Source organism: Saccostrea echinata, unplaced genomic scaffold, assembly GCF_033153115.1.
Source record: "Saccostrea echinata isolate AGI-Se365-2 ecotype Australia unplaced genomic scaffold, CSIRO_AGI_Sech_v1 ptg000029l, whole genome shotgun sequence".
NCBI classification, from domain to species: domain Eukaryota; kingdom Metazoa; phylum Mollusca; class Bivalvia; order Ostreida; family Ostreidae; genus Saccostrea; species Saccostrea echinata.
This window is the reverse complement of record NW_026889778.1, coordinates 24,434,449-24,506,537: the sequence shown is the minus strand read 5'-3', so window position 1 is coordinate 24,506,537 and position 72,089 is coordinate 24,434,449. Positions and strand designations below refer to the sequence as shown.

At 33.0% G+C, this 72,089-nt stretch overlaps 2 long non-coding RNA genes across 2 annotated transcripts; both read right to left on the bottom strand.

Annotated features, from left to right (window-relative positions):
• Positions 1–25,059: 25,059 nt before the first annotated feature.
• Positions 25,060–27,956, bottom strand: LOC133194654 (uncharacterized). Its single transcript, XR_009722150.1, has 3 exons — positions 27,817–27,956; positions 27,526–27,711; positions 25,060–25,139 (listed from the first exon to the last, which is right to left on the bottom strand). It is a non-coding gene; the product is annotated as an uncharacterized LOC133194654 (long non-coding RNA).
• A 2,473-nt stretch (positions 27,957–30,429) lies between these two features.
• On the bottom strand, positions 30,430–37,039 carry LOC133194657 (uncharacterized). The gene is made up of 3 exons (XR_009722153.1): positions 36,908–37,039; positions 33,113–33,231; positions 30,430–30,574 (listed from the first exon to the last, which is right to left on the bottom strand). It is a non-coding gene; the product is annotated as an uncharacterized LOC133194657 (long non-coding RNA).
• Positions 37,040–72,089: the final 35,050 nt, after the last annotated feature.

Genomic DNA, 72,089 nt, shown 5'->3' with positions numbered 1-72,089 from the left:
TTGAACTTGCAAAGATACCTTAATACGAAAACGTACATATATTTTTTTCATTACATAGGTACATGTACCTGTATTTGAACTTTGTAATTGTCATTTAATTATTTAATTTTAACACTTTAATAATTATAGTTTCAAAGTGAAGCCAAGGTCATCACGTGTCGGTAATCATCCACCTGCTTCGAAGATATTGCGGGTGCTAAGAGTAATTGCGGTGGGTTTTTTTAATTGATACTTGCTAGCTGGATGTATACTGTGTCCATGGTCACGGTATACCTGAGTATATACTCCCCCTACATTCGATGCCCCTTAAGTTACATGTACCTCTTCTGGGCACGTTATCAATGAGAAATTTAATTATTATTCTTCTTTTTTTTATTATTTTGATTTTTGAATTTGGAAACGTCATAGCTGCAATAATGTAGCCCTCTCCGATTTTTTTTAATATGATATTTTCAGGAGAGGGCTACAATTCCACTGCATCTCCGTAATGGTGCAAATATATTTTTTAGATACGGGCGACTGCAGGCAAAATAAATTGTTTTTGCATTCAACTTACTTCCAATAAGACGGTATTTTTATTCACCATCAACATCATAGCCCGTTATACGCGAAAACCAAGTAAAATAAATCTGCGTGTTTTCCAGTCGTTCACCTCAGCAGCCATGAAAGTTCTCGCGTGATGTACTGAGACTTGCACTTGAAATTTAGAATAACTTTATATTGTAAATGTCGGTGTTGATAAATGTTTGTGTTGTATGATATCACTAAACATCGATAAATAAAAGCATTCCATGTGATATTTTTATCATAAACAGTGATATTTATGCTTATAATAAGGGAAATCCACACAGATCCGCTCCCCTAGATCCCAAATTCTCATTGGTTGTACCAAAATAAAATCGATCAAGGCCAGTAAACATGGCGGATAAATTCAAGTTGTGATGTTGACATACACGAAAAATAACCGATATACATCTTGTTCTATATATTTTTGGATCAATTCATGTCCTGCATAACTACATTTTATGAGTTCAGGTAAGATATGTTAACAAAATACCCACTTACTGATAATTTGAGCCGAAATCTATGCGGTAGTGAATCACTCTCGCACTTGCACCATTACGGAGATCCTAAGGAGTTGTAGCCCTCTCCAACCCCCCCCCCCCCCCAAAAAAAAAAAAAAAAATTGGAGAGAGCTACATTATTGCAGCTAGAAACGTCATAGTTCTTTGGTACGTTGCATGAAGAGTACATGTTCATGTAATTTGCTGCCACCTGAATGCTGAAAATCAGTAAAATAGCTTAAATACTGTATATTATTTAAATTAAAATCGCTACAACCGGCCATTAGAAAACAATGAGTGGGGGCTCCTCGAAATAATAAAGCAATTAAAAAAAAAAAAAAACATCGGGCGTTTTTATCTTAATTTGATCTACTTAATCATGCGAGTTTACAGTTATTGAATTCTTGTTTTGTTTCTTTTCTTTCTTGTTTTTATTTATTTTTAAACATTTAGAATTTTGTTTGTTAACATGCCGCTCCAGTATGTACATGTATATAGTGGGGGGGGGGGGGGGGGGGGGGGCACAAACTTTTCAAATGATCATTTATTTGAAAACAACTTAAAAAAATAATATATTTTTATCAGTTGACCAGTTATTAGTTTTTGTTTGTTTGTTTATTTTTGGTTTTTTGATTGTTGTTGTTGTTTTTTATAAGTCTTCCGTTAAACTCGCCTTATACAACAATTATTTATAGCATGGAAGTAAATTATAAATGATCTGTAAAACGAAACTCAAGCTACTCTGTATGAGAATTTTTAGTGATTATCACGACCTACATATACATGTAATGGACGACAACCTAGCTTAAATGTAAACTGCTAAATACGAAACTTAGCACGCAGCTATGTTAAGGCTGTCCGAAGGCTTATTATGCGTTAAAATATACATTTTATTTTGAGCTAGATTTAGATTTCATTTGTAATCTATGTATGAATTTGCAGTCAACGTGTGATAAGAGTGTAATCAGGTATTATAATAATGCATTTTCGTGATGTCACATGACTGTTGATCACGTGACGGACACTTATAAATTCCTAAATGTTGCACAAAAATCGCATCGGCACAAGTGCAAAACAACATAATTGAGAAAAAATTGTCATATAAGTCAATTCATCGCGATCTTTCGTACATATAAAGTCCTGGGGGACAGGTCTGATTTTTACTTCTTGAGAAAATATGCCACGAGAAATTCAACTTACCCACATACTAGGGGGCATTTTCCACTCTTTATCGCAATTTATACAAAATAGGTAAAAATTACATTCAATCCCCCAGCAAAATTCAGTTAGAGGACATACTTCTCTAGTAGATTCACACAGAATATCTTTAATTTATCCTTATTATTCACTTGTGCCAGTCAAATATATACACGATTTATAAATTATAACACTGACCACTGACGTGTAAGGGGGAGAGTATCACAGTCAATTTTTTGTTATTGTTTGAATATATGTATATCGGACATGTTGAAGAAATAACGATATTAAATTTCAAATGTTCAACATCATAACAGCACACTAAAGCTTGAAGAACAATCCAGACATTTGAATCAAACAATAACGCTAAAAAATCTTTACATGTCATGTGAAAGGAATGTAAAAGTAATGATACTTTCCCCGTCATATCAGCTCAAGTGTGCAGTGACTTGACGTCATATGCTATTATGACGTCATATCTATGTAGTTCAGAGAAGTTACTACTGTTAGAACAGTTTGATATTTTACGGACAGCCTTATCCTAGCCGCGCATTTTACGTGTACAGTATGTCTCAGTTATTCCATAGATAAGATCATAATTCAGTTGTTTGTCTTTCAAACATTTAAATTACGATTTAGCAATTGCAATTCCAATTGGAAGTTCCAACTTATTTTAAAACGCATGAATAATGTAAACAAATGAATTTGAAAGCTTTTTTTATTAAGATACTCTTATCAATTTCACTCCATCCGATACATCAAAAATAAATTTAACACCTTTACTTTCTTTCTTTCGGGATATACTTAGCTTGTAAGTTAAGAAAAATAAAAGTGATAATTCTACATCGAATGTACGATGAAATTCTTGAAAATTTATCAACGTTCTCCATATTGTCACTTATATGTACATGTTTCGATCGCCATAAAAACAGTAATGATCAATTTCACTACTTTATTTGGAATATACAAAGGGCGGGGTTTAATGGCGGCAAGATTAAAGCGGGGTCCGCTTCACGCATGAGTGCGTAAAGCGAACCCGGAAAGCGAACGCCGGGGTTCGCTCTAGCGGACCCAGAGCTGAACCCGAGCGAACGCAGAGCAAACTCGAAGCGCACCCAGAGCGGTCCCAAATTTTCTGAAAGCGGACCCGCAGCGGACCCCAAGCGAACCCAGGAAGCGAACCCGGGGTGCGCTTTGGGTTCGCTCTGGTGTTAGGTTGTGTCCGGTCGGTACTGTAGTTAAACACACATGGATACCTCTAATTAAAATTACGTTAAAACATCACATAAATAAGTATGGATTTGAAACAAATGAAGGTTTTTTAAATGCCTATAGATAGCCCAAATCCGGAAAAGTCGTAAACCCATTTTGAGTTTCGTTTATTTATATAAAGGGGAGGAAACATTTAAATCGACACTTGAACAATCTGATGGTGGATCATTGATCGGCGCGTTTGCCGAATGATACTTCTTGCGCTATTTTACTTGAGAAAAAAATCGAATGAAGTTGTATAGAAGTCTGTAGCCATAGTGATCAAACTAAGAAATTTGCACGCTTGCATTTGAAATAATACAATAAATATTCACATTAGTTTCTTTACATTTTGAAATGAAAAAGGTGTATTTAGGTGGCTTTCAATACCGGTACCATTGTCTTGCATAAATGTTAAAAATGTTTGACACTTTCATGTATGATGACATTTTAACGACACTAAACTCTTAACTCTCGTGTTCATAAAACCAAATACATACAAACATCTCTATGCGGCACTGCTTTGATATAATGATACAAAACGTAGCTATGTTTTACAGTGATCACCTTTGAGGAATGTTTACCTGGGTAGAACTCAAGTGACTACCGGTATTTTAAATAATTTATTCCACAGGTGGGTTCAACATAGGTCATACAGGTAAATAGCTATTGCTTGCTACAGGAAAAACATTGAACTTTTAATACATTTTTAATATTTTAAGTACAAGATTAATCTTGTACAAATTTCCTACTTTCACACAAGTTTTATAAATGTATAATGGGTTTTTTGTCAATCGCATAAGTTTGTATAACGTTAGGCTGACGGTAAACAAAATCTTTGAAATGAATGACCGTCCACGATTTACTATAGAAAATCACGAATGTCGGCTGACCCCCTACCACATTGTATGGCTTTGCTCTTTGTATATTCTTGAATTTCAGCGACAAAATTTGTTGAATCTTATGGTTAAGATACCAATTAATGATTTGAGATGAAAAATTAATTTGATTCTTCATTTTTTCACATTTTACCGGGGCCCATAAGTGCACTCGTTCTTTAAATAAACTTGTTACATGTATTAGGTAATGTATCTTTTTCTAGGAATATCATTAAGACCAGTATGTTTTCAAAATATCAATATTATGATAATTGACTTCTACAACTATTGGTAACCATCACTGAGTAGTGTGATATATTCTTATAATTGTGTAATCCACATTTGGGTTTGGAATCTCCCAAGAAACTACATATTTAGGTATCAATAGTAATATAGTAAGATCCAACCTTGAAACTGGAGTTTTTGAAATGTGATTTAAGAAATTCAAATACCTCTGCTTAAATTTGCTAATTAGAGAGTGAATGTGTCACCTTCGGTGACATGAAACTTTGTTCATCAAATAGCAGCGTATGCATTGGCTTTCCTAGCAATTTTCATGGATTGAGAATTATGTTATGTGTAACTATAATGAATGAAACCCCCCTATTCAGTTATAAATCTCCAAATATTTTGATTAATTACAACCATTTATAAAAAACTTGTCTTGGCTAATGGACAATTCAAAACAAAATTAACAAGCAATGGTAAACTTTATGTAAATGCATTGCAAGGTGGCATATACAATTGTGAAGCATGATGGTAGGGAAGTTTCTTTCTACAAGACCATAGCTTTATTAGGCTTTATATTATATGATATCATATCACATTATCAAGTCTCGTTTACAGTCATCATTTCGTAAGTTCTATGGTCTATAAAATGACTTTGTCAGCAAATAAAATCTATTCCTAAGTCAATTGTGGACTGATGCTTTTCATACTTCCTGGTAGTTGTTAGACCATTATTTACACACTGCATTATCGACGGATTTTTCCGTTATTTCTCGGTCACGACAAGAAGCACACGGCGGGTGTGACCGGTCGGCAGAGGATGCTCACTCCTCCATGGCACCTGATCCCACCTCTGATGTTTTAGAGGTCTGTGCACATGTTTGCTCTGCTCCATATATTTCATTGGCAAGTTTGGATTACTTAATGTGTTATAACACCTTTCTAATTGGAGGGAAATTCAAAATTTATTCCAAGTCTGCTGAAGGATTAACACATCTATGCATCAAGATGTGTGTAAGTACCCAGTGGGGAGGGGGGTCTTAAGCAGTATTGGTCGTGGAACATTTGACTTGTTTTGCTTCCCCCAATGTGATGGGTGACGTAATCTCTGTCAGCTTGCAGCCATGTGGCGTCGGCTCACACCAAGTCAACTGATAACTAACTGATAACTGAATATTTGTGTGAAACTTGTACTGAACTGTCACCTTTGATATGCTAATGCTAGTGTAAACTAATTAAGCTAATAAGCTTATTCTTGTTGACAGTGATATATATTTTAGAGCTGTGATATATAGTACAAGTTTGAAATGTGAAAAAGTTTGATATTCGAAGTTTGAGATATTTGATATATTATGTACAAGATTTGATATATAAAGTTGATATGCTTGATATTTGAAGTTTGAGATATGACTTTGATTTTGAACAGTTTGTATGTTGATTTTGAACAGTTTGTATGTGTGCTGACCTTCTGCGGTAAATCCGGGACGGTTAGACTTTGAAGCACACATGAAGTTTGTATTTGGTGGGATTGCCCAGTTGAAATGGCATCCAACAATGTTTGTATAAATAATAGCATCTATTTATTTAAGAGAAAAATTTGCAGGGACCTATATACTAGTATATAGGTCCCATGTACGTTGGCTATTAAGAGTCGGGCTTGGATGACACAGCAAGTGTTGTCTACATAAAGGGTCGGGTTTGTTCTTCACATTCCTTTCTGCTGAACCTTTCAAAGGTAAAGACGCATAACAAATGCTTGCCAAAAATACATCTAATTTTTGCTTTGTAATTTTAAAAACACTCCCTCCCACCACCTTTATTAGAATTTTGTTTTCTAGTAAGGTAGGATTTTCTGCTGGTGGGTTTTTGCTTCATTTTGCAGTGAAACAGCTATGATCTTGACATCCGAGATGAATACCTTATACCTATACAGAAAATCATCCTGGTGCTTTCTAAAGGAAAGTTAAAGTGAAGAATTTGCCGCATCAAATCCGTTGTCACCTAAAACGTTTGTGAGGAACGTGCATTCAACTGTCTCTGTGCAGTATGCTAACATAATATTGTTGCAAACTTGGACCAAGTTTACTATCGTTTATAAGCTGAATCCTTAGCATACAATAGATTAAAGGATTGATAGTTTGAACTTTAAAGGAAATTGTCGTGGCATTTCCTGAAGGAGAAGTCGTTAGAATGAAGCGTCTGCGCACACCAAGTCAACTGATAACTGAATATTTGTGTGAAACTTGTACTGAACTGTCACCTTTGATATGCTAATGCTAGTGTAAACTAATTAAGCTAATAAGCTTATTCTTGTTGACAGTGATATATATTTTAGAGCTGTGATATATAGTACAAGTTTGAAATGTGAAAAAGTTTGATATTTGAAGTTTGAGATATTTGATATATTACATGTATGTACAAGATTTGATATATAAAGTTGATATGCTTGATATTTGAAGTTTGAGATATGACTTTGATTTTGAACAGTTTGTATGTTGATTTTGAACAGTTTGTATGTGTGCTGACCCTCCGCGGTGAACCTGGGACGGTTAGACTTTGAAACACACATGAAGTTTGAATTTATTGGGATTGCCCAGTTAAAATGGCATCCCACAATGTTTGTAAATGTGTTTTCTTGTACCACGGCCAATACTCGCCACAATAAATAAGTATAAATTCTATGCTTAGTTTCGTGTCATTTTCTCTGAATAAATAATTCGCTCCAAAGATATATTAATTAACTGGATATACGCAGTACTTTTTATAATTTTCAGAACTATTTCTAATAATGTATTTCTATAATAATTGCAAGAAACGTTTTAGTAATAAGTACTTTGGTAATTTTTCTGCAGTTGGTCAATTAATGGACTTGAATTATTATCTCTACATTAACGAGTTGTCGTCTTTAACATAACAACAAATTGTTGCAGTGCTTGAAGTACCCGTATATTGCCCGTATTTAAATTTAATTTTTCAGCATCGTTCTACATAGGTACATACGTACTGATAACAACATTTATTTTCCAGAGAAAATTTATTAATCACCTAGAAGCTAAGTTAGAATAAAAATAAAATATATTGTAGATCATTTATTCCCATAAAATAATGATCCTTCAAACACGATATGTTAATTATTGAATTTCAAATCCCGTAAATCCTTACTTACAAAAAAGCTGTCCTTTCACTTGGAGTTCCGAATGACAGTAAAGACTGAACGATAAGTGAACGCTGAACGCACGGTGAACGAACGGAAAGCGAACGGTGAACGCTTTGTGAACGGTGAACTCGAGCGCACGGTGAACGCAGAACGCAAAAAACTGTGAACGGAGAGCGAACGGTGAACGCACGATGAACGAACGGTGAACGGGCGGTGAGCGAACGGAAAAATGGGAAAGTAGAACGTTTCAGGGGCTGGTATTATAGTTATACAATGGCTGTGGTACATGCATATACATGTATCATCACAGATTTTCAACATGCAATTGCGTAGTTGTATGGAAATTAAACGGGGGTGGGGGTGGTACTGTGGAAATTTTAACACACAATTCACAAAAGAAGTTTGCTTTAAAAATCAAGATTATGAAAATTCTTAGTTTTTAGTTTTATAACAGAGGAAAGGATAATTTTGAGTAATGAGTGTGTGAATAATACAAGTTGATCAATTGAAAATCAAACGTAATTCAGATACAGTTTATTTATTATTTTCTTAAACATATTTCAGACTCCAGGCTCCTGAAGAAATTGAAGAAAAGACAAATGATAACCTTGAACTCAGTGCACCTTAGGCGGCAGAGAAGTCCACAACAGACACAGTCACAGAGGAGATCCAGTCTGCCCCGGTATCCGAGGAGGAGAAATCTGCTACCACCATTACTGTTTCTATAATTTCAACAGAAACCAAGTCCAAACGGTACTTAGTTTCAATCCAAGTTCCTCAACAGACCAGGCGAATTTAAGCCTCATTTCCAACAGAGACTGTATCTACAGTGTCTACTGCTGTTCATTGTACAGTCCCTGAAACGTTCTACTTTCCCATTTTTCCGTTCGCTCATCGTTCGTTCACCGTTCGTTCAGCGTGCGTTCAGCGTGCGTTCACCGTTCGTTCACCGTTCGCTCTCCGTTCACAGTTTTGCGTTCAGCGTTCACCGTGCGCTCGCGTTCAACATTCACAAATCGTTCAGCGTTCGCTCTTAGTTCGTTCACTTTGCGTTCACCTTGCATTCATCATTCACTTATCGTTCAGTCTTTATTGTCATTCGGAATTCCGAAGTGAAAGGACTTATTTTTTTAAGTAAGGATTTACAGGTTTTGAATCTAATAATTAACATATCGTGTTTAAAGAATCATTATTTCACTGGGAAAAAAAAATATCTACAATATTTATTTTTAATATTCTAACTTAGCTGTTAGGTTATTTATTAAATTTATCTGGAAAATAAATGTTGTTACAAGTACATGTAGCACCTATGTAGAACGATGCTGAAGAGTTAAATTTAGATACGGGCAATATACAGATATTTCAAGCACTGCAACATTTTATTGTTTTGTTTAGAATCGTTAATGGATAGATAATAATCGAAGTCAATTAATTTACCAACTGCAGCAAAAATACGAAAATATTTATTTCTATGAACTTTTTTCTCTCAAAAAATACAGAAATACATATAAGAACTAGTTCTGAGAATTATAAACAGTACTGCAGATATCCACTTAATTAAATATTTTTAGAGCGAATTGAATTGATAATGTGGTTTAAAAAAAAATATTTGTTTAAAATGTGATACATTATAGAATTTTTTTCTACTTTACATATATAAAGACTTTAATTAGAGAGAGAGAAATTCCTCTATAACATTATTATCATTTATATAACCAAAGTGATTCTCCAGTAATGATATTTTTTGCCGTAACTTTACATGTTTGTCATTCGATATGATTAAGAACCCCCCCCCCCCCTTTCCCCTAAATCGGTTACTTATAGTTAGTATTTCCAGTATATTTTGATTAACATTTAAAAAGAAGTAAATGTGTTTTGTAGCACAAAAATTTCAGTCTCAAAACAAACATGCATCTAAACAAAGTCATTAAACAATAGTAGATCAAAATATACATGTGCCGGCGGTGATATTTTAAATTGGCAGGGAGTATGTTTCAAATTCAAGGGGCTTAATCATTCCAAGTGTTCATTCCCAATGTATTTTATTTATTTATTTATTTATTTATTTTAGAAATGTTGGAATCAGATCTAGAAATGATAAGAAAAAATGTTAAAACTTCTTGGAAATACTAACACTTTGCCTTCGGTGTGACGAGACCTTCACACCTGCACAGTGTTGAATGATTTTGATTGACAGATCAAGCACGTGGACCTCGTGTAAGCTTGAAGCAGGAAAATAAAAACCGATTATGACTGTAAAACAAGTTGCTGTCCTTTAGAAAAGGACTGCAATACGTGGACCATATGCATTTGTTTCGAAACGAAATTCAAGGAAAATTTCTAGATTTAGTGAGTTTACAAAGGTGTAAGTAAGTTTAATCTTTTTTTCTAATTTTCATCGTTATTTAGGTCTGCTTAATTAGGCTGTAATGATAAGAAAAATCATGACCTTGAAATGATATTAATATGAAATGTTGATCTAAGTATCTATCACAATTGTAATTTAGCCTTCAAAATTAACAACAGAATTAAAAGAGGCTTAAGCGTGCAGGTATCGTAATCTCCATTGGCGTATCCAGGGAGGGGGGGTTCGGGTGTTGGAACCCCCTTTATTTTTGCAGAAAGAGGAAGAGAGAGAGGATGTTTATTCTGTAATATATATATTTTTTTACATCTAGTATTTTCAATAAAATATGAAGTACTTCAACCTCTGCCCTTTCTGCTCTCTAGATAGAGTTTCGCTTATTGCTTCCTCCGTGTACCTTCACAATACCGGTCCCAGGCCTCGGTCACCCACATCGTAACATGAAATATTTCACTTTGATATCATCGGAAGATTGCAGCGAACGAACGTACGGCTATGCCATTTTTGGACCATCTTCTAAAGTAACTAACTTTAAGAAGTATGCATAAAAAGTCATGAAAGGGAGTATCCATAAGAGAATTTTGATATTTCTTATACAAAATTTGTACATGACAATTAATTGTCATGTACAAATTTTGCCTAAGAAATATCAAAAATTTTGTAAAGGACAATATTAACTCCTTATATTATGGGGATATTTTAATCAATGAAGAGAAAGGTTCAAAATGTTCCGTAGTATGTGGGGGAGGGGGGGGGGCTCACTTTTTCTTTAAAAAAATCTTTTGTTAGAATTTGAATATATAAGTTTTAATTTGCATTGGAAGCTCCCCCGCACTTTTTGTTCAAAATTCAAAATACAGAAAATCAAACATTTAAAAGAAATCAAAATGTGCCGAAAAGTTAGACGAAGTCCCCCCCCCCCCCCATTTGGATTTTACAGGTGGTGCACAGGTTGTTAATTTATTTATTTATTTCTGCTTGTCAACTCTTTTTGGAGGTTGCCCCCTTTGAAAACCGTTGCTACGGGCTTGAATGTAAGTGCCTGTGGTGTGACTTAGACCCCTCCCCCTTTTACTAAAGGGTCTCGAGTTATCTTAAACAATGCTAAGTTATCGATTCACTCGATCAATTTAAAAACACAAAAAAAGAAGATTAATTTTGTGTTTGTGTGTTTTTTTTCTGTCTCTTTTAAATAACGGAATGGTTAATATACAACACCCGCAATCGTAACTTCTTGGCAGAAGGTCTGAGAAGATGCGATTGACAATATTATCGCACGTCTATTTGGTCTTGCAAGTACAGGTGGGTGTATTGTTTGCTAGTCACACTTAGACGGGTGACGGTATTTGCTACAGACATGAAGAACTATACACCAGTTTCATAACATGTACAGTTTTTTTTTTTTTTTTCTAGTGAAAATTGGAGTAAATTAAAAGTCGAATATTTTGGATATGGGGTAACCCATATGTACTCTTGTTACAACGACCGTCAATGCATCCATGGACGAGTTCATTGGTTACTCTGAAATAGGTGGCACAGATTTACCTTTCGTTAACATTTTCTACAATGATCTGCCTACTTTGACATGTACTTTCATAGCAAAGTTGTTAAATTTTATTCCCGATTGGCCTATAGTTTTGTCATTTAACTGAAAAAAAAATCGGGCTATTTCGATACATGTAATGCTTAACGGCTGAGACTTGACATCTGTACTAGATTTATACGGAAGTATCCTATCATTGGAAAGATAGATGGTACACGTGTAGCACAGATCTGTAGTACGCAGAATTTTTTTTTTTTGGATGTTTCTCCCTCTCCCCCACATGGAAAAACATTGCTACAGGCCTTTATCAAGCTATATTTGGATTGCTGTCTATCAAATTATTTTGCAAACCTTGATGCACAAAACTAATGCCGGTAAACATGGCAAGACTATCTTTTAAAACCTAGTGGTTTTAATTCAACATGTTCAAGCTTAAAAATGCTTGTACCATAGAATTTAGTTTGTATATAAGGATATATGTATTAAAGAGAAATTCAGATATTGGTTACGCCAAAGAATACATAAATACGATGTGCAGATTTTAGAGCGAGGTTTGCCAATGATTGGCATATTCTAATTCGAAGAGGGCGAATTGTTCTACGGGCAAGTTGTCTTAGAGGCGAACTCTCTAGCATCCTCGCGCATGCGTAACCTGACGTAAGCCCATGGCATCCGGTTTAACTCCGCTAATATATTTTCTGCGTGGACCTCAGGGTCCACGCAACAAATGGATTTGTTGATTAAAAAAAATGGTTACTTTCACTACCTGATATATTTAGAGAAAAAATAAGAATTTTTGTTTGATATAGGTACAAACATTTGAGGAAGGGGGGGCTAAAACCGAATCTCTCTCTCTCTCTCTCTCTCTCTCTCTCTCTCTCTCTCTCTCTCTCTCAATTGTCTGTCTAATAAAAACTATGACAACATATTACTTAAATATCAAGTTGTGAAAATTTAATATATAACAAATAATATGATTGCCTTTTTGTATCATCTTGTCCGAGTATAATCACGGCCGGGAAATGTCTACAGACACATGTAGAAGTCTGCTCAATAAATCATCAGAAAAAAAATAAAACTGACACATAAATATATTATTGCATTAAAATTTTAAAATACGAGTGTATTTATGCAATACGTCTACATACCTTTGTAAAACATTTTATTTTTTTTCTCATTATTTTACAAGGCATCGCTTGGCGCGGAAATATATGTATGGTTGTTACAACCGTTGTAATTCATTCTATAAGTCCGAAGTGTTCTCTTCAAAAATCGACATTATTTGTAATGGTTTTATATATCAAATAAGAATAAAAATATTTTTTTTTACAACTAGATTAATTTTATCATTTATACTACAGCGTTCGGTAACAATTACAACGTTTAACAGCAATAAAAATCATGTTATTAAAAAGTTGAATTTAAACATCGTACATATGTCCAGAAAATATCGTAAGAAACTTAAATTAATAATTTTCTCAATGTGCAAGTATCGTCTTTCTAAGGACAATTTTCATTGATTTGTTTATTTATTTATTATTTATTTATTTTTTAGCACCAGGCATTAATATACAATACAATAGTTTCAATGTAAGGAAAAGATCAGAGGCATTCCGAATAAATCGTTCATCTTGCGTTCACCGTTCGTTCACCGTTCACTTTGCGCTCGCGTTTGCTCTCCGTTCTCGTTCTGCGTTCGCTCACCGTTCACCGTTCACACATCGTTCACTCACCGTTCGCTCTACGTTCGTTCACTGTTCGTTCAGCGTTCGCTCACCGTTCAAGTGGGAAAGTAGAACGTTTCAGGGACTGTACCAGTATGTCTGATGGGATTTCTTTAAGAGTGGCTGTGGGTCTGTCCCCTTTGTCTCAACAGCCCAAGCAGCTAGATTATAACAATTACGAAGATGATGACAGCTATGAGGAAGAGCAAAATGACCATCAAGATCTCGACTACGACCCTCTCCAAGAAAGTGACAGTGCGGAGGTGGAATGTGATGCTTCTGACGGTTTCCCATTGCGACTGGAAGTGCAGGCAGGGGATGAACGGCAGTTCCTTATATCAGAGTCAAAATAAGCTCAGCTTCACCAGAAATGTGACAATTGAAATGTGACAATTGATGTATGAACTGTGATTCAACATGTGGAATTTACTAGGGGAACTATGATAGGAACAGTGTCAGTATGTTTTGATGGACATTCCAGTCACTAAGAAAGCCAACGTTTACACCTTGGAATATTCATGAGCAACCCTCATGGTACATGTATCAGGAGCTATTGCGTTCAGTGGGTCTAACGTTGAGAAGTCTATGCGCCTCTTTTAACACCTGAAAGTAGAATTAATCTACAGATCCATCATTAAAAGGATCCATACTTCTTGCATTCATGTAATTCCAACTTCAATTCTCACGTGGGACCTCTGTTACAACGCACTTTGAAAAATTACATTCGACATTTTTTTCAAAGTGTGTTGAACTTTGGACCAAGTTTACGCACTTTGAAAACAAAAAACGTCTTTTCAAAGTTTGTTAATATCGACCATAATAATGCACTTCGTAAAAAAAAAAAATGTGCAATATTCTTACAAATTTTATGTATTATGAATAATTATTTGAACCTGGTTGAATAACTTCAGGATCTGAGATATAGGCGTTTTAAAGGTTTTTTTTTTTATTATTAATGTCATACCAGTTATGTAAATGCATATACTTGGGTAGGAAAGATAGAGTTGGGCTGAGGGATCCTCTATCTTTCTTCTCGTCGATCTCGAGGAGAGTAGAGCAATTCATCAGTTTTAGCTCAGATGAGCTCTTCTGATCACATTTTGTCAGTCGCACGTCTCCAGCTGTCTAGCTTTTTATCCGTCCGTCTGTAAACTTTTTCAGATTTTTTACTTCTTTTCATGAACCACTGGGCCATTTTTAACCAAATTTGCCACGAAGCATTCTTGGGTGACAGGAATTCAAGTTTGTTCAAATAAAGTCTTACTCCCTCTTTCAAGGGGTATAATTAAGAAATAGTGAAAAAAATGTTGGTATTTTTCTTATGTATTTCTATGTAAACATTTTATCACCAGTTGTGGTCCCATCTCAAGTCCTCAATATTAGAAACAATGTCAGGACTTCTTTTATATTTAAACATTTCAATAATGAACTGATTTCTGCTTTTTCCTAATCAAAGTGCTCACGTGAGCGATGTGGCTTATTAGCCTCCTGTAATTTTTTTCCTGTATGTAACATTTTAAGAATATGCCTTAATAGGTCGCTTGATATGGTTTTTAGTGTACTGTCTACTATGTCATCATTATAAATAATTTTGATTCATAGTGTTGTGGAAACATTTGTTTTAACTGCTGTATCATGATGACAAAGCCCTGCATTTCTCTCTGCCTTGTTGTTTTCAACTCAAGAGGTTTCATCATACTTCTATAACTTCCTTCAAATACTTAAGGGGTTTTATTTTTCACTAATAACTTTGTCTTTTTATAGTTTAATATGAGAAAAATAATCTTTTACAGAAAAAAAATTAAAGTGTCGTCCTCGAAAGTTCTATACAATAACATTCTATTTAGGGAATGTTGGTCATTTTTGTCGGTAGAAATGAATAAAATATTCAATATTAGCAAAATCAACCTTACCTGTAATACTGTAATATACTAATCAAAATAAGTTACTCTATTTTTTTTTTTTTTTTTTTTTTTTTTTTTTTTTTTTTTTTTTGTCTCAGGCGAAGATACAATCGAACATAAATGTGTGATTGTTTTAATGGCACAAAAATGAGCTTTTTGAGGAATTCCAATTCATGGAGAACGCAATATTTGAATATAACTGATTGGCATATACAGTCCCTGAAACGTTCTACTTTCCCACTTGAACGGTGAGCGAACGCTGAACGAACAGTGAACGAACGCTGAACGAACGCAGAGCGAACGGTTAGTGAACGGTGTGTGAACGCTGAACGCAACTTGGTGAACGATGTGTGAACGCTGAACGGTGAGCGAACGCAGAACGCGAACGGAGCGCAAACGCGAACGCAAAGTGAACGGTGAACGAACGGTGAACGCAAGATGAACGATATATTCGGAATGCCTCTGATCTTTTCCTTGCCTTGAAACTATTTTATTGTTTTATAATGTCAGGTGCCAAAAAAAATCAGTCAATCAATGATAAATAAGTAAACCATTAAATGAATGAATGAATAATTAATTCAATAAAATAAATTCTCCAAAATTGTCCTGAGAAAGACGATGCATGCACATTAAGTTTTTAATCACACGATTTTTATCGCATTAAAACATTGCAATTGCTGCCGAACGCTGAAGTATAAGAGATGTTTTTTTTAGTTCAAAAACATCGAAGACGAAGTGCGAGTATTTCCAACATGTTATAACATTTATTTTTATCATTTTTGGGTTTGATTCCAACATTTGAATAATAATTGAATAAAATACATAGGGCATTAACACTTGAATTTGAAACGTACTCTCTGCCAATTCCAAATACCACCGCCGACACGTGTACATTTTGAACTACTATTGTTTTGTGATGCTGTTTGTTTTAAGACTGAAATTTTTGTTCTAAAAAAGGCCTTAACTTTTTTTTTTAAAATGTTAATTAAAATATTCTGGAAATACAATACTGACTAAGTAACCGATTTAGGGGGAAAAGGGGGGGGGGGGGTATAAATCATATCGAATGACAAACATGTAAAGTTACGGTAAAGAAAGACTTTTTTGTTTTTTCTCTATAACTATAGACTTTACATATTATAATAGAGAAAATTCTGTAGTGCATTACATTTTAAATAAATATTTCCTTTAACCACACCATCAATTTAATTCGCTCCAAAGATAATAAATTAATACGATATCCGCAGTACTTTGTATGACTCTCAGAACTAGTTCTATCATATTTTCTGTAGTAATTGAAAAAAAGCGTGTTATAAATAAATATTTTCGTAATTTTGCTGCGTAATTATTTGACTTGGATAATTATATCTCCATTAACGATTTGTCGTCTTTAACATAACAACAAAATGTTGCAGTGCTTGAAGTATTTGCACATTGCCCTTTGTTAAATTTAATATTTCAGCATCGTTCTACATAGGTACAGAATGTGTTTATAACAACATTTATTTTCCAGAGTAATTGAATAAATAACCTAACAGCTAAGTTAGAATAATAAAAATATATATCGTACATGTAGATATTTTCCCCCATGAAATAATTATTCTTCAAACACGATATGTAAGTTATTAAATTAAAAAACCTGTAACTCCTAACCTACAAAAAGATAGGTCCTTTCACTTCGGAGTTCCGAATGACAATGAAAACTGAACGATAGGTGAACGCTGAACGCAAGGTGAACGCAAAGTGAACGGAACGAAGAGCGAACGCTGAACGCTTTGTGAACGGTGAACGCGAGCGCACGATGAAAGGTGAACGCAAAACTGTGAACGGAGAGCGAACGGTGAACGCACGGTGAACGAACGGTGAGCGAACGGAAAAATGGGAAAGTAGAACGTTTCAGGGACTGTATATACATTATCACTATCAATACTTGAATAAACAATTACCGGGAGGACAATCGGAGACACCATACGTTTGCCGATCATTGAAACATTAGTCAATATACATACTATGACTTATCTATCTTTTAATTTGCAGATGTTATACTACTTTTATAATCACAGTGTTGCCTACCCTGATGCACAATTAAAAAAAAAAGTACCAGCATCTTTGGAAAAGTTGCCCCAACGCAGTAATAAAAAAAAAAAAAATTGAGGAAACTTGAGAATACTTTAAACATAATAAGACATACTAAAAACATGCAACGTCCATATTTTAAGCCTGGTTTATTTCGTGATACCTTTAATGAGATTGTATAGTAAGTTTCACTGGAAGTTCATCATTATTTGCATATACCCGGGGGTAGCTTTGTTTAACTAGTTATCATGTGGGCAAACTGACAAAATCTTGTTGACCCATAACCTCTTTCAAAGTTTGTCAATGGAAAACGTTCAAATCAAAAATAAAATCATCAACTTTCTCACCCAAAACTGCGAATAAAATCTTAAGTGTAAGGATATTAAAAATAACTGTTTTTTTTCACTGTTTTCCATTTACAAATTTCTTTGCAAGCTAATGTATGACTTTAATGCAGTTTAAGTATGCTGTAAAAAAAAATGAGTAAAATTTTTGATTGCATTTATTATGTAAATAAATCCCACGTGGAAAAAAAAGCACTTTTTAAATATCGAAATATTTGTTCGGGTATTCTTACATATAAAAACCATACACACAAAAAAGAATAAAACACACATGCTCATATGAAATTTTCTATCTGATTTTAAATATATTTTTATGGTATGTAAGAAACCTTAGGGATATTGGCCTTAAGTTTACATCTTTCAAAAATAAGTTTCATTTTTCTTTTCTTTAATTTCTTTATTTTATACTTGTTATTTATGCAATAATAAATTGTAAACAAATAATAAGTACATAACCATCCTAGTATTGGTAAGACTTTAAACATAAGTTACATGCATGGTAAAATTTCTTTCTCTCCTGCTTACGTGCTTACAAATTTTGTTAGATCAAATGGTGTTTAAATGAACGATTGTTAGTTGTCAGTGAAACTTTTTCTCAATTCATATTCTTGATCCTGCCTGGAAAAGCCAACTTGTACCTTCTCTTCCTTGTTCTCTATATAATATGGGACTTCATAAGTGTGTGCATTGTGCAAGGAATAGTGAAATATATCGGATCTCTGTATTTTTCTGGACGTCGTCTGACAAGGTTCTTCATTATTCTCACCCCTTTTTGTACTTTTGGATTTTTCTTGTTCCTTCTCATTCTCTTCATTCCTAACATAACTTGGATTTGAGTGTCCAAGATGACGTATGTCTTCCTTTGTAAAGCGTTTGTATTTATTTGAGATCTTTCGTTTCTGGACCAATTCTGAATCTATTGCTGTCAATGTCGGTTCTTTTTGTTTGTATTTTAATTTCTTTCTGAAACCAGAATGCCTTAATGTGTATGTTCAGAATGCTTTCTGGTATTTCGAATCTATACATGTATTCTTTTAAGCAAACACTTCACTTTAAATGAATAACTTTTTTATAAGAAATGAAAGCATTTATAGATTTACAGATTTCACGACATAGGGTTCCTATCGAATATATTTTTTAAAAATATCCTTTCCTACCTTCTGCAGATGACAAGAACGATGACTACTGTAATTGCACTGAGAAACACCGCTATGGGTACACCGATGATCAATTTGATATTTACTCCTAAAATGTTTAATTTCTTTTATTGGTACATTGAAGTTAGTCAGACGTAGTAAGAAACATTTTTTTTTTTTTTTGCTTAGTTCAAATATTTTTCCATATTTAAATATATATCCCTTTTCCTTTTACGTTTATTTGACTCACCTTCAAGACCAGTTTGAGAGATTGCTGGAATTGATACCTGTAAACATATGCAGATAATGTTTTACATTTAAATATGTTGTGGAATCTCTGCAGATCACTGAAATTAAATACATGGCTTATGGATCATGGATCTTCTAAATCAACTAAGAATTAAAAAAAGGCTGATTTAAAAAAAATCAAATCAGCATCCCTATACTTATTATACGTATTACTTTGGACATTTGGCAAAAAAAGAAAAAATAATAATAATAATAATAATTATAATTTGCATTCGTAAAAGCTATTTTTATCAAACAATATATTTCATAAATGTTAAGCATTAACAAACAGGTTTAAATTTTTGGACAGAAAATTAAAATAAAAATAGAAAAAGTCACCATCATCTAGCCTAGTTAAAATTAGGAAATCAGCATGTTGTAACATGTAGAACCATATGAATGAGTTGTATAAAAGTGAACTATAAAGTCAAATCAAAGTGAACGAATGTCAATTTAAACAAATTTTTAAATAAAAATTCAATTTCAAATGCTACAGTCATATGCTTATATGATTTGAAATTTCTAAAATTCTAATAGTTATTTAAAAGGAAATAGTATGAACAGTTTTAGTACTCAGTGGTTTACGTTTTTGCATACTGTGTTTAATCCCCCCCCCCCCCATTATTATTGGTACGTATACATAGGAGGCATGCAATCTACCTAAAGATCGTTTAATTCAATGTGATTGCATTTGAAACATGTTTCTAGATAGGTGTCCTTCAATATTTAGTGGTTGGATTGCAAATAACCTCATGATTAGGACATATTTCTTTCATACTTTGACTCGTTCTTGTAGTTGTGAGAAAAAAAAATCTTTCGATATCACTGGTAAAATAAATTCCATAAATTATTGGATATTTTGTTATTTCATATTCTTTTGGTTTTCCGTTTGTCCATATTGCCTTAAGCTTTTAGCTGTGTTTTTGTACAGTGGTGACTTCATAAGCAATGGTTAAAACAACAACTAGGAGACGCCCTTGTTGTTTAGATGAGTTATAATTCTCGCTTTTTATGGGAAATATTTTCTTTTGCAATTTAAGAGGGAGTTTTTGGAAGTAATTTGTCATTTTTACAGTCTGGAAATAACACATGTTATTGACTTAAAAACTTTTTTCTTTGATTTTCTTTGGAAATAGAATTGTTACTATTTTTCTCTTTTTAGTCTACGATAACAAAATTTACATCGAAATATTAAAGTATTATTATATTAAAAGACAAATTGCAGAGTTTCTCCCTTGAAAATGTGTGTGTGTGTGTGTGTGTGTGTGTGTAAGGGTGTGTGTGTGTGTGTGTGTGTGTGTGCGCGACGTTATGGTTAAAATTGTAAAATCGACTCAAACAATGATTTGGATAAACTTTAATCGTTTGGTTTTAGATTAAGAAGGTCATTGAAGACATCTGGTAATACATTTTTTTCTTCTATTTTTGTTTTTGTCAATACGCGGTTGTCTTGTAAAATCGAGGACAAAAATCGAAAAATTTAGTGCTGCGCTTTCACTAAAAACGAAACTATTTAAAAAACGTATCAACATCGCTGAAACATCGTACAGAATTGAAGTTTTCTATCTATAGTCGTTTTGAAGAAAACTCCAAGACAATACCATCCTCTAAAATTCGCCAAATCTGCAATAATTCATCAGAAGTGAAGTCATAAAAAAGAAAATCATAGTATTATTTTTATTAGTATTATAAATTGATAAGACAATCATTAAAAAATAGTTTCCCCTCTCTCGACCCATTTTCAAAAATGACCCCCATAAAACAATTTTTCTTTTATCCATTCAGAAGTTTTCTCATCCCTTTATTCACTATCTTAAGACTCAAGTGAGCTTTTCTTGGGTGAAGAAAATTTTTAAGTTTATTCACATGAAACGTCACGCCCTTTTTCAAGGGAAGATAAAAATTCCTAAAAAAAAAATTGGTGGCATCTCTTAAAGATGTTCTTCTCAAGATCCACCAGGTAATAAAAGATGACATTTATGTGAAAGCTTTATTAAAAACAGTAAATTTAAGTCAGTTCCTATCTTGACTACCCAGGATAGTGCGGGATCATATTATTATAGTAGCATCATTAGGTAGGGCAAATTTTAGTCTGTTCAAATCATGAACCACAGGGGTAGGGCGGGGCCACAACTGTGGGTCCTCAGCTATGTTAAGGAAGGTCTGAGTTCACATCTGTGATGCACTGTATGTGAAGTTTCATTGTGACGTCATTGAAAATTTAACAAGCGATAAAAATCTATTTAACCACATGATAATGCGTAAATAACATCTTGCATTCTTTTATTTTATCAATTAATTATAATAGCATGTAAAATCACAACATCTGATAACTATACTGCCGAGTTATTTGAAGCAAATCTTGCTTCATAAATGACGTCACTAGCCTTGACTTGACGCAGTACAAGTGATCTAGAGGCGTGGATCCATTGGTTTGATAATTTAAAAAAATGCTTAAATAAATATTAAACCGTTGCTAATGTTTAAATCTAATGAATAAAATTAAATGGAAATGATTTATTTAAAACAATAATGTAGATTATTAATATATCTAGGTGCTATGGAGCTGCACAAAGACAAAGTATGTAAAGAATATCGCTAACACGATGAGTGTATACCTGATTAAGCTCAAAAGTGCAAGGGCATAGACTAGACTGTTTGAGCTGAAATATGGAATATCAATTCCTTATTTCATGTATATTTTGAAAAGTGCTGGGAGCTGATTCTGGTCGGCATAACATTATTTTTATTCATGACAGAATTTAAGCGAAGTGGTAATTCTGGGCTATTAAACGCATTTTCGGCAAAATTACGAGTATTTCCGAAACAGCTCAAACTAGCTCCCAACACTTTTCGGGAAGCCAATGTTAATCTTTTTTAATATGTATCAATTTTTTTCTCTAAAAACATGCTTATGCCCTTGCACTAGCTCCATTTTCTACATTAAGCTGAACAATTCTATTTTTATACAAGTCACGTGACACACAGCTGATACATGCGATGTAACTGGTACTGAGTAAGCCACAAACCTATCCATTATGGATATCTATATTACCTGTCCTACATTTTTACAGTTACTTTGTTACAAAGATTTTTAAAAATAATACGTATTAAGTATGTGCGTAAGATCGAATTTTCCATTTCCTTCCTTAACATAGCCGAGTCAAAGTTTTACATAGGAATATATAGGAAATATGCTTAACGATCTCAAGAACATCAATGCCATTATTACTCAAATTGTTATAGGTGCATCCTCAGATAGCTTCGAGTATGTTCAAATCATGATCCTGGGGTTGTATGCAGTCACAACAGGAGGTCAAATTTATGCATATGAATATATATGGGAAATATCTAGAAAGAATTTCTTCCTAAGAACAGCAATTAGCCATTATTTCAGTAGAATCCTCAGAAGTATCCTCAGCTAGGATAGATTTAAGTTTTTTTTTTTTTTTTTTTTTTTTTTTTTTTTTTTCAAATCATGACCCCCAGGGGTGGGGCGGGGCCACAACAGGGGGTCAACATTTTACATCGGAATTTATCGGGAAATTTCTTCTTTTTTTTTCAAAACCTATAAGGCATTATTAGTCATATTTATACAGAGACAATCTTAGATTGTGTAAAATAAAGGTTGTTAAGATCTTGTCCCTGCCTAGTGTCAAGCACAGGGGATCAAAGTTTTACATGGTTATATATAATAAATATTTTCAAAAATCTTCAAAGAACAGCAAAGTCATAATTTGTCATATCAATACAGAAGCAACTTATGTTTTGTTTGTTTGTTTGTTGTTTAACGTCCCTCTCGAGAATTTTTCACTCATATGGAGACGCCACCACTTGCCGGTGGAGAGCTGCAAATTTTGTCCTATACTCGGCACTTACGGCCATTGAGCAGTGAGGGATCTTTTTCGTGCCAGCACCTACTGCGACACGGGACCTCAGTTTATACGGTCTCATCCGAAGGACCGGTCTCCACGTCCCACAGTGGGATTCGAACCCGCGACGTAAGGATCAACTCCTTATTCCGCGACTCTAGAACAGACGCTCTAACCACTGCGCCACGCAGGCGACAAGCAACTTATGTAGTGTAGATTTAAGTCTGTTCAAATCATGAAATAAAAACAAAAATATTCTTAGGTGGGTATATTAACGTTATGAATAGGAATGTATCATTCAAAAAAGTTCTTCTTAAGTACAGAAGATGATCTGGCATATTTAAATTGAATCATTCTTAAGTAGTGTTAATTGAAGTTTGCTCAAAACACAACAACCTGATGTAGGGTGAGGAATATTGAATGATTGATTGATTGATTGTATGTTGTTTTACGTACCATTTGAAAATGTTCACTCATATAGAGACGTCGCAATATACCGATGAAGGGCGTTAATTTTGAGCCTTTTATCGGCATTTAGGGCCATTGAGCAGTGAGGTTCTTTTTCGTGCCAACGCCTGGCATGACAGGGGACCTCGGTTTTTAAGTTTACATCACAAGGACTCGCAATTTTAATTTCAAAGTGCCAAGCGCTTGACAAAGGAACGGCTGCTACCTATTTTTTATCGACTTAAGTCTGTCGCCAGGGTTCAAATGAACGACCTTCCGAGCTGTCGACGTCGCAAGAGTGAAGGTAAATGGGGTGGAAATAGGGAATCAAAATTTAATATAAGAATGTATACAAATAAATCATTAAAAATCTTTTTTCGGGAACAGCAAAACCATGATGTCATATTTTCAATATTTACGTGAAACATCTGCGGGCATTGTAGAGTCAAATTGGTTCAAATCATGACCCCTGGGAGTAGAGCGAGACAACAATTGACAATTAAACGTGAAAATAACGAATATTGATTTATCACAAAAAATCTATGAACAATACTAATCTGTGGAGAAGGCATATAATACGCATCCCTGGATATTTCAAGGGTGAAATAAGGTGCCGAGGATGAGTGAGCATCCCTGTTGTGTGGTCACAACCGCCATGGGCCCTACGTATTGATCAGTTAGAGGAAACATTCTTCAGTCACATTCAGTATAAAAAGAAAAGCCGAACAATTGGCATGAAACAATCCATCCAAAACTCCACCCAATGAAAATTTATACATGTATTTGCTAACAAGGTCATTATAACGATCATAGAATTTACGCAATTAAACGACGTTGTTGAAATCCTTGTAACATCAACTTATTTGTCAATAGCCTGCCTCTATTAAAAGATTGATCGTCCTCGGAACATGCTCTTGAGTATCGTATTAATTAAGAGAAGTAAAGACAATATGCAAGTGATAGCGGAATATTACTTCATAAATAAGAAATTTGACAACGGAAAAAATGAATTAATCCCGTTTGTCATAATAATAAAGCTGTAGTTGGTCCTTTTCGTTTATGAAACAGATATGCAAGCCTCCGTGGAGTCGTTTATTTCATGTTCATTTGAATATATCGAATCATTATAGAATGTTATCAATGAAAGTAACTATTATTAACAAGTGAAACATCATTGATCCCGAGTTGAAGACTACAGCAAGTATATTTTTTTTCTTTTCATGTAATTTTTTTTTTCTTCTCATGCAGATTTTTTTTTCAAATCATGATCCCCTGTAGGGTTGGGTCGTAATATGTGATCATAGGTTTTCATAATAATATGTAGGAAAAAAGAATCTGGTGATGAAGAACAGAGGGGCCATAATTACTCAAGTGAGCGTGGTGACTCATGGGCCTCTTGTACATGTATTCTCTGGTGTTTTTCATAAAAAGTATTGCCCTACCTACCTACCCTCCCATTCCTTTTAAATTCCGTGTAGGAAGAGGGCTAGCAAACATTTTTTTTAAACAAAAGAAACCTAATCATAAAGTATCTGTGCAAATTGATACTCACAGCTGTGCAGTTAACTTCGGTTATATTTTGGTTGAAACATGTCACATATTCACAATGGCTTGCTTTGCATTTCTGGCATTTGATGAATACACTTCTATCTAAAATTGATTCTCCTGGGGAAAAAAGACATCAAAGAGGTGCAAAAATCATTTTAATCAATATTGTGATATTGTTTTCTCCTTATTTATTAATACTGTACTATCAGTACTATAATCATCCAAAATTATAATTTTTAAATACATTTAAATTTTTTATTAAAGTGAAATCATCATTTTTCCAGTGGTAGGTTTTTGTACGCAAGTTCATGAATGTCGTGGGTCACCCGCAAGCCAAAAAATTATATTCTAAGTAACAATAACTTTTCAACGCATTTGATATCCTATTTATATCTTTTCTCAACAAGATTATTTCCCTATGAGCCAATTGAATTTTAGCTGTCTACGAACATTAACCACGAATAATACTGATCATAGAAAATTCAAAATGCGTGTTTGCTAATGATGGATACAATATATATGGTATTTTTATGCCCATGTATCGAAGGTTCGGGGGTATATAGTTTTTGCCCTGTCCGTCCATCTGTCTGCCTGTCTGTATAGCTGTCTCTTTGTATATCTGTTTGTTCGCAAAAATTTTAACATTGCACATAACTTTTGACTGGTTGGAGCTATGGCTTTAATGTTTCACATGTTATTCCTTGTGACAAGACCTTCCTTCGAGTACCATTATATTTGACCTTTGACCTTGAACTTGGAGTTTGACCCATTTTGCAAAATTTTACCGAACTTTAACATTGGCCATTACTTTTGAACGGTCGGTGCTAGGGTTTCTTCCTTCATATGAGTAATCCTCATGACAAATCTTTACTTTGGATACCAACAACTTTGATCCTTTGACCTTGACCTAGGAGTTTGACCTACTTTTGAAACACATTAACATTGGCCATAACTTTTGAATGGTTGGTGCCAGGGCTTTCATACTTCATATGTGTAATTCTCATGTAAAGACCTTCCTTTGGATATTAACAACTTTGACCCTCTGACTTTGACCTTGGAGTTTGACCTACTTTTGGAAAACTTTAACTTAACCTTGGCATTAACGTTAGAACCGTTGTAGCTAGGGCTTTCATTCCTCATGTATGTTATCCTTGTGATAAGACCTTTTAAGACCTTTGAGATTGACCTACTTTTGAAAAACTTTAACCTTGGCCATTACTTTTGAACGACAGGTGCTACGGCTTTCATATTTCACATGTGTATTTCTTGTTAGACAGCTATTCTTTCGGCACAATTATGTTTGACCGTTTGACTTTGACCTTGATATTTGACTAAAAACTAACCTTTTCCATATCTATTGAATGGTTGCTGCTAGGGCTTTCATATTTCACATGTATATTCCTCGAGACAAGACCTTATTTTGGGTACCAACATATTTGATTTGAGAAAATTGAACATTTTCTATAAGTTGCCGTACGGGGTTTTCAGTCTTTCACAAACACATCTTGGTTTTCTATGTAATTCTTAGAAATGACATAATCAGTCATTCAAATATTGTCAAACTTTAGATTAGATTGTTGATATAGAATCATTCCTACACCTGTAAATATTTGGAAGATCTGTTTTACTGCCACAGATCAAGTGCATGAACGGGAATTTTTCTGTATATAGTTTGAAATATCTGACGGTTCTGACGAACTCCTTGCAAGTCAAGACATTACTAAGAAAACAACACTGTGCAAATATAGTAAAACATTAAAACAGAAGGCTCTGACGAGACTTTAGTTTTACTTGTTTGCACTTATAACAAAGAAAGGTAGAGGTAGCCTTTGGACTTAAAGCTATGCAACAACAATTAATTGAATAATGATCATTGGTTTACATGTAGTCTTTTGTGTATTGTATTCCGACTAAAATTATCGAAGAAGAGGCCTTTTAAAAGATTTTTTTTCCAGAAATATCTACAGTAAGTTCTAGTTACTATGGCAACATTTCATAAAATAAAAATAAGAACAAGGAAAATTATTTATCTCAATGTAGTCTCAGATCACAATTGTACAAGTAATAGAATTTAGAAAGTATTACACAGAAATTTATAATTTTAGAAACCATAGTGACTCTGATATTTAGAATAAAGAATTGATGTTCAGATTTATATGAATTAGTGCATTCTACTTGACAATGTGTGCAAAGTTACATGTATATTTAAACAAGACTTAAACTGTAACAGGAGTAGCGTTTTAAAAGAGCTTCTCAGATATTTATATTTTTAGTAACCATGGCATCATCGTTCATCGAAATAATAATAAGAAATGATATATAGAATTGTTATCGTACTTCTGGGTCATGTTTTATTAAAATCGGATCAAACCTTTAAGAGGAGAAGCATTTTGTATATTTTTAGAAGAACAGACTGAGAGACAGACGGACGACGGACACCATACTATCGCATAAGCCTTTCTGGTTGCTGGCGGGTAGTGCTGAAAAGGGGGACATTAAATACCTTGGTCTTCCGATAGATATTTTTCTCGAACAATACCAATCCATAATGGAACATCTGATGTAATGTTGATTATTTTACATGCTTCCTCAGCGTTTGTTAAATCAAACTTTCCCATCTGACTGGTACTGATGTTAGATTTACAACTTAGAAATGATTCTTTCCATCTCATCTTTTTATTGCGTATTTCTACAAACAATTATCTAACAATAAAGCACATAGTTTAATTAAAATTAGCGAAATCGTTAATCAAAATAAATGTAATAGAAATATTAAGATATGAATATTTCTTACCAGAAAAGCCACAAATGGCCCCTAATTCATCTGTGCAGTCATGCTGGTAAAAAGGTGCATCATCCTCGTTGCACTGAAGTGCAATGCATAGTTTTCCATCGTTCAGAAATGCAGATTCTATATTTAAATCATATTTTCAAATTCGATAAAATATATAAAGTAATTATCTGATTCGATTACATTGGCTGGTACCTTAAAGGTGCTTAGACACAGATTTGAACGTAAAATTTTCTCAAATTTTCTGTGTAATATCACGACTTATATATTGCAATAGCATTTCACACGAACATATAATTAAAAACTTATTTTATCTGGAAATTATTGGAACTAAGAATTCCGGGACGCGTTTGATTAACACTTACACAATTTTAACTTTATCCTTAATATTTAAGAAAAGAAGTGATTTTATTATGTATCAATGAAAAATATTACATCTATAATCCAGAAAATTCAGAGTAGGAATGTTCAAAAGCAAATTTAAACCAATTCACCAGTATTGTCAGTCCGTGCTCTGTGATGTGTACAGAGTTAAACAAATTAACACTCCCTTGAAACGTAAACTGTTTTTGTAAACAGGGCACGAGCTCTGTTTTTTTTTTTTTTTTTTTTTTTTTTTGTCAATGTTTACGATTCACCGGGGGTGTTCAATTGTTAATCTCTGCACATACCACTGAGCACGGGCTTACAATACTGTGAGTCGGTTTTGCTTTCGAACATTTCTCCTCTGAATTTTCTGGGTTATAGTTTTAAATATTTTTCATTAATACACAACAAAATTGCCACTTTTCTCAAGTATTAAGAATAAACTTAAAATATGTGAATGCGCAAGGATGTGTCAATCCAAAGCGTTCAGAAATTTGAAGTTTTAATAACTTCGAGATGAAAGAAGATTTTTATTATATTTAGTATGAAATGCTATAGCAACATATAAGTCATGAAATTATACAGAAAATTTCGGAAAATATTAACTTCAAATCTGTGTCCAAGCACCTTTAAATATGAGACATAGTGTAGTGTTTTCATACATCATTCAATAATTTGTGTTTTGTTAGTACATTGAAGTAAACTATAAGTTAGAAAACCATATTTTTATCTCATTCTTTCTTCCACACATTACTCAGGTAAACAAGCATTTGTTACATGAAATATGTACAGATAACGAAAGGTATTCGAGCTCAAAGGTCCATTAAACATTACAAAATAGGAGCAGAGCAAACATGGACCTCTAAGACATCAAAGGGATCAAGTGGCATGGAGGAGTGAGCATCCCCTCCGACCGGTCACACCCGCCATATGATTTTTGTCATGATCGGGAAATAACGGAAAAATCTGTCGACAATTCAGCGTGTGAATAATGGCCTAACAATTAGTATGAAAAAAGTCAGTCAGCATTTGACTTAATGATACATTGTATTTGCTGAAAAAGGTCATTGTATCGAACATAGAACTTACGAAATGATGACTTTAAGCGAGACTGCTGATATTCTTGTTTCATCAACTTGTTGGTCAGTAACTTATCTCGTTTAAGAAATTGTTCATAAGTAGAACATGCTTTGGCGTATCGAATCAACTGAGAGATATAAACCCGTAGGCCGAAAAATGATCTTATAGAGAATCATTCTTTAAAACGTCAGCCGGGCGCAGATACATGTAATACTGTTCTCCCGCCTTCGGTTACATGGTTATTTCAAAGACCGATGCATATCTGCTTTTTTAAAGGGGAAAACAACTTTGAAGACGTCTTTTAATTTTAAGACAAAAGCAATGTCAGAGTAAAGATTTTTAAACTATACTTGCAAATGAGAGTACACAATTTTTTTTAGTTTTTAATTGAACTGACAATTTAATTATAATTAAGAGCACGCCCTGTAACTAATTATTTACTGATTGTATAATTTGCATAATCATAAGCACTGGCACAAAGACCAGTAGGTTATACATGTATTTTTCTTAAATAGTTAAAATAGTTCTGCATTACCAACAGTTGAACACTGTAGATTGAAAAATATTACTTATTGGGTTTATTACTCACAGTGGGAGGCACTATCTCTACTTCTGTCTTTGATGATTGTGAATTTATTTAATCTTATTAATTTTAGTACAAAAAGAAAAATAATAATAATAAAAATAAAATAAAAATAATAAAATAAGATATGCAATATAATAGTAGATTTCAGCAAAATACTTTGTGATTTTTTTATAGGCTTAAGTAAAATAATTGATTTTTTGTAAAAAAAAAAAAAAAAAAAAAAAAAAAAGAGCACCTGCAAACATTAATGAATGGAAATGAAACTGGGTCCATATTAAACAACAAATGATAGTGTATTGTAATAATTCAACATTCCTAATTTTGCTTTAGAGGTTCTCTCGATTGATTTCCATTCAGAGTAAAATTACCGATATTTCTTGCCACGCTTTAAGTAATCAAAGATGTGTCATGTTGTAAATTTTGAATTAAGCAGGTGTAAGTAAATACAAAATTTACGTTGTCATGTTGTAAATTTTGTATTTACTGTCACCAAGCGCGATAAATTAAAAATTTACATGACACATGAAATAATCTTAATCATTGTAAATATTATATGAATGAACAATGGCTGAACTTACCAGTTTCAGTTGAAAACACACTAAAAGCTTTTTCTCCTCCACATTCAGTAGACAAAATATCATCCTCTTTATTTGAACAAGCTATATTGCATTCATTCAGCGGGAGTGGAATAGCTTTAAAATCATTCTGGAGACATCGACATTCACTGGCCTAAATGTTTATTTTGATCGTCTGAATACTTTTTTTTTTTGCATAATCATGCTTAAAGTTTCATTTCAGCTTTTATTAAATTAATACTCTCTTATGTATTTTGAAATCTGAAATCTGAGTTCTTTTTTCCAAATATTATACATTTATTGCACGATCGTGAAGGAAATATGAAGATTTATTCAGCCAAGATAAATCATATTCCCCGAGGGCTTTGCCTGAGGGGAATATGATATTTCTTAGCTGAATAAATCTCCATGTTTCCCAAATATTCATGCAAAAAATTGTTTATTATATCGAAACAAGCAAAAACTTTAAAAATAAATATAAACTTTCACATTCAGCACCGCTCTAATGCCCTGTTCACTCGGAGAGTTTAATTCGAATTAAACGTAAGTTACTGCGAATTAAATTTGATCCGCGTTCACACGGAGAATTTAATGCGAATTAAATTAATTCGAATTAGTTTACTGCGAATTAAATTACTTCGCATTAGCTCCATGTGAACGCTAAGCGAAGCTAATTCGAATTAAATTTTGACGCATGCGTAAGGGTAGAATTTAGTCAAATGCCACATGTCGGTGGTCAAATATAGGTATTTGTGCTATTTTTGAGTGGAAAACAAAGGAAAACTATGTTAATCACTAAAAACTGTACAGACACTATATAAAATTATGTCAAATGTATATATGCTCTACATAATGTGACGTGATTTGCAAATGACGTCATAATAGCCTTATAGTAGAAATAAAATTTAATTCGCATTAGTTTACTTCGCATTAGCTGTCGTGTGAACGCAATTTAATTCGCATTAGTTTAATTCGCATCATTTTACTTCGCATTAATTTACTGCGAATTAAACTCTCCGTGTGAACAGGGCATTAAATTCACTCTCAATATAAACTTATGCCCTGTTCACACGGAGAGTTTAATTCGAATTAAACGTAAGTTACTGCGAATTAAATTTGATACGCGTTCACACGGAGATTTTAATGCGAATTAGTTTAATTCGAATTAGTTTACTGCGCATTAAATTACTTCGCATTAGCTCCGTGTGAACGCTAAGCGAAGCTAATTCGAATTAAATTTTGACGCATGCGTAAGGGCAGAATTAAGTCACAGACCACATGTCGATGGTCAAATATATGTACTTGTGCTATTTTTGAGTGGAAAACAAAGGAAAATTATGTTAACCACTAAAATGTGTGCAGACACTTTGACATTATGTCAAATCTATATCTGCTCTGCACAATATGACGTGATTTATAAATGACGTCATAATAACCTCACTGAATAGACTTGTTGTAGAAATAAAATAATAATTCGCATTAGTTTACTTTGCATTAGCTGTCGTGTGAACGCAATTTAATTCGCATTAGTTTGATTCGCATCATTTTATGCCCTGTTCACACGGAGAGTTTAATTCGCAGTAAATTAATGCGAAGTAAAATGATGCGAATTAAACTAATGCGAATTAAATTGCGTTCACACGACAGCTAATGCGAAGTAAACTGATGCGAATTATAATTTTATTTCTACAACAAGGCTATTCAGTTAGTCTATTATGACGTCATTTACAAATCACGTCATATTGTGCCCAGCAAGTATACATTTGACATAATGTCAGTGTCTGTACACATTTTAGTGATTAACATAATTTTCCTTTGTTTTTCACTCAAAAATAGCACAAGTACCTATATTTGACCATCGACATGTGGCCTGTGACTTAATTCTGCCCTTACGCATGCGTCAAAATTTAATTCGAATTAGCTTCGCTTAACGTTCACACGGAGCTAATGCGAAGTAATTTAATGCGCAGTAAACTAATTCGAATTAAACTAATTCGCATTAAATTCTCCGTGTGAACGCGGATCAAATTTAATTCGCAGTAACTTACGTTTAATTCGAATTAAACTCTCCGTGTGAACAGGGCATTACTTCGCATTAATTTACTGCGAATTAAACTCTCCGTGTGAACAGGGCATAGATATATTACTGGGAGAATTTAGAGAAGTTGTGATAACTATTGCGGGAAAATGCTCTAGGTCTTCGAAGAGGTTGAATATGGTGAAAAGCATTACGACGACAGGGAAATATGAAGTTTTATGGCCCTGTCAAATGATAGTCTAGAACTAATCAGATAACGCGTTGTATAGAATAATTATAATGAGGTATAGTAATATATTTAGAATTCAGTAGCAGTTGTGCAAATTGTCCACACGCTTTAATATGAAATATAATAGTGCATTGTGAATATCGAGGACGAAATAGCAGTCCTTAAGATCTATTAGAAATAAACTGAAAATATCCCAAAGAAGGATATATTTTTCTTTTATGATCATTTATTAACAAATGAATTATTAAAACGTACATGTATAATTAAAATGTCTGCTTTAGTCAAAATGACTCCAATTTGAATAATCTGATTAATCATCAAGAATTCGCTTATCGAATCCTGAATTAAACACACACACACACCCTCACACACACACCCTCTCACACTCACACACTATTTACATATGGTTATATCCTACGGCATACCTTTACAGCGTAAACACTATTGTGTAGTCTTAAACAATGTTCTTGGCATAATCCTATTGATGGGTAATCGGTCATGTTGAAAAAAGAATTTCCAGGTACATTGGACTCTTTGTAGCACCCTTGAAAATTAAAAAAATAATAATAATAAAGGACAGAATATAACTACGAGTATTTTCGAGTGTTCCAAGGTACACATGTTTCACCTACTTTATAGCATCAACATAGATAACAATAATCTAAAGATGGCCAGCTATTTATTTGTTACTAACATCATAGTTTAGGCATTTACCTGTAAAGAAGAAAAAAAAAACATGGATAGTAAAACCGATAGAAAAGAAAATATTATAATAAAATCTGACTATCAAGTAGAAATATGATTCTTCAACCCTGAAATTTTAATCCAACTGTCCGGCAAAAGAGATTTTAGAGTGTCTCCACTGCAATTCAGTCTACAAGAATCTTATCTGAATACAATCCCTACGGCGCCGCTGGAGGGCCAGATAATAAATGTTCGGACAAATTAGAAATTACTTCGAACAAATTAGGTATTTGTCTGGACAAATTTAGATTTTTGTTCTGACAAATCAGATATTTGTTCCAAAGAATTAGATATTTGTTCCAAAGAATTAGATATTTGTTCTGACAAATTAGTAAACATAACAATAGGCGACAGGACACCTCGATTAATGCGTGATAAGCACCTAAAAATCCCATCCCACATGCAGACGATGACAAGAAAGTATTTTAATTCTTTGCAAAATAATTTTTTTATGACAATAATAAGAACAATTTATTTCATAAATAAATATTTGGCTGATATGAAAACCTCTATTTCTTTAATTTACAAATTCAAAACTCTGAACGCATTTAAAAAAACCCGTTACTCAAAATTGAGAATACACAAGTTTATTCAACTGTTCGAAGTATTTTTTAAAGTAGGTCAAAGTCAAGGTCAAATGGATGTAATTCTTTTTTTTTTTTTTTTTTTTTTTTTTTTTTTTTTTTTTTTAATAATGTTTTATGACAAACAGTGCACATGATTTATTGGCATAGATTTACGTCTTTAATACGAAAAACAAGCTGCATGTGTACATATATCAACACAATGAACTATTTTGAAAAATAGGGCAAAGGTCAAGTTCAAGGGTCACGAGATCGATAAACAGAATATTTTACAAAAGCAAGTCCCAAGCAAAATATGTGCGAAATATCAAATGCATACCTCTTACAGTTCTCGAGTTATACATGTACATATAGGGTGTGACAGATGGTCAGACGGACGGACAGAAAAGACAGACACCAGTTAAAGTGATACATAAGTGTCTCTCTGCTCTGCAGACGACAAAAATAGCTACTGAGCAATGTTAGTAATGGTTGAACTCAGAAATAAATTCCTACAATGTGTAGAATAATTTCGCTATAAGAAATAATCACAAGAAGTAGAGTTAGTATTCAGGAAAAAAAATGATATAGATCATGTGATTACTCACATAACCTGATAGAGTATCAATTTATTTGTAAGTAACTTTTTTTTTTTTTTTTAGAAATATGTGGGGTTGATACATATATGTATGGATACGCAGAACTCCTTTCTCTCTTTGGCCTTAATCAACCTGGTGTATGGGTAATATGGACTGTAACTAACAGACCTTATGTTTGTTTTGTTTTGCTAAAGACCAAAATATGATTCGTTTGCCTTTTGTTATGCATTCTTCTTTGTTTATCTATGTAAATATCCAGGATCTTTTAAGGATCCTCCACACACCCCTTATTTAATTGAGCATTACTTTTAACAAGGACATCAACCCTTAAAAACTGGGCAGAAAATAAAATTATATAATTTATACTGATTTAATCAAGTATTTCAGAATTTTAAATATATTCATTCCATCCTGTTTTGATAAGTAGCATAGCATATTATGCGTTTTTTTTTTCTTGGCAAATACATTTAAGCTCACAATACAACAACAAAAACTTAATATATCATTCAACATAAATGTATTTAAGAAAAAGTCATAAAAAAATATAAATCATTTTCTCTTAAATACATATATGAAAAAATAAGGAATACTTCTAAGAGTATAGAAGAAACATTAATGAATCAAATTACAGGAAGGAATTGAATTAAATTCAAATTTATTGATGCAGATTTTTTTTTTTTCAAAATTCTTGGCATCGAAGTTCAGTTTTAGAGTTATCTTTCCTGTTACCGAGGACTAAAATACTTCAGCAAGTTTCCACTTATGTCATCATACTCAAGTTACTCGTTGGTAACTGAACTGGACAGATATAAATGAGCAAAACTAGATATAAACACTGTTTATCAATAAAATGAAATAATGAAATAAGTGAATTGAATGAAATAAGTATTATTGAAACGCGAAAATCTTCACAAGTAGTAAGTTTTACAGAAGACCTTGTTGACGATATCGCAATGGATTGATCTGGCAGAATATTTAAAATAAATTATACGACATTTTCCCAAAAATACCACTTATTTAAGGATTATTATGCTACGAATAGTCTAAGGTCTACTGTTCTTTTAATTAAAAAAAATCAACACCGTTTTCTTTCGACGAGCATGGCATGTGCTCAAAGTTTATGACTAAGGTGTGGTTTTTATATTACTGAATACTTTTCCCTTGACAAATATTCATCTGAAGAGCATTTGTAAGACTCTTTAACAGGCGGTGTCAGACAAATCGTCAGTGCACAGACTATTCAAAACCGGAAGTAAAAGTCTTTTCGGTATATATTTCAAATCACGGGTGTGGAGGATCCTTAAATACAAAGTCAATGGAAATTACAAAAACTTAATGATTTAACTGAAATGTGTAAATTTAAGAGTATAAAGTAACGAGCTTGTGTCTGGGTGAAGGAGTGTGTGATTGCATGCATCACAGAAGTTACCTAAGTAAAAAATTATATCGGTTTCGATGTGCTCTTTTGCGAGGGGACTCTCCGCTGTGCGGTGTTCTTGTTTCATACTAATATTGTATACTTGATGAATTGCATGGTACAGTGTATCTGGTACTTTGCATAAAAAGAAATCAATAATTGTTAAATTCAATTAAATTCCTTTTTACGAAACTGTTACATGTATGTTGACATTCTTAAATTCACAAACGAACTTATTGGGTCATTTTGTTAGGTATCATACAGTCAGAATTTATATCATATACATGTCAAACATGTTAATATACACATAAAAAATATGAAAGATAGCTATAGTAATCGTTTACAGGTTTTACAAGGTTTATCAAAATTTATCCTGTAGAGAACAACAATAAACCCAAAGTTTACAAATATGTAACAGTATCCATATCAGTGTTACTGGTGAATGGGCCTAAACATATTTGACTTCCTAAATGAATCTACCAAATATATCAGTTTCGGTAAAATTCAAGAACAATGTAATTCACAATCCTTCTGCTCTTACTTTGATTTTTTTTTAATAACACATGTAATACAATAAATGTAACCACTGGTTTTGTATACCTGGGTTTATTCTTTGAAGTTGGATCTGATTTCATTTTTTATTTGAAATATAGATTAAGTGCATTTAACATTTGATAGCACGCAATTTTGATGAAATCCTATGTGCTCATCAGAAATATATACAACCATGGCTACATGTGTAAGCTGGGTTGTTTTATGTTACAATTTTATCTAATTAAATCATTTGTATAAGAACTATCTGGCCTTAACTTCCTTCCTTACTGTGTATGGTTTCCTTCAAGTATTGCAAAAAAGATATTTCACAAATTAAAATGTATTTCTAAAGTTTTGTCTTACCTAATATTTTTATCCATTGAGAAAATCTTTTGTGTTTTCCGGTCCAGATAAAGTTTAATGAATCCGATGCATCAGTAATTAAACGTTTGCTTGAATTTCGGCAAAGCTCTTGTGCACCAAACCAGTCATACGTTTCGCTTTCTGACCCAACTAACGAAGAAAGTTTAAATATACAAGATACAGGATAAGAAGAGAAGAATACATTTCAATTTACTGTTTTGATTTTGCATGTCCTTAAAACACAAAATCAAGGTATAAAATGTTTCCTCCTTTATCGGCAATTTGATAACGTTTTCAAACACCACACATTGTATTCTAGAACATTGAAATGTTCACACAAGTGCGTGTTATACATGTAAAAAACATAGAGGATCCAGGTAGCATTGATTTTTTTCTCTGACAAAATCAATTATATTATTAAAACAACTGGTTTTTTTCCCTTTTATTAATTAAACACTTTTTGAGCCGTTTGCTATTTTTTTTTTTTTTTTTTTTTTTTTTTTTTTTTTTTTGATATTGTTATATGTTATTCTTTTGTGTTATGCTCATGGGGAAGCGAACGAGGGGTAAAAAACTTTTTAAAAGCAAATTATACTGGCCGTTAAAAACATCCTCATGATTTGTTTTAATTATGGTCTTCGGTCAAGAAATAGAAAACACGCAATGGATTAAATAAAAATTATATATTTACATTTATTTCACAAAAAATGAGGAATCCAGACCTTTCAATAAAGAAAACAAATTACCAGAAGCGCAGCATACAATTATATTGATTATTCTTCCTATCACTTTCATTGAAACCATAATTCTTTGCCTTTTACATCATCCAGCAGATCTTACTTCTGAAATCGATTAAAACGTACACTTATGACGTTTCATTTCATTTTTTTACCTTGGGAAGCTCAAAATTTAAAGAAAAATACGAAAAAAACATGCCTTATTTTGAATTTTCAACACCATGGTTTGGTTGTTTTTGATCTTCGGTAGAAACAATGTTAACTTAAAACCAAAGAAAGCTAAAACTCCATATAAGCACATCACTTAACCTCTTCACTGGCTGTAAATCTGCTTCACATATATGACTACTGCAAATTTACTTCGGAAGTATGTCCAAAGAAAGTTTTGTGTTTGTAATCTTTAATTCTTATATTAGCATGTCTTGTATTTTAAAGATAGCATTATGTGAACTTCCCTTTAAATTTCATTGGGATTTATAAAATCATAATTACAAAGACATATTACCAAAAATAATATGACATCAAACTTATATATGAATGAAACCTTTAGAATTTTATTGAAATAACTTTAGAGATATGATTTGGAATGCCTCTTAAATAAAACAGTTTACATTGCATAGTTTTCACCTTAACTCGATAGACACTAGATAATTAATAACAAATGTAATGAAACCCGTATATAATGGACATAAACTGTAGGCTTGGTTAATATATGGCGGTCCTTTTCTTTTTGCCATACACAACTCTAATTGGCATTTTTGTATTTTTATAACTACTTGTACAGAGTACGTCTTTGCTAAAAATAATTCAGATAAATAACTCAATAAAGCTCATCAGAAAATCAATGATGTATCATGTTTAAAAGTTTGAATTTACCAGGGTGGCAGTAAATACAAAATACACAATATGATAACTTTGCAGAGCTGTAAATTTGGTATTTACTGCCACCCCGTAAAATCAGAAAAAAGATCGTGACAGATGGTTCAAGAAAGCAAAATATCTTACCTTCTCCTAATAAATTTTGCAAGTACATTATTTAATGCAAGTTGTTACCAGTTACAAGGAAACATACCATAACTTTTTCCCTTTAAAACTCTTCCTGTTTCTACACCTATTCATAAATGTTTACATTTTTTTCAGTACTGTTCAACAGGAAGAACACCGTATAATTGATATTTCATAAGGTCTCGTGGAAATTCAATAAAATAAATGTAGGTCTTTTTATGTCCTTCTTCCAATTTCCAATAGCAAAATTATCTTCCGAACTGGGAGAGCTCTAAGCCCCCCCCACCCCCCCACCCCCCCACCCCCCAACAGTACAGTAAGGTGCTCAATGGAAATATCAGCAATTTTTGTTATTAAAGATATATTCTTAATCATGATGGCGATTATTTTATTACTTTATATATATCGGACAAATGTAATTATGGTAAATAACTACATATTGTGGACGATTTAATTTTATACTTAGACTTGTCACGTGATGCGGCAGTCAGGTGATTTCATCACATTTACTTGCAGTATTGAGGTTACCTATAAATTTCACTAGTGCAAGGGCATAACAAAGTTAAAATTCTAAGTTTAGTTTATAAATATTTTCAACACTCATCGTAGTTTCTAAGAAGTGCTGCGATCCTATATAAATTTTGCTATTTTATTGTTCAAATTATATTCTAAATTGTATGTAAGCTGTATTTTTTGCTGGTCAACGGCATTTAATATACATGTAGATATAATTCATTTTCAAGATTTCATCAGGTTCGCAGCACTTTTCAAATTCCTTAATACTTCTAGAGTTTATTTGTAAAAGCTTACTATGATCCAATGAGTGTATGCCTTTGCGCTAGATCGATTTATGTAGACCCTTACATTACCCTCCAATGCACTTGCATACAAATACAGTATCAATTAAATAGGAAATGTGCGGAAAATATATAAATAAAATTATAAAGAAGACATTGCATCCAAGCAAGTGTCCTCTTAATTATCTCAATATCTTAAATATTTTATCAATTATAGAATACATTTTTCGTTGAGAAAATATTGCTTGATCCGCCTCTCACCACATACAAACTGCGTTTTACGAAATGAAGTCACATTTACAAGTGTATTGCGATCAGTGACTTGTTTATTCCTTGCTATGTGGGATTTAACTAACGACAAAACAGCATATTATAGTAATTAAGTTTTGATGTAGTTTGATGGTCTCCTACAGTTTAAGATAGCAAATCATTTCATTTTATTTTAAGAAGTGTTAGTTCGTATGATGTCATAGTTAATATTTCCTTAAAAATTAGGCTCCGCCACCTTTTTGTAGCCTTAATTGTGCTGCGCTTTCCATGTTTTATGAAATTGAAGAGAATATGAAATCACTATACACTGTTTCAAATCATTCAAAATTCCATGAAAATCATTTACCACTGTAACATATTTTGTAGCTTAACTATAGCAGAAATCTAATCCAGGATTTATGGATAGTTGTTTCAAATGTTCCTGTATCTTATGATACTTCCTAAGGCATTTTAAAATTCTATTTTAAGTTAAAATTGTAATATTAAATGTCAGTATTCTAACCATGCTTAAGACTACATTTGCTATGCCTTCCTTGACATAGCAGAGTCACTTAAGAATACCTCCCTAGACCGTCAAGCTACCGCCACTGGACCCGTCTTTCTGCAAAGCACTGTTTTGATAAAACCTTTCGCCTTGTTAACCTTCATCTCTATATGAGGTACACACTCCAAATTTGTTTTTTTACCAGAACTGCAGATGATTTTAAACGAAACTCCAACTCCCGCTCTTGCCCTTAGATAATCAGTAATGCAGTCCGTTAGGTACGTGTATCAAACGTTTTTGTTTTGAAGTCAGTTTCAGTGGTCTTCTAGCTCGTGGACGGTACTCACTTGATCCAGTACTCTGAGGGTGACTAACCAATTAGTGAACAGTTGTTTCTTTGACTATTAATTGACAAGAAACAGCAAAACTTTTCTGACAGGATCCACAATTTGAAAAAAAGTGTCTTGTAGCTTTGTTGGGGAAAGTCTCTAACAACCAATTTTAATTGTCGTGTAGTGTATGTATTTTTCTTCTTTCTGAATATCAACTTTTATTAATAAGCAATTATTTTCAAATATTGTCTGCCTAGAAAAACATATTTACCCAACAATATCCAGACATGTAGTATCGTTTTTGAAAGGGGCAGACAGTGAAATCCCAAGATAATAAAAAAAAAGGGGGAGGGGATTACCCAACTCGACATTCCTATTTCGTCCTTGGTGGTGGTGGGGTTGGGGGTATATTCCATTTTTTTTTTCATGACCAAATTTTACTCAAGCATTATTTTACTATGATCCACCAAAAAAATGGAAGAGGGGGAGCAAATCAACCTTTCAATGAACATTTTCGCGAATAAAAAGTATTCTTTGGGAAAAAAAAGTAGGGTGCAGCCATTCCCCCTCCTTCCTGCCCATCCCATATTGATACTACGTGCCTGTAATCATACTTTACACCGGCTACTTGCAAGCGGCTCTAAATCATTCAATTGTATAAGGTCCGGGTTGGTTTTAATCGCATAGTAATATGTGTGCACGGAATTCATTAAACTTAATTCCATGGGAAATTTATTGTTATGTGGCTATTTTTTCTTCCCCTTTTGCTTGTGTATAATTTTTATGTGTTTTTTTTTTATTTGGATGATTGTTTTCATGACACAAAAATAATGTGTATGTCTTTTTGTGAGATCACTAGTCATTCTGTGCCCTTGGTCCTTTTTGACACTCTATCCCAGACAATTATTATCAATTTCTTCAAATGTTTATTGTGAAATTTGTGTTTTGATGTCAGAAAATCATTATGAGTTTTCTTGTCTTTTTTCAGCAAAAAAAGTACCTATTGACAAAACATATCAAGTTTTAAGGCAATGTTTATGAATGAAATGCTTAAATTTTAAACTTGTAAATAATTGTCTATGATTAAGTCTACATCGCTCTGGTCACTCACACAAAGTAAACACATCAAGAAACATTTAAACTGACATTTAACATCAAAATATACTACATGTAGTATACTTGTCAAAGAATAAGGTTTATAAGGAAATTTATTCATTTACCTTCTTAAAAAAAGTTATATCCATTCTCTTTATAAATTCTTTAAAATCATGTGTCAGCTAAAAAAAAAAATAAATAATATTCACAACAATCAAATTGAATTTGAATTATCATACATATACTGGACTCCTAAACTTCATAAAAATCCTTACAAACCAAAATAAGTATCGGGTTCCAGTAAATGTTCTACCTAGTCTCTTCTTTTACTCCTCGCTAAAATAATTACAGCAATGAATGAGAAACTTCAGAAGTATACAATACATCTGAGAAGTGGTGTAAATCAGATGTGGATTATTAAATATTCCAAGGGAACCTTTAGAAAATTTGAAAACACAAAATTTTACCAAAATCAATAACATCAAAATTATGACCTATCAACACTTATACAACCATTTCCACACGACAAATTAAAGTTGAAACTTTTTGACATTATTGACAGTTTCTTTTTCAAAAAGATAAGGAACTCGTAAATTTACTTTCCTTGCCATTGGTCATTTCCAACATTATTTTGTTAAAAACATTCTGATTATACTCACAAATACTCTGAAGTTGACATTAAAAAGATGCTTGAGTTTCGGTTGACAATATATATATATATATATATATATATATATATATATATATATATATATATATATATATATATATATATATATATATATATATATATATATATATATATATATATGTTTTTAGAGACCATGTCTTCCAGCAATCTGCCGGAATATCCATGGGTACGGATTGCCTTAAGTTATTAGCAGACCTATTTTTGTATTCATATGAAGCAGAATTCAAAATCTTATACATAGAGAAGAAGAAAACACTTGGTGTGATTATTTAGATTTATCAATTAGATATTATAACGACGACGTATTATCAATTAACAAAGGACATTTTTATTCAACATATATTAAAAAAATGGACCGCTCTCTGACAAAACCGGGCTTAATGACATAAGCGTTGACGTCGAGAAAAACCTGTTTATTGTGACGTCAAATTTTCGCGTCTAAAACGCACATGTTCATTTTTCTTTTTATGTACTTTAATTGCGTTGTTCAGTTCCGCTATTTTCAATGTTCAAATATATAAATGAATATGTATTCCGGTCGTTATTTCGTATGCCAAATTTGTTTCTTTTCATTTTAAATATTTTTTTAAGATACCTTCGATGGATATTCTAATAATGACTTAATGTATCACTTTACTTACTGTTATACGTAATACCTATGCATACATCGCGGAGAATTGAAGGTACGATTGAATGCGATTGATATTCGAATTAATTTAATAAACTGCTGATTATTTTTCCCCTAGGTTATATTTTCTGGTGTAATGAATAACAAACCATTTTCAGAAAGAAACAAACAAATAGTTCTCAAAATTTTCTATACTATATACGAAAACTCGCCTCTGCGAATGCAAAAATTATGATCCACCAAGACACACACTGAAACGCCATATTCATAAACAGTTACGTTACTTAAATAGCGAGTGAAGGGCTACTGAAAGAATGAAGAATGGACGATGAAATATCAGTAAGTATTAAATGTTTCTAATTCGAAAGTTTGAATTCATTTTAAATGAGTTTGATTAGGCCTATATTAGTATTTTAATTCATGCGTTCATATAACATGGATCTTATCCACTATTATCTAAGCAGGGTCGGGCAGCATATGTAGGGCGGTCGATCAAAATTCATTTTATTTTCTGATATTTTTAATCTATGAAACTGTAATCCATATTCGGCTAATTGTTTTTTGTATTGGTAAAAGTTTATATCGACACTGAAAATATCCACTGATATACTTTAAAAAAGGAGTTGTGCACTCGATTCAACCGACGCACGGCGTCGCTTCTAGTACAAGATTTATAAATATAATTTCTGATTGTTTCTATAAAAAGAACAATGAAATCTAATATCTATCAAAGAACATACATGTTATCTAATGTATTATTTCAACACAAAATGATATGCAGCAATGACCAATGAGAGAGAGAGAGAGAGAAGGATACAGGGAGCATATTGTTTTCATAGTTTGTGTTTTTATTGAAAATATGTAGATATGCGCATGTACATACTATTTAAGTCAATTTTACACTTCCCAGGCCTATCGAGAGATCCAATCTTAAATTGTATCGTAAGAAAAAAAATATCCTACGTGTTGTACTTTGTAACAGACCCGTAAGGGGGGGGGGGGGTGTTGCCCCCTCATAAGTAACATAAGATTTTTATAATTATTTTTGGGGGGTGGGGGGCTCATAATTTTCTGTTAGCACCCCAACCCTAACGGAAGCTGCTTTCCACGGGCCTCAATATGTCACACAGAGTCTTACTATTTTATTTTGTTCCATGTAATACCCAATATTTTTTAATGCGTGCAGCAAGTAGATATATGCATGATGTTTATTTAATGTGATAGTAATAAACATATTAAACGACATTCAAATAATACTGGTTTATTGACAGGAGCTTGACAGTCCCTACGCTGAGCACTTCGGTCGTACACCATACACTACTCCAGTGGCATCAAAAGAACTAAGTCTTTCTGACACCGAGGAAGAGGATGAGAGACCCACTGACATTAATGACAGAGCTAGAGAATATCTGGACAGCCTAAACAGCGACGAAGAGGGAAGTATAGATATACATGTGATGAAGCGGGTTGCTCTGTATTGACAGATGATGAAGACATTTGCAGAATAAGAGATTTACAATGAAAAACATGTGGCTGCAAACACAACTGCATAAATAAATTTCAAGAATCTCAAATTCTTTCACATGTGTTCGATGTTCGGGAAATGCAAAAAGATGAGAAGAAATTGTACATAATTGGGTCTCTTGTTGATTGTGACAATGATAAAACTAAAAGAGGAAGAAAACGAGAAAGATCAATACATGAGTTTATTTTTGCTGGAAAGAAGTTTGCAGAAAAACTTTTATGATCGCTTTTGATATTGGAAAACAAGCTTTACAGAACATACGAGATCACATGAAAAAAAACATGGACCAACGCCTCGGAAACATGGTAAAATTGGGTCCAAGCCTGCTCACGCCTTGAAATTTGAAGACATCAAAGCTGTTCTTCAATTTATACAGAGTCTTGCGGATGAGATAGGTTTGCCCCAGCCAGCAGCTCCTCGAGGGAGAAATTGCATACCTCCCATATATATCCCTTCTGATGTGACGAAAAAATATGTTCATAGTAAGTATGTTTCTAGCTGTGATGTAGGAGAACACCCAATGCGATGTGTCAAGTATTCTACCTTTTGCGGGATATGGAACCATTGTTTGCCTCATATCAAAATTGCAACGCCACGGGATGATGTGTGCGCTACCTGTGAAAAGTTCAGAAAACTAATTATAGATTCAGTATCGAAAGAAGAAAAAATAGATTCAACGACCAAAATGCAGGAACATATAGCCCATGCCCAAGAGCAGAGAGCTCTTTATAACAATTGTATCAAAGAAGCGCTTGAGAACGGTTCTCAACATTTTACATTTGATTTCAGTCAGAATGTAAACATACCTCATCATGCTCGTCAAATGGGACCACTATATTTCCTGAGTCTTCGCAAAATTCAAATATTCGGTTTTCGAATAGACGACATCCCAAAGCAATTAATTTTTTTAATTCATGAACATGAAACGATAGGTTGTGATGGTACGAATAGACATGGGCCAGATTCCGTTATTTGAATGATCGACTGGTCATTTTCTCAGTACGGAACGGGTAACAGAAAAATCACAATTCATGCCGATAATTGCTCAGGTCAAAATAAAAACCAGTTTGTCATCGTTGTATCATTGATGGCGTATTTGCTCTAATCAAGAAACTTTACAGACGAAGTGACTGCGATTCTACTGATCAGCTTGAAAGAATTGTAGAGCAGTCCTCAGTTGCAAACTCAACTGTCCGGTATTCCGCATGGCAGTGGCGAGAATGGAAGGCTTTTCTGTCTGAGTATTTCAAACCTCTCAAGGGAATACGCAAGTACCAACATTTTTGCTTTCAAAGTACAGAGCCTGGTACTGTAACGGTAAAGGAATCGGTTTCATCAGAAGAAATGAAAATCAACATATTAAAAGACGGAAACTGTGTATTTAACCAGGATAGACCAGCTATTATACAACCCACCGGCCTTTCTGATGCTCGCAAGCAGTACTTGTTCACGAAAGTAAGACCATCTGTACGACCGGCTCAACAAGACATGACCTGTCCACCGCCGGAATAACGTGCACATAATGACAAAACGAAATTTTATTTTTGAACGAAATTTACTGTTTCTATGTTATCTTAATTATTTCTATATAATGAAAACTTAAATTATTCTGTTTTATCGTCAAATTGACGTATGCAATATTTACGTCATTTTGTAAAAATGTAACGTCGTCAGATTTTATTGGTATTATTACAACATGTTATGTTCAAGCAGGTATATCTTTAAAACTATTGCAAATAAAATGCTCAAATTTTCACTGTGTATCCTAAATTTGTTGCAGATTTAAAATATACAAAAAAGTCAATTTTGAAAATTTTGTCATTAAGACCCCTTTTCACAGAGAACGGTCCAAATGATAATCTATAAGTATATATTCTTAAACATTACCCAAATATCATATTTTCTGGTTGGACTTATTTTTCTGTGGGACTCATGTGGGATATTTTCCCAATGGGACTTGTTTTAGTATGTCCCATAGTTACTTCCATTCAAGTGTTGACTCGATATATCCCAGTGAGCTTGAAATAAAAGATACTACTGAATCTGACACATCTGTTTCATATTTGTATATTTTACTAGAAAAAGACGGTAATGGTAACATAACAACCAAGCTTTATGATTAACGTGATGATTTCAACTTTTCAATCGTCAACTTCTCTTACTTATTTAACAAAATACCTTTATCACCTGCAAAAGGGTTTATGTCCCTCAGTTAATCCGATACAAATACGCAAAAACATGCACTACGTTCGAACAATTTCTAAAACGATCAAGTCATCGACAAACGAGTTGATAAAACAAGAATATCAGCAGTCTCGTTTAAAGTCATCATTCCGTAAGTTCTATGGTCGATACAATAACCTTGTCAGCAAATATAATCAATCATTCAGTCTGACTGACGTTTTTCATAATAATTGTTAGGCCATTATTTACATACTGATTTGTCAACGGACTTTTCCATTTTTTTCCCGATCGTGGTGATAACACAGCGGGTGTGACAGGTCGCCAGGGGATGCTCACTCCTCCATGACACCTGATCCCACAATTCCTACAATCCTACTATTCGCTAGCTTGTCCAGATATATAGTAAACTAATAATCATGTATATCTACAAAAGAGTTTCTTTATGCACAAAAGCCAAACATTATTTTTCCCCTTTTTTCGTGAATGTCATTGTTTCGATTTAAATCAATTTTAAGTAGGCCTACATTAAGCATATAATATCCACGATTTGTGTTATAAGTGTATATTCAGAGTTACTCTCTGCTGTTAAAACATTGTAGGAACCTACAAGACTTAACATGGAAGGTAGTTAACAAAAACTTTAAGTTATTAGAAAAACAACTGAAGTTAATTGCAGTCCTTTCAACTGCAGCATTAGAATCATGCATTAGAAATGCTAACAATGTAACCTTCATTGAGTAAACTTCCGCAAAAGATTGGTTTTGCAAAATTACATTTCTGTAAGTGCCTGCAAAATGAATATAGTTTCAAAAACTGAAAGTTTTTTTAACCTAACTAGTTTTGAGAACATATATCCATTAAACCCAAAAAAAATATTATGTTCACTTCTCTGTCAATTAACTTTGTACTTTACATATAAATATATCGTGTTTCCAAAAAATGGAGGCAATCCAGTTAATCATTGAATACATGTATACGTGAAGTTAAGCCAAACATAAAGTGGCATAACTGTATCTGGCTATGCATATTTTTTTTCGTTTCGTAGTTTAATTTCATTGTATTCACTTTCAGAATTTTCATTTAAGTTTGATTTATCATAAGTATAGTCTATCTCAGGACCATTTTGACTTCCTGTGACGTCATAATCAGAATAACTATTGGCTTTAACCGCTGAGGCGTGATTATACGTATCATTGTTTTCTTCAGTTTTGCGGCCATTTCCTCCAAGATGATCATACTGTCCCTCCTCTGTAAAACTGTACGGATTTGTCGAATTATTTGCCTGGCCAGTCAAATTGTAGTTTTGATTTGATTTTTCAAGGACAAAGTAGCTTTCACTCTCTATTGGATTTGGAGCATCATAAAGCCTGTCATTCATGATCTTTGAACTGTCAGTTGCATCGTCTTTGACTTTTGTATGATTTCTATTTTGCCAGCGTTTTCTTCTTTAGAAAAGAGAAAAAAAATATTATTCTCGTTTTGTTAATGAAACATTTTCAAATGGTAAGGTTATAAATGGAAACTATCAAGAGCTTATAGGTAAAATTGGTGTGTATCTAACAAATACACATTTGGCAAGGTAGAAGTTTTTTGTTTAACGTTACTTCGAGAATTTTTCACTCATATTGAGACTCCGCCACTTCTCAATGGAGGGCTGAAAATTTAGTCCTGTACTCGGCACTTACGGTCTTTGAGCCGTGAGGGATCTTTTTCGTGCCAAGAAATAATGCGACCGGAACTTCGGTTTATAGAGTCTTATCGAAGGAACCGTCTCCAACTTCGAACCAACGACGTTAAGATTATCTTCGTACTACGTGACTCTAATGTAATCGCTCTAGCCACTGCACATGCGCCACGCGGGGGACGCAAGGTATAGATATACATATGAACTGGAGCAGACATGTATAGAGCTTTCGATAGTAACTGTTATTTATTGTTTACAGTATTCTATTGATTACTGGATGCTTTCCTTTCGTCCATTTATTTAACTGAAGTGAAGGCAGACGTCTCAAAATAAAATCTGTTTTGACAGATGCCACTTATATTTTTACAGAACAAGAAATTGTACTACAGCCAATTTTCTTATATACCGTTTCATTTTTTAATGATGTACGTTACCATCCTAAACTGATAGGGATGATTACAATCTCGGAAGTAAAAAAATACTATTGAAAAAAAGCTTTATAAAACACAGTGATGTTTATTCATTAGATGCTACTTGATTTTCGTTTTTAATTTCTGCTCTGCATAATATGCACAGTTGAAATTTTTAGTAAATACATCGCTCACCTGGCCCCCGGATCATAAAACAGACTTACACTTAAGTCAAAGGAATATTCTACTTAAGTATAGTAAGTGTGGTCCCTTTTACACCCTTGGTTTACCGGTTAAATATTAGCATACGGTATTTTGTTTGTTTTCATTGTGTATAACGAAGTATTTCTAATTTAAGCATTGTGTATTTATGATGAATAATTAAACGTATAAAAACATACAAGCCAATTTTTTTAAACCTATCGCACTAAAAATGCCGGAACATTTTCCCCCGATCAGACTACGGTTTCTCTATTACATGGAAATGGGCGGAGACATTGAATATCTTGCTATGACATTTTTCTTTCAAAGACGAGTTATTTGTTCAAGATTCACAATCAACAGTTACTACAAATACAATTTTCTATTTACAAATCTTTGACAATAAAACGCTATAACAAGGTGAACCAAACAAGTCCATGCTGACAGATATAAAACTGAGTACGTTTCAACTGAGAGCTGGCACGTTTACTGGGAGGGGAGGCAATTACTCGTAAAGATACAAATCCATGTGGCTTGTTATGATTCTAACAGTTCATAAAGAGGTTAATCGCTTGTAAATGAAGTCAGCGAACAGATTCAAAATCAGAATTCTTTTAATTAGAAAACGTAGAGCACAAGGTTGTTCAACAAAGATATTTTCACTCAACCTTTACACATATAATATACACATTATATTTCAAAGTCGACTCTGAACAAACCTGTGCTCGGTGTTTACGAAAGCTTTGAAGTGTGTACGTGTCACTGATTTCTTTTGATATTCATGAAAATCAAAGGACTCATCTTTAACACGCAGCTTCGTATGCTGCCTATATCTATTGTTTGACATTTTTAGATGATGATTCAAATAATAAAGGCATTAGTTAATGATAAAATTTAATTCTTAAATCTTTTAATAAATGTTCGAAATTTGACAAGTAACCAGGGACCACAGATAAGCCTTATTGATACTTGTTCCTTTCAACTGCCTGTAAAACTATCAACTATTGATGTGATTTGCAGATAACAAAACTTTTTTAAAGCAATTATATTGTAAAAAAATTTAATTATAGTCTACTTGACCTCTACAACATTTTAGTACAATAAAAAGATTTTGACTTAGGCTTAACATGTTTCATGATCCCGGAGCCTGAATACTTTGGCTAAACAAAATCGAAAATCATTTATGAAAATTAATGATTAAATATGTGTCCCAATGCTTTGGCCCCGCACTACCCCTGGGGGTCAAGATTTGAACAAAGTTAGATCTACACTAACGAAGGATGCTTTTATATAATAAATTGACTAATTAGTGTTTGTTGTTTTTGAGGAAAAGACTTTGATTTTTTTTTTAATTCTATTTATTTTATTTATTTTTTGGCCTAGCCACCCTTCCCCGGGGACATGATGTGAACAACCTTGAATCCACACTACCTGAGGGAGATTCTGCATTTAATATGACTACTCATGACTTTGCTGTTCTGGAGAACAAGATTTTTAAAGATTTTTTTCCATATATTCCTATATCAAACTTTAATTGTCAAATGATGCTCCACCCTTCTCCGGGGGTCGTGATTGGAACAAACGTCAATCTACATTACCTAAGGATGCATGCTTCCATATCTATTTAACTAATCATGTCTTTGCTTTTGATTGATTGATTGATTGATTGTATGTTGTTTTACGTCCCATTCGAGAATTTTTCACTCATATAGAGACGTCACCATATACCGGTGAAGGGCTTCAAATTTTGACCTTTACTCGGCACTCAGGGCCATTGAGCAGTGAGGGATCTTTATCGTGCCAACGCCTGCCGTGACAGGGGGCCTCGGTTTTTAAGGTCTCATCCAAAGGACCCGCAACTTTCACTCCAAAGTGCCGAGCGCATGGCGAAGGAACAGTTGCTACCCATTTTTTATCGACTTAGGTCAGTCGCGGCCGAGATTCGAACTCACGACCTCCCGATCACGGAGCGAGCGTCTTTGCTTTTGATAATTCCTATGCAAAACTTTTATTGCCTAATGTGCCCCACCCTACACCCGGGGGTCACGATTTGAAACCTGAATCTACATTACCTTGGGGTGTTTTCGTATTGATATGACATCATGGTTTTGCTGTTCTAGAGAAGTTTTTTAAAAAGATTTTCCAATATATATTTCTATGTATATCTTTTGTCCCATGTTGATGCCCCACCCTACCCTTCGGGATCGATCATGATTTGATCAAACTTGAATCTACATTATGTAATGACTCTTTTACACAGGTTTCATCTTTATTGATCCAGTGGTTCTTGAAAAGAAGATTCTAAAAAGATTATATTAAATTTTCACTTATTCTTAATTAGTTTCCTTTCAAAGATGGTGTGGTCCTTCATTTGAACAAACTGAATCCACCAAAGGATACTTGTGGCAAGTTTTGATGAAATGGCATGGTGGTTCTTGACAAGAAGATGAAATTGTGAAAAGTTTACAATGCAGACGACATCAACGGCATCGATCAGAAAACCTCACTTGAGCCTTAATTTTAACTTGTCCAGTATTTACCTTTTGTAGATAACCACGACGAAACAAAGAATGATTCCGGTGACAAAGATGATAATAATGGGTGCTATAAGACTGGTAATGGAGACTTTTTCTGAAAGGAAGATAAGATTAGATACATGTATCATTCTGGACACAGAAAATCGGGGATTGGCCATATCACAATATATATATAAAATGTACTTACGAATTTATGTGCCAGATGTGTTTATGTGGACAACGATTTAATATATATATATATATATATATATATATATATATATATATATATATATATATATATATATATATATATATATATATATATATATATATATATATATATATATATATATTAAATCGTTGTCCACATAAACACATCTGGCACATAAATTCGTAAGTACATTTTAGTCTCGACACTTTTTTTCACTTCTTTTAAAAATATGTAATATTTTATATAATTCTACATGTTGAACTTTAATTAAATAAAGATTTATGATCTGCAAATATAAAGCCTCAAACATCCCAATATTATACCCCTCCTTCCGAAATATGTATAAACATTGAAGAACAAGCACGAGATTATGCGAGAATTCATGGGATATAATCAAAGTAACATCATATCAATTAAATTCACGCGTCGGAAGTTGACAATTTTCTCAGCAGCTATTCAAATTACGTGCTGATAGATCCTGTAAGTTTTATCGATAATAATAAACAGCATGGTAATAAGAAAGGCAGATCATTTATTTGGTCATTACCGGTTTGGGCTATGATGAGAGGGAGGCCAAAAAACTATCTAGATGCAAAAGCTTAATGTGAGAGAAGACGGCAGATCAAAAAGATCGAGTTCTCAAAGACCCCTCATGGTTTGGGCCTTCATTCACTTGTATAAAATCCAAATTCTAGTATTCATCACAATAGGATCGCGACTTGTGTAAAATTGCATATACAAGTGTATTTGATTTTTTTTTTTCATGAATAAAAGAATATATTCAAACACAATGCTCAGGCCTGTATGAAGCAATTTCAGTTTGGGGGGGGGGGGGGGCACAGCCCAAAAAAGGTCACACAAGGGGGCACAAGTATATAGTATCTATTTTTCCTATAGTACTCTATACGTCGTGCCCCCCCCCCCCCCCCCCGGTTCTTACGGCCATGAAGCTACATGTATGGCAAATATTGCTCTTTAAGTAGTTGTAATAATGCTTACTCATGATCGAGCAATCTACAAACTATCCTTTTAAAGACAGAATTTTATTATCTAACTTTTCATGAAAAGAATGTCAAAACAGTATCTTCATTGTTTGGTCGTTCAAATTCTCTTTCAGAGGAACAGATAACGACAACGGGATCATGAAGTGGACTAGTGCTTTGAATGAAGTGTGTCTGTCAGCTAAATTAATTCTGAATAGGTCTACATGCCCAATCTGAAACAGATTTGACCCGTTTGTGGAGGTCAAATCTCATTGATTATTTTCTTGTACATGCTTTCGTCGAATACTTTCTGGAAAAGTGCTTTCATAACTTTGTGGAACCAGAAAATATAACGAGGTGTAATTCACAATAGACCTCTAGGTGACCTTTTTAAGTTAGGCGCCAGCTGGCTCCCAATTTGAAAAAAAAATAGTCGCCAAAGCAAATTTTTAGTCGCCAGGAAAATTCTTTTAGTCAAATGCTAAACCGCCGCTTAATGAAGGAATAATATCATTAAGCGGTTAAGAATGTCAACTATTAATGCAATAATTTATTACATTAAGCGTTGTATTGCAACGGTTAATGACATCATTAGCGGTTGCTAGAGCTGTGCGCTGTAAACACAGACAAGGTGACCAAAAAAAAAAAAAAAAAACAAACAAACAAACAATTAAAAAAAAAAACAACACATGCCCAATGCTATGATTTTTTTTTTCCATTCTAGAATTTCTTTTCGTCTCATCAGAAGGTAAAATGTTGCAAATGTTTATAGTTCAAGAATTTTACGACCGTCAAGTCAATTTAAAATGGTCGCCAATTTGGCGACTTCATGGCGACTAAATTACTCGCCAATTAAAGCCCTGTATAAATGCAAAAAAATTGATAGAATTTTTCCTAAATAGTATTGTCAGTAATGACATATATTTGGATTTATATTTGTTTATTTCTTGTTTTTGTCAAATATATGGAACTGCGTTTAAGAATACATTACACGTACGCATATAATGTAACGGCTTCTGTGGTGTAGGATAACGTTCTAGGTAAATGTATCATGTGTTCGATCATTTGCAAGGAATCTCTGCCTTGTTTGTTAGGTATGCCAGGGCATCAACGATAAATGGAAATGAGGGATAATTTGCAAAACGTGCGATGCTCACATTTCCAACTGTCGTTGATGTCCCTGGCATACCCAACAAAATAGACAGCGATTCCTCATATTTACATTTATACATGTATGTGAAATAAAAATGTAAATAAAAAAAAAACTGCTGTTATTTAAAATAACGAGGCATTCTATGTTAATTTCTATAGTCCTTTCCCACGAACGTCAGACACAAAGACAGCTCTGAGAGATTGACATGCATACTAGGCACTTGACCTTTCACTTGGTGAAATTTACATTCAGTTGTAAATCTCGAGAAATCAGCACATTTGACTTTCAAATAGATATCACAGAGAAAACAATTGGAAAATGAAGCAATTGTATTCAAACAATACCAATGCCCTAGGCCTTGCCACTTTGACAAACAAAGGCACAGTTTTCATAATTTTTTTTTCATATATTTATTATCAACTTACCCAGCATCTGTTGGGGTTTTCAATGGCTTAACCAGCTTGATAACGTTGTACATTACTTACAAATACAACATGGATTGTTGGATCTACATTCAGATTAAGCCAAACACAATCTCATTTTGAAACCCATTCTCCAATGTTGGTATTCCACTAAATTGTCCGATTTCTTAAATGTTGGCCACCTATAGAAAGTGTCGATTTCATGTTTCCCATCATTTGAATTTGTCAGAATAACATTGTACTGATTTATGAGCACGGAACTCAGTGTGCAGTGTTGCTTTTGGTATGAGTTTAGCTATACATGTAGCTTCCTAAAGTGAATTTTGGACCCATCTTATATGACTTCTGGACTAGAAGTGATATGAAATCTCGAGTGGCGGATAATAATGAAAATCCTCTTGACCCCCAAAATGACAAACATGTCAGACATGTTCACATACATGCATATACTATCTTAATGGGTGATATGACATTACTTAATGCTTTTGCAAATGTCACAGATGATGTAAAATCAAGTCTCGACCAGGACTCAAACCCAGGGCCACTGGCGTATCGTACGAGCGCCATAACCAATGAGCTACTGAAATCAGATATATTTTTCTCACACGTTTTACATGTAACCAGTTGACATATTTCCCTTATTCGTAAAAAATCATATCCGTATTCTATGAGTTAAGGAAATGCTGTGAGGCATTTTCCACGGAAATATTGGGTTTTGTAAGTTTGGTGCTATGTGTCACAGGTAGAGAAAAATCAAATCACAAACGGAACCCGAACCCAGGGCCTCTGACGTGCCGTTCCAGCGCTATAACCACTATCCACTGAACTATTTGTACTTAGACCCGAAATATTGGCTAATTATCACACATTTGTAAATCCGATGACGCACATATTCTCAAAAAGTGCCGAGACTTTCTTCAATTTTTGTTTTTAGAAACAATAATTTAGAAAATCAAGTATCTGGCATGATAAAAAATAACAAGAATCCATAAGGTTACGTATTTGTTTCGACATTAATTTTATGTTTATGTGATTCACAGTAAAGTTGATTAAATAAGCAATCTACGATATACCATTCCAATGATCAGTTTATTATAATTACACGAAAAAAGACGTTTCTTTTGCTCAGTTATCAAACAATTAGAAAAATACATTAAATGTGATTAAAAATAGATTACCATTTTCTGTTTCTGTGCTTCTTACCATATTCTGAAAGAAAATGATTGCAATTCGTAAGACGAAAATCAACTACCTTGTGGGAAATAATTGTTACAATCTAAAAGAGGGGAGAAAACGGTTTTCTTCTAAAATTCCATTCATTATGTAGAATATAGGATAAAATGTTTTTCTTACATTTTGGCAGAAAACACGATTTGATAAATCTTCATTGCAATTTGAGAACTGACATGAACCTGCTTGGCACTTTTGACACATTAATACCTTTTCCCTCTCATTTTCATGGTTATGATTCTCTATCAAATATAATTATAATTATAAAAAAAACTAAAAAAAAAAAAAAAAAAGATTAATTGAGAATCTAATCTCGAGAATAATTAGATATTAAGTAGGCGTTATTTTTTCCTAGTAGCATTTTGTTCTTCTTAAAGGTCTGATAACATGTTCCTCTCATATCCGTTTTGTATCTCTTCATAATAATGATAATATACAACAAATTTATAATATTTATCTAAACCGTTTTAAATGTCTTAAAAATACATACACCAAAATTATGATATTAGCAATAATTATGATTTCAAGTAGGATTGTATTCTAAATGCCATCCTTTGGTATCTTGCACAAATGCTAGGCAAAGAACCTAATTTTTTACAAGGAAAGTTGTTAAAGTGGCAATATTTCAATAACAAACTATTGTAAAAAAAATATCGAGAAACGTGTCGTCTGACCTAACACAAATGAAAGTATACTAGATGTGCAATATATATAGAATCATAAATTCAATACCATATCTTTCTTCTAACGATGTCATGCGTGCATACATGTACATGCAATTTTTTTGTTTTGATAATTACCTTTCACTCGTGTTAAAAACTTTTCCCGAATGATTCCAATCCATTTAGGATCTGTAGTGTTTAATGTTAATGAGCTACATGAAGAAGCTGCATTTGAAAATTCGATTTTGTTGACCGGATATAGGTTGTTGCTGGCGCACGTGTCCAAATGTTCACGCCATGATTTATATTTATCCCGTGTGACTACAATTTCAATAATACTAAACATGAAATATGAAATTTACCATGCTCTTTGATAATTTTTTTTTTTTACAATGTCATGCACTTTAAATTGAATATAATTAAATGTTCAACTTCACTACGTGAAAGTAATAAAAGAAAAACAATAATTCGCTGGGAGAATGTTGTTCAATGTTGTTAAAAGGTTGGAGTTCATGAGTCTGAAAAGCTAACAAACCTTGAGTCGTGCATATTACATTGAGCGCATCTGTACAATTGTTGGCAGCAAAATTCTGGCTCGATGGATTACACTCTAATGAAATACAATTTCCTCTCTCTGGGCGTTTTAGAAATGTCGTCACTTAAATTTGGAAAGAAATAAATTATTAGTTATTTCAATACATGTATTAAATATTTAATATTTCATTCTTTAGCAAGACATTATCTAAAAAAAAAAAACATGATTACCTGTAGAGAAAACGTTAAATGCCTCTGTTCCTCCACATAATGTTGATAGCTTGTCATCAATTGTGTTGTTGCATTCATAATTACATAAGGTAGAGTTTATTTGTTCGTAGGGCAAAATAAAGTCATCTTTTAGACAAATACAGCTTTCAGCCTTAAAAAGTACATAATATGTTTCATTGAAATATGCATGGTTATGCGGTGGAAATTCTTTTTATAACTTTGAATTTCAGCTTCGAATTTAAATCATTGGTGGAGAATTGTTTCAAATGCTGCCGTCACTTTCAGTATGAAAAAAGAAAAAAATATTGTTTAAAAATAAATTTAAAAGCATTCTACTTTTCTGCCAAGTTGATTTTTTGTTTACAGGCCCACCGCGTGTACCTTAACTAATTTTATTTTTAATATTTAGTTTGAAATCTTTAAAATAAGATCACCAGTCAGTGATAGTGTCAGTTTTGAAATGTTTCTGGCATGTTAAACAATGTTTTATGACAAAAATTTCTTGAATGTTTTGATACATTTTGTCCAAAATTAACGTAACTAAAAATAAAAATTTCAGGATAAATTTTTTCCTGTCTAAATTAATAGCATTTGCATATGTATGTTGAGAGAGAGAGAGAGAGAGAGAGAGAGAGAGAGAGAGAGAGAGAGAGAGAGAGATTTATGAACACTGTCTGAGAGTAGTTAATATTATTATGATTTATTAGTATATCAAAGATATAGAGGTCGGAATGTTTAAACACAGTTTTTATCATTGTATTAAAGATTCTTCAATAATATTGTCATTTTTTTTTCTATAAAATAAACTTACTTTTATGGCAAATATAGAACGATTCATGTTTTCACAACACTCTTGGCAAAGTCCTACTGACGCAATTTTTATTGCTGAAGGAATACCTTGATTGACAAATTTTGATGCATTGTAACAACCTACAAGACAGAACACACTTGACTTTAATTAACAAAGAGTAATTTCCCTTTAAGAATTTATGAAATTTTAAGCACAAACTTATCTTCATTAATGATTAACCTGTGCCATCAGAATTATAACTTGAAGTATAATTCTATGTTCGAAGAATGTTTTCCTACTTTTAGAGAGAGAGAGAAAAAAAAATATACTCATATGACTATATGACTTACATTTTATAGGAACACAATAGAAACAAGTCTAAATGATCTCTACAAAAAGAGGAAAAAATGAAAAAAAAAATCCTAATTCAAAAGCAAGAAAAAATGTTCATTTTTTTGCCTGAGTGTTTTTATTGACTAAAATGTTTGTTTCCGGGAACAAAGTAATATAATTATGTTAACTGTAACATTTATTTAGATGTTGATATTTAAGTGTTTATGATTACAAACTTTGTATTATATTGCACACAAACTTAATCAAAGAACAATGGCAATGTTTGTAAGAACTGTTTCATGATCAGTTACATGTACAAGCAAAATCAAACCTTCATTGACTTGGTTCGAGGACAACATGCGTTCAGTCGGACACTTGAACCAAACTGTTTGTTTGAGGCTGATATGCCGAAGGCACTCAATTTGAATCGAGGGGTCGGCGAAACGCATTTCCATAAAATTCTGTCGAATTCCAACAAATGCAAATTACAAACGAGGGGCATTTGAAAAGTTCAGAGAACTACTTGCTTAAATGTTAACCATTTCACAGAAGTTAATAAGTTTTATACCATTTAAAAGAGCTGGAAAATTGGCACTTATATTTACATTTTTTATATACATTTTTATATATTTATGACGTAATAGCTTCAAAAATGACGTCAGAATCTCGAATGTTTAACATTCTGAAAAGTTAAGTTTTTTTGTCTACATGAGAAAATTGAAAAAGTGCTATCAAAGACTTCATTGAAAAGATATTTCAAAAAATAAAAATTGCAAGGAAGTTGAGTAAGACTACGAGAATGGTGCGGTAAATCAGCAATTCCATATTATATTTTATTTTTATTTTTTTATTTTATTTTATTTTATTTTATTTTTTTTTTTTTTTTTGCTTGGTTAATAAACACAGTAATGTTATCTTTATAGGTGTTCATAAAAGGTTTTTATTAATATCATACAGTGCAGGAAACTAATTTTGTTACAGCATCGATGCTGATTTGATTGCTTCCTTTGCTTGCTGATTTGAATGCTTCCTTTGCTTGCTGATTTAATGCTAGTAATCCTTATCCTGATGCTGTTTTATAATTAGGTCAATGCTACCGGAAGTAGCATCATGCTACCGGAAGTAGATAATGAATTTCAGCATTGCCGTTTAAAGCAATAAAAGTGCCTTTTACAATTATTTGATCATAATATCTCACTATGTATCAATAATGTGAATACTTTAACCAATATTCTTTCTTTCTTTTTTTATTTTTTACTGAATTAAAACTCATTGATTTTCTGATGCTAGTAGGATAATGCTGATTTTATGTAGGTCAATGCTGGTTTTATCCTTTGCTTGCTGATGCTGATCCTGGTAATGCTGTTTTTTAAATGCTGATGCTGATGCTAGCTCGATCCTGATGCTACTAATGCTTATGCTGATGCTGGTTTATGTAACAAAATTAGTTCCCTGCACTGTATAGCTGGATTTTCGGTCTATTATAAAGCTCTCCATTGTATTAACCCTTTCGACGCCAAAGCGACATAAATGTCGTTTACTGTGTCAACGCCAAACCGACAAAAAAATGTCGTTTTTCATAAATGTTTTACTTTTTCTTTTATTAACCTTATACCTTACGTGTACTTTAACACAATAATATCTATATTTTGACACAAATATAGGTCATTATTTTTACATAGGTACTGGTCTAAATATGACGTCATATTTCTTACGTTGAAGTTAAATTATGACGTCAGTTTAGGAGTGCGCTAGAATTATAAATAAAGTATGGCGCACTTTCCGTTAGCATCCCTATGGTTCATTGTTGCCGGGAAAGTTTTACACTTATTTTCCCCGGTGATATATACATTTACATGCATATATTTTTTTCAGAGAGAGAGAGAGAGAGAGCTCTTTGCACATATATAAGCATTTCTTTAAATTATATAAGTGTTTTTTTTTTTTTTTTTTTTTTTTTTTTTTTGTTTTTTGTTTTGTTTTGTTCTGAATAACACCTTATAAAATGTTTTTAACCATTTGAATTTTAATCCCTAGTTAATCACATTGATATACTCGATGAGACAGGCTCAGGGTGTTTAGCGTCGATTTCCAAATGGGTGTTGGTTGGTGGGAGGGGGGAGGGGAGGGGTTAAGCATTCAGAGATAATTGACAAACAAAAAAAAAATCTCCGAATTAAAAGGCAACCGCTAACTGAAAAAGAGACCTCATCCTTGTTTGAATATAAATACAGGTAACATGGGATGCTTGAACCCACTTTTAAACATTAAACAACAACAAAGAGGAGGGAAGGGGCACAAAGCTATAATAAATTAATACACAATAAAACGGAGGAGGGGGTACAAAAAATCTAAATTTAGCTTAAATAAAAAATTGAAATAATGGATTAAATGCATTAAAAAAATAGTAGTCCCTGAAAATAATATAAAATTGTTCTAGTAAAAGCCAGCTTGAATTAAATGAACTTGCATCTTGTTTAGGAATTGAATACAGCTAAACTGTGGACTTTTTCCAAGAGCATTATACTAATAGAGTTGAAGAAAATAAGAATTAAATCGACAGTAACTTTTTGCTTAAAAATGTGCATGAAACAGAACAAACAGTAGATTAAATAGTAGAGAAGGCTGTAAAGACTTTATTATTAAACTTCTGATAAATGTATATATGGCAACACCGATTGATTGATTGATTGATTGTAAGTTATTTTACGTCCCATTCGAGACTATTTCATTCATATAGAAACGTCAATATATACCGGCGAGGGGCTTCAAATTTTGACCTTTACTCGGCACTTACGGCCATTGAGCAGTGAGGGATCTTTATCGTGCAACGCCTGCCGTGACACGGGGCCTCGGTTTTTAAGGTCTCATCCGAAGGACCCGCAACTTTCACTCCAAAGTGCCGAGCGCATGGCGAAGGAACAGTTGCTACCCATTTTTTATCGACTTAGGTCAGTTGCGGCCGAGATTCGAACTCACGACCTCCCGATCACGGAGCGAGCGCTCTACCGACTGAGCTACCATGAACGGAAGGCAACACCGATTGAGAATAAATCAGTGATAGAAAAAAAGTTACTATTACATGTGACAAGTGGTTATGGATGTCATTCAAATGATATGAAAAACTTCAAAATCATAAACCAAACACTAGTATGGAATCAGTATATTATGGGAAAGATAAAAATAAAAGCAACGGTGATGTTTTGAGCAAAACAATACCCCCCCCCCCAAAAAAAAAAATAAAAAACAAAAACAAAAACAAACAAAAACAAAAAAACAAAAAAAAACAAACAAAAAAAAATCAAACAAACAAAACGAAAACAAAAAAAAAAAAATAAAAAAATAAACGAACAAACAAAAGAAAAATCGAGATTCGTGCAAAACTTTGATGACCGTGAAAAATGTAAGAAATCTTTTTTTTAAATTGACTATTGAATTCGTGTATGTAATAATTTAGACATGTTTAGCATTTGAATCTTGAGCGTCAAGTTTCAACTCTGATATCTCGACACCCCGGATATCTAGACATTTTCTGAAAGTTCCGTTGAATTGTACATGACTTTGAGGAAAAAGGATATACACACAAAAAAGTTTTTAATCCTGTCCTGTGGTAACAGGCAAAAATACCAGTTATGTTCTGTAATTTCAAGATTCCACTTAGCCTATGAAGAGAGTCGAGTAGAGCGGTAGAGTTTCAAACATTAATTGGATATTGCTTACCTGCATCGCCTTATACATGAAATTAAAAACATGTGATGGACGTATTATTTAATTCTTGCTTGAGACATAATTATATTTACATATCATGGCATCGAAGTATGAAAAGCCTTAAGATGTCAGATTAGCTGATGTCACGGAGGAAGATGACTGCATAAAAATATAATTATTCAAGTCTGGCAAAATATTCAGTTTCAATTTCAGATTTCGTCAAAATTGTAATGCAGCTGTATCTCACTTTGCTCAGAAAAGGCCAGCTGTGTTAAATATGCATAATATAGAAAAGATCCAAGAGCAGTACAGCCATCTCTTTGATCAAATTCTACAAAAAAAAAAAAAAAAAAAAAAAAAAAAAAAAAAAAAAAAATTTAGAACTTTCCGTAAATCTGAGTTGGAAACAAGACAATAAAATCTCTCGCGAGATTTTTTTTTTTTATTTCTGGAATCTAGAAAGGCCATTATTTCAGATCAAGCGCAATGCTACAAGGAATTCTATTTTTCCTAGGATTGAAATTTCGAACTTTAGTAAGCTTAAACATGACACGTAACTAACGGCTATATTTCTATGTCCAGCAGGTGTTAGTAAATATCTGGCAATATGATCGCGAATTTCCAATTCATTCCGACATTAAGATCGCGAAACATTTACTGTCAAGGTTTGGAAATATGCAAATTACATCATTTTCATCTATTAGAGTCAAAACATTTGAGCGGGTAATTATAATAATTCGGCGCGATCGTCTGGATTAAAATTCTAGTTCGAAATTCATTTTAAATTCATCACAGCTACTCCTGCACGCACAGTGTTAGTGATAGATCCAGAAGACAAATAATGCCAATTTCGAAACAGTTCGACAGTTACATATAAATCAGAGTTTTCTGTCCAATGTTTTTGTTTAAAAGAAATAATAAGAGGACGAACATTTGTTTCTTGAGAGGGGGGGGGGGGGGGTAGATCTTAGAAATAAGCAGAAAGTTTTTGAGTTTGGACAGCCTATATCAGTGTCGTCTCGATCATCGAATACTTTAACTGTAACAGATGGAAATGACGTACATGTAAACTGTATATTTCCAATCTTGCCAGTTAATGTCGTGCGGTCTTAGAAATCTATTTTAAAGAAACCAATTTCCTGAGATTACAGTTTCGGCCCTTTTAAGAAATGATGTACGATTGCTGTGTCCAAGTGATAAGCGTCGAGAGCACAGAAAAAAAGGAGACAGCTTTTGATATAACCTGATTTACTTGGGAAAAACTAAAAAAAATTGACTAATAGTTTCATGTATATGAAATAAACTTTCGTAAAACAATCTTTTGACATCATTATGTGCCTCTTTTTTATGTTTGTATTCCATACTTTGGAAGAAATTGGTTTGTATGAACAACATGGCCGTAGAAACCCCCAATAATTTTGCCGATATTATAGTATCCCAACTGAAAATGTATGCCCCCCCCCCCCAAAAAAAAAAGAAAATGCTTCCTACGGCCCTGAATAATAAAAAACTTATTTAAAAATATTTTATCAACGTATTTTTAAAAAATATTAAATTAAAAAATTCGCTTGGAATATTATATCGAGATCGATTTGCTTTTTTGCGAGGGGATGGCCCGCTTTACGCGTTGTCCCCTTGTTTGGGTTGGATTTCTTTTTTTCTCTATGGGGCATCTGCTTTTTTTGGGGGGGGGGAGGGTTAATGTTTCAAGTGCTTTATATCCATTTTTAATTGAGCTAGATTATTAAATATAAAAAGAATACTTTGTGTGAAATTGCAATATTTTTCGACTGAATATAAACCGTTCCCAGATCCAAAATGTCTAGATCCCCCCATCGTCGCAAACCACGGTTTTGAGTACACAAGCTTCGATGATAGAGAGAATCGATGTGAATCACCCGTGGGTTACCGACGATGAGATCCTCCTCTTCCTTAATTAATTGATCTGCCTCTAGAAGTATGAATTAAGGCGTTTTTTCTTAGGAATAATTACATACTAGTAGCTTAGAAAAAGAAATCAAATATTTTCTCGAGTTTTCTTTTTTTTCTCTATGGGGCATCTGCGATTTTTTTTTTTTTTTTTTTGGGGGGGGGGGTAATGTTTCAAGTGCTTTATATCCATTTTTAATTGAGCTACATTATTAAATATAAAAAGAATACTTTGTGTGAAATTGTAATATTTTTCGACTGATTAAAGACCGTTCCCAGATCCAAAATGTCTAGATCCCCCTCCTCCTTAATTAATGGATCTGCCTCTAGAAGTATGAACTATGACGTCTTTTCTTAGGAATAATTACATACTAGTAGCTTAGAAAAAGAAATCAAATATTTTCTCGAGTTTTTATGTGTCTTAATGATTAGGATTATTAAATAATTTAAGAATGTTTAGAAACTGAAATTGCTGAACGCGACATCCGTACGTTTTCTGTGAGTAACGTCAACGTTGTTTTAAAGTGCCTTTCTAAAATGCTTATGAAATACTGAAAAAAACCCAGCTATTTTTAAAAATTATATATATATATATATATATATATATATATATATATATATATATATATATATATATATATATATATATATATATATATATATATATTTGAACTCAGAGAGGACCAGGCTATTTAAGGGCCCCTTTTTCTCGTGAAGGCAGTCATACATTTATAACATTTAGTAAAAATATTATTTGAAAAAGACTAAACGTCTCTTTTGTTATATGTAAAGAATTTCCTTGTGAATTCTGGCTACAGGATAAATATTAATTTTGCTAAATTTACTTTATGGCAATTAAAAATTTTTGGAATGAATATGACTATATTATGCGCATTTTCCTTGAAAACTATGATCATCCTTTTACCTTGCTTAAACAGGTGCTTATTTCATTATCAATTTGACGCTTTTTTCCGAAGAAAATTATTTTACGTCTCAGTTGACTTCATAGTACGGCATCCATGACGTTATAGACGTAACTATATTCGGCGTCAAAAGGGTTAAACAAAACATATTCTGTATAAAACTGAAGTGTAAAAATGCAGTTTTGCACTAATGTATTTTGAGTTCCAGGACTCTTTCCGTTTACGAATAAGACGTACAAAATTCTGCCCTCGGACAAGTTTCTGTGCGTATTTTTTCATATTATTTCAACTTCGCAATCCAAAACTCACTATTGCTTTTGACTTTCGACTTAAAAAGTTTCATTGCCACGTACAATCTAATTTATTTTCCATGATTTAAAATTTTCGAACATATCGAGTTTCGGTGGGTTAGAACTACATCGGCGCCATTTGGGTGTTTACGGGAAAATATGGGACATCCTTAGCTTAACCTCTCTTGAGGTTTAATCGTTCCCGCAAAATTGGTTAAAACATCTGACGAAATAATGCCAGCAAACTTTGCAACACCGTCCACTATTCTCCTGTGATTGTATACTTTGTGTTTTTGGCACAGCATCGTATTTTTTACCCAATATTTTGCGCGTGATTCATTAATAACATGCTAGTTTTGACACACTCTTAAACCACCTCAAAACTCTTAAATATGACCTCCATAGGATAGACGGAAGTCTATGTAAACATTCTTCCAACTAATAGATAGTTGTGTCCGTAAGCGTGCATCCGAGTAATGAACAAAAGTTGACTTTAAAATTTTACTTCACTGAAATTCTGTCTCTTGTTACGTCATTTTTATGGTCGGTATGCTAGACATTCGAGATTCTGACATAATTTTTGGAGTTATTGCGTAATACAAAATACAAAGTGACGTATCAATATGTGTATATTTTGATACCAAATTCAGTCATTACCGTTGAACGGTTAATATTTTGTCAAACAGTTCTAAGAACTTTCAAATGCCCCCTCGTATAACTCATCCTGCACACAGTGTGACGTAAGCGATCCAATACCCCATTTAAAGGTCCAATCTCTCACTCTGCGGTCTAAAATCGATTTTGCTGGACCGTTCAGTAGTACATTGGAAATGTTAGACATTTTGAAGTAAAGATTTATATAGAGTTTTTTTTAAATTTATTTATAACAATATAAATTGGTTTCCCATCGTTTTAAGACGAAGTTTGCAATACAGTTAGATGTTTAAAGCAAGAACTGTAATCAGAACATATCAACAGCAGAGCAAAGGAGGCGAAAATAAAACGGGGGTGGAATTTTTCTATTCACAGTATTTTACCTAAAATATTTATCCAATCTGAAAGTTGCTGATAGTTTCCTGTCCAGTAAAAATTGATTGATTTGGATGTATCTACTGTCAAATGATCACTGTGGTTCTGACATAATTGTTGTGCTTCAAACCACGTATAACCACCAAATACACTGTGAACTGAAGAGATAAATGAACACATACATGTAAGTAGCACGATTCAAGCAAACAAATCATGTAACTTTTCACTTTTCACTGAAGAACTTATTCCTTTATGTACATGTACGTATTTCAAGGATCGTGTAGTATCTTTTTTCCCTGTATGAAAACTTTTCACTTTTCATTGAACTTACTCCTCAACTCATGTAAATGTACATATTTAATGGATTGAGTAGTGCTCTTTTTTTAATTTCTGAAAACAGTGCTTTTTTTTCAATTTATGAAAGCTTAAGAAAGATTTCATTTAGTACTAGAGAACATGTTTCCGATCTATAAAGATACTGCAAAGTTCAAATCCATTGATAAATCAATCTCACATAAATTCATGCTACTTATTACATTAAAATTTACATCATATATAAAGATTTTAACCAGTCTTTTTGAATACTAAATAGGTGTAAGATTTTATCTGCATTTAGTCTTTATAAATTCTAAATAGGCATATAATGTAATATTCATCGTTAATATATTAAGAAGAACGAAAAGCATGAATTAATCTTGTTTATGACTGTCTAGGCCTATGCCTATTACACACATTTAGGACAGACAGGGATATCTATCAATTTGTTACTATCATTCTTTGAACACAATACCGCACTTTACCTGTTATGAGAAGCAGCTGGATCGCCACCAGGAATGAAATTTTCACAGGACAAAGGTTCTTGCACAGTTTTGACATCACTTCAGACCTCATTATTTGGTTCTCTAGTCTGTAGTCAATAGACATACATTAATGATTTTTAGAAATACCATATCTTACTTTATTTGAAATAAAATAGTCTTTTACAACACCATTTTGACACATGCCGCAACTTGATCTCCGTAGTCTAAAGATGTACATATAATTTTCTCTAATCTAAATCTTACTAGGAGATCATTGGACAGATAAGAGAATGCAAACTGGCATTTAATGTATGGATACTAATAAACTTTATAAAAACATGGTAAAAATTATATCTACTTATGCACGTTGCAATATCAAAACTAGTGCATATAAATTAACATGAGAAAGAGTTACGTGTAACTGCATTTTTTTTCACATTATATCTACTTCCACTCCTTATCCGTTCGCGGAAGCGAGAGGAGATAAAAACATTTTGAAGACGCAGTTCCTGACAAAGAGGATATTAAGATGACTCATATTATATTAAATATATAGGCACGTTACGCTTTTCTTGATCAAATTAGCTTACAATATGAATATGAAGATAAAGATGAGTTATCAAGTTCAAAAGTCCATCGGAACAATACTGATTGGGAACAGAGCAAAGACAAGCCTCTAAAGACTATAGAGGTGTGGAGCAGGTGCCATGAATGAGTGAGCATCCACTGTCTACCGGTGATACCCACCGTATGCCCTTGATCATGATAGGGCAAACTGAAAAAAATCCGTAGTCAATTTACTGTGAAAATGACCTAAATTTGTATGAAAAATGTCAGTCAATAATAGTCTCAAGGAGACATTTTATAATTTTGCTAATGATGTCACTGTATCGACCATAGAATATGCGAAATGTTGCCTTTAAAGGAGACTGTTGATATTACTGCCTAATAAACTTATTTGTCAATAGCTTCCCTCTTTTTAGAAATTGTTTGCACGTACATGTAAGTTACTTATAATTTCAAACACATATCTAGAGGAAACCATATAAGTGGATAAGTGGATAAACTCTTCATGCACTTCAAAACTGAAAATATATTTCATTATTACATGTATATGAATTTAAAACAGAAATAAAAACCAGAAAAGCTCAGATAGTGAGACACGCACGTAAACAATAGCAGAGTGGTAAACGAGCTCATTTATAAAATATCTTTTGTTCATTTTGAGGTAATTCACACCTTCATATCCCCACATTCCAAATAATAAAAAAAATTTACGATATTTATTCAAGTCCCTTTATACAAACGGAAGTTGTCAATGACGGTAAAGTATGGAAATTCACGAATAATGATGGATCCCCTTCCGATGTGGCGGCCATTTTAGCAATGTTAAATCCCCGTCGACTTTGAGTTTGCAGCCGTGTCAATACACAGGTTGACCTCGAGGGTTCGAATAAATGCAGGAAGTTTGAAAAAAAAAAAAAGATCTATCCATTGAACATAAGTTGAAGACCAAGGTATTTATATATTTTGAGATATGTTGCAAAAAGTTGTGACAATAGCTTGGTGGGACGGGCTACAAGGGAAAAGCAGAAGAAAAGATTAAAAACTGTCAGATATATGGAACAATTCCTGCCTCATTTGTCCGTATCTTTTACTTTGTCGCGGATCGGAATGAACTCAATTTTACAAAATGAGGAAATGAAGAGAAATGTTGTTTAAGGGAGCCGACTGGGGTTTTATTGTGTGAAAACTACTATAGAGAAACTCTTTTATTTTATACCATATGTACCTTATATTGACTTCAGTATACATGCCAAGTTTAGTGAAAATCTACCGTCTGGTTATTTTGTAGGGACCATCTCAAAATACAGGTACATTTACTATAGGATTATATAGGAAAACACTATTTTTTCACACTTCGGAGCAAATTATACAAATACTACTATAGACTTTTGGTTCAAATTATAATATTTGAGAGGTAATACTATATTGTACATTTTTATTGAAGAAACACAAAATTCTACCGTCTGGTTTCCAGAGGAGGCATCTCAAAATGCCAAAATTCATGATATTTTCCTGTTTTTATGGAGTACAACAAAACATGACAGATACCACAGATTTACATAAAAAATAATTAAGATGATTGTGAGATTCTCAATTTCCCATGTTTAAAATTTTAAGAGCATCTATTTTATACTTTTTATTTTATGACAGAATTAATGACCCCACTTAAAGAACTTCGGTTATTCATAACGTCAAAAACACACTATAACGACGTCTATCTACTCATCATTTGAAAAATCGTTTAAAAAATCAGTTATTTAAAAACGTAATTAGATTTTTTTATCCTGAAATTTCCTAAATTTGTTAATTTTTATAAATCATGTAAAAATAATTGCTTTAAAAGAGTAAATACGCTTTATTTTACTACGCTGCGCAAAATATTGCGCAGTGAAAACCCCAGTCGGTACCCTTAAGGGCTAGTTATGTTTTCTTTTTTCCAAATAAATTTAGAAATATTCGATTTTTTCTGGCAGATTTCTTCCTCATAATACGCAAGGAAGTTGTACTTTTAGTTTTCAAAAATACATCACTAGTTTAAAAGTTATTAGATGCTTTCTTTAAGACTTGAAATTCACATTTAGACTAAACATTTAGAAAAAAAAAATGTACGAGATATCCAAGGTGAAAAATATTGTTATTTTCAGGGTGAGAATAAAACACACTTGATTATATATTGGTATACGTGATGAGATTATAATGAATTTATTTGTTTATTTCACATAGGGTCATTGTAAATCAAAATTATCACAAAAATAAGGAATGTTTATTTGTAACGGCCAAGTGATATTCAATAACTGTGCCGCATTTCCCCAAATAAATTTTCTTTCTTTTCGTATAGAAAACACCGTGGACACGGTGAAGACTTCTGTGAAATCATTAAAGGTGGTCATGACGATGACCATGGAAATATCCTTGCACAATTTTACAAGTTATCCAACATTCTAAACTGTCGCCACTTTCGTGTAAAATGTATTTAGAATAGTAAAATAATTTCATTTATGTGTCACCTTACTGCAAATAGCAGGTATACGAAAGTGTATTAACATTCTAACCTTTTTTCTCCCTTCATATTCTGCTTAGAACATTTCACAAACAACTTTTTTTAATAAATTCCAACGGTATGAGAAAGCGATAACCGATGTGAAAATCTTATTAAATGTTCCCTTTTAAAAAATAAACTTACCGGCCACTCTCCTTTCTTGTCATTGAATGTTTACTTCCGTGTAGAACACAATATAAACAAACACGACGGTTGATGCTTACACTCTAGGAAAACCCCTCTCACTCATACACATAAAATTCTGAATTAGCATTTTACTCCAGCTTTAATAAGACACATCTGAATTTTTTTACCTTTAATTTTCATAATTCTGTACTTAAAATCCAATGTAACTATGGGGAGTAAAGTTTACTTATACCATCAAACTATTTTTCAAAATTGAATTTCAAACATAGATTTTACATTAATTTTTGAGATATTTTTCCTCATTCATTTTCATAAGATCATACCTTATCTTTCTCTCTGTCATTTAAATTAATTTCTAATTCAGTCAAAAACCAAATGTGACAGCTACATCTTCATAAGTTACAGACACAAAACATTAGTACATACATTTTTTAACAGAACTAATAGGCTATTGAAATTAAAAAAAAAGCTTATAAAGATAATTTTTGTCCTTCGAAAAGGACTACTGTATAAACGTGGGTCATAGGCCTTGGTTTTTAAAAGAAATCTAAAAGAAGCTCTTTGTTGTAGTGAAAGTAAGTGTTAAAAAAATCTTTCATCTTGAAGCGTGTAAATTTTTCATTATAATGTAACCTAATAGTCTAACTAGTATTAATTGTAACGGGGACCGTTACAGATGTTCCCCAAACGCTCCCCAACTCCCTTTTGGTGTCATTTCCTGTAAGCTTCATTAAATAAGGCAATTAAGTATATTGGTCATTTAACGCATTTCACGCGCGCGCACGTGCATGCATGCATGTGCAGGTTGACCATGTCATTCCGTCTATACTATAAATGCATCTTTATATTCTCAGTATCAAAACATTTCATCAAAAAATATATAAGTTCCGGCTATATCAAGTATATTGGTCATCTTAGCATTGCGCGCACGCGCACCTGTATGCATGTTCATAATGACCATGCCATTTTGTCTACACTTATAATATGTCTGTTCATTCTTAGTATCAAAGCTTTTCATCAAAAAATATAAAAGTTATGGCTATATTAAGTATATTGGTCATTAAACACATTGCACGCGCGCGCATGTGCATGCATGTGCATGATGGCCACATCATCTTGTCTACACTTTTAATATATCTGTATATTCTTAATATCAAAGCTTTTCATCAAAAAATATAAAAAGTACGGCTTTATTAAGTAAATTGGTCATTTAACAAATTGCACGCGCGCGCACGTGCATGCATATGCATGCATGTGCATGATGGTCATGTCGTCTTGTCTACACTTTAAATACATATAAATGTTTTGAGTATCAAAGCATTTCATCAAAAAGTTTCAAAATTACAACTATATCAAGTAAATTGGTCACGTGCATGCATGTGCATGTTGACCATGTCATCTTGTTCACACTTTTAATATATCCTTATATTCTGAGTATCAAAGCATTTTATCAAAAAATATAAAAGTTACAGCTATATCAAGTATATTTGTCATTTTACGCATTGCACGCGCACGCACGTGCATGCGCGTGCGCGCAAAATGACCTTCGTTCCGCAAATCTACATAACATGCCTAGTAACCCTAAAAAGGTTTCACCTCAATCGGATGTGTAGTTTCGGAGATCACTCACGGACAAAAAAGTACCCAGGAAGAAAAATAATAATAATAATAATAAGAAGAAGAAGAAACAGAGTAAAAACAATATGTTCCCAAACTTCGTTTGGGGAACATAATAACAAAAACTGTATAATGAAATATAGAAGCTCGTCCTGGATATCAATATTTGATCAAGGCTTCTATACTATACTGTGGTCTTGACCTTTAAATGGAGTCATCCATTTATGTTAGATATACAACATTTGAACGGTTTTGCTCGAGCTCGGATTTTAAAATATTACCTATATCTATTTAGTTTTTGAAGTCTGGGTTTTCCAACAATCTTTTGATATTCTCATGGGCACTAATTGTGCTCCATTATTAGCTGACATGTTTTTATAGTACTATGAAGAGAATTTATTCAAGATCTTCTTCATGAGAAGAAAACCCCTGTTGTGTTTTTCAACTCAACAATCAGATATATCGACGACGTTTTATCAAATAACAATATTTACTTTCATTCATATATCCACTCGATATATC